Below are 72,089 nucleotides of genomic sequence, written 5' to 3' on the forward strand. Positions count from 1 at the left end.
CCAACACACCCGTAACCCTAAATCCAACCCTAATCCTAACCCTAATCCCAACCCTACCCACAACTGTAACCCCAACACAACCCTAACCCTATCCTTAACCCTAACCACAAGCCTAATCTTAACCCTATTTCCAACCCTAGCCCTAATTCCAACCCTAAGGGTACCGTCTCACATAACGATTTACCAACGATCACGACCAGCGATACGACCTGGCTGTGATCGTTGGAAAGTCATTGTGTGGTCGCTGGGGAGCTGTCACACAGACTGCTCTCCAGCGACCAACGATGCCAAGGTCCCGGGTAACCAGGGTAAACATCGGGTTACTAAGCGCAGGGCCGCGCTTAGTAACCCGATGTTTACCGTGGTTACCAGCGTAAAAGTAAAAAAAAAAAAACGTACATACTCACATTTCGGTGTCCTTCAGGTCCCTTGCCGTCTGCTTCCCGCTCTGACTGAGTGCCGCCGTACAGTGAGAGCAGAACGCAGCGGTGACGTCACTGCTGTGCTGTGCTCTCACTTTCCGGCCGGCAGACAGTCAGAGCGGGAAGCAGACGGCAAGGGACCTGAAGGACACCGAAATGTGAGTATGTACGTTTTTTTTTTTTTTTTTTTTACTTTTACGCTGGTAACCACGGTAAACATCGGGTTACTAAGCGCGGCCCTGCGCTTAGTAACCCGATGTTTACCCTGGTTACAAGTGAACGCATCGCTGGATCGCTGTCACACACAACGATCCAGCGATGACAGCGGGAGATCCAGCGACGAAAGAAAGTTCCAAACGATCTGCTACGACGTACGATTCTCAGCAGGGTCCCTGATCGCTGCTGCGTGTCAGACACAGCGATATCATATGGATATCGCTGGAACGTCACGGATCGTACCGTCGTAGCGACAAAAGTGCCACTGTGAGACGGTACCCTAACTCTAATTCCAACCCTAACCCTAAGGCTATGTGCCCACTTTGCGGATTCGTGTGAGATTTTTCCGCACCATTTTTGAAAAATCCGCAGGTAAAAGGCACTGCGTTTTACCTACGGATTTACAGCGGATTTCCAGTGTTTTTTTGTGCGGATTTCACCTGCGGATTCCTATTGAGGAACAGGTGTAAAACGCTGCGGAATCCGCACAAAATTGACATGCTGCGGAAAATACATAGCGTTTCCGCACGGTATTTTCCGCACCATGGGCACAGCGGATTTGGTTTTCCATAGGTGTACATGGTACTGTAAACCTGATGGAAAACTGCTACGAATTCGCAGCGGCCAATCCGCTGCGGATCCGCGGCCAATCCGCTGCGGATCCGCGGCGGATCCGCTGCGGATCCGCTGCCGATCCGCGGCCGATCCGCGGCCGATCCGCTGCGGATCCGCGGCAATCCGCTGCGGATTCGCAGCCAAATCTGCACTGTGTGCATATGCCCTAACCCTACCCCTACCCCTAATTCTAACCCTAATTCTAACCCTAGTTCTAACCCTAACCCTAGCAGAAAAAAAAATATATATATTTTATTTATTTTTATTATTCTCCCTATGGGGGTGATAAAGGGGGGGGGGGGTCATTTACTTTTTTTTATTTTGATCACTGCGATAGGCTATATCGCAGTGATCAAAATAGATCTGGAACGAATCTGCCAGCCGGCAGACTCTGCGGGCGCAGTGCGCAGGCGCCCGCCATATTGGACAATGGCGGCGCCCATGGAGAAGCCGGACGGACACCGGGAGGCCAGGTAAGTATGTAGGGGGGGGTGATCGGATCACGGGGGGGGGACCGGAGCACAGGGAGGGGGCACCGGAGCACGGGGGGAGCGGACAGGAGGACGCAGGAGCGGACAGAACTAATTAGGGGGGCGGACCGCGCACCGGAGCACTGGGGGGGCGATCGGTGGGGTGGGGTGGGGGCAGATTAGGTTTTCCAGCCATGGCCGATGATATTGCAGCATCGGCCATGGCTGGATTGTAATATTTCACCGTTTTTTTGGGTGAAATATTACAAATCGCTCTGATTGGCAGTTTCACTTTCAACAGCCAATCAGAGCGATCGTAGCCACGAGGGGGTGAAGCCACCCCCCCTGGGCTGAAGCACCACTCCCCCTGTTCCTGGAGATCGGGTGAAATCGGAGTTAACCCCTTCACCCGATCTGCAGGAGCGCGATCCCTCCATGACGCATACGCTGCGTCATAGGTCGTTTTGGCACCGACTTTCATGACGCAGCGTATGCGTCAAAGGTCGCTAAGGGGTTAAAGGTGCCAAGTGGTTTACCAAGATAGACCTTCGTGGTGCGTACAACCTTGTGCGCATTAAGCAAGGGGATGAATGGAAAACCGCATTCAATACGCCCGAAGGTCATTTTGAGTACTTGGTGATGCCTTTTGGGCTCTCTAATGCCCCTTCAGTTTTTCAGTCCTTTATGCATGACATTTTCCGGAACTATCTGGATAAATTTCTGATCGTTTATCTGGATGATATTCTGTTTTTTTCTGATAATTGGGACTCGCATGTGGAGCAGGTCAGGATGGTCTTTAAAATTTTGCGTGAAAATTCTTTGTTTGTCAAGGGCTCAAAGTGTCTTTTTGGTGTACAGAAGGTTCCCTTTTTGGGGTTCATTTTTTCCCCTTCTGCTGTGGAGATGGACCCAGTCAAGGTCCGAGCTATTCTTGATTGGACTCAGCCCTCGTCAGTTAAGAGTCTTCAGAAGTTCTTGGGTTTCGCTAACTTCTACCGTTGTTTTATCGCTAACTTTTCTAGCATTGTGAAACCTTTGACGGATATGACCAAGAAGGGCTCCGATGTGGTTAATTGGGCTCCTGCTGCTGTGGAGGCTTTCCAGGAGTTGAAACGTCGGTTTACTTCGGCGCCTGTTTTGTGCCAGCCTGATGTCTCGCTTCCCTTTCAAGTTGAGGTGGATGCTTCAGAGATTGGAGCAGGGGCCGTTTTGTCGCAGAGAGGCCCTGGTTGCTCTGTTATGAGACCTTGCGCCTTTTTCTCTAGGAAGTTTTCGCCTGCGGAGCGAAATTATGATGTGGGCAATCGGGAGTTGTTGGCCATGAAATGGGCATTTGAGGAGTGGCGTCATTGGCTCGAGGGTGCTAAGCATCGTGTGGTGGTCTTGACTGATCACAAAAATCTGATGTATCTCGAGTCTGCTAAACGCCTGAATCCTAGACAGGCCCGCTGGTCATTGTTTTTCTCCCGTTTTGACTTTGTTGTCTCGTATTTACCAGGTTCAAAGAATGTGAAGGCCGATGCTCTTTCCAGGAGCTTTGTGCCTGATGCTCCTGGAGTCGCTGAACCTGTTGGTATTCTTAAGGATGGTATTATCTTGTCAGCTATTTCTCCAGATCTGCGACGTGTGTTGCAGAGATTTCAGGCTGATAGGCCTGATTCTTGTCCATCTGACAGACTGTTTGTGCCTGATAAGTGGACCAGCAGAGTCATTTCCGAGGTTCATTCCTCGGTGTTGGCAGGTCACCCAGGAATTTTTGGCACCAGAGATCTGGTGGCCAGATCCTTTTGGTGGCCTTCCTTGTCTAGGGATGTGCGGTCATTTGTACAGTCCTGTGGGATTTGTGCTCGAGCTAAGCCTTGCTGTTCTCGTGCCAGCGGGTTGCTCTTGCCCTTGCCTGTCCCTAAGAGACCTTGGACACATATCTCCATGGATTTCATTTCTGATCTTCCGGTGTCTCAGGGCATGTCTGTTATCTGGGTGATATGTGATCGCTTCTCCAAGATGGTCCATTTGGTTCCTTTGCCTAAACTGCCTTCCTCTTCCGATCTGGTTCCTGTGTTTTTCCAGAACGTGGTTCGTTTGCACGGCATCTCTGAGAATATTGTGTCAGACAGAGGATCCCAGTTTGTTTCCAGATTCTGGCGATCCTTTTGTAGTAGGATGGGCATTGACTTGTCGTTTTCGTCTGCTTTCCATCCTCAGACTAATGGACAGACGGAGCGAACTAATCAGACTTTGGAGGCTTATTTGAGGTGTTTTGTTTCTGCTGATCAGGACGATTGGGTGACCTTCTTGCCGTTAGCTGAGTTTGCCCTTAATAATCGGGCTAGTTCCGCCACCTTGGTTTCGCCGTTTTTCTGCAACTCTGGTTTCCACCCTCGTTTTTCTTCGGGTCATGTGGAACCTTCTGACTGCCCTGGGGTGGATTCTGTGGTGGATAGGTTGCAGCGGATCTGGAATCTTGTGGTGGACAACTTGAAGTTGTCACAGGAGAGGGCTCAGCGCTTTGCCAACCGCCGCCGCGGTGTGGGTCCCCGACTACGTGTTGGGGATTTGGTGTGGCTTTCTTCCCGCTTTGTTCCTATGAAGGTTTCCTCTCCCAAATTTAAACCTCGTTTTATTGGTCCTTACAAGATATTGGAAATTCTTAATCCTGTGTCCTTTCGCCTGGATCTTCCTGTGTCGTTTGCTATCCACAACGTGTTTCATAGGTCCTTGTTGCGGCGGTACGTTGTGCCTGTGGTTCCTTCTGCTGAGCCTCCTGCTCCGGTGTTGGTTGAGGGCGAGTTGGAGTACGTGGTGGAGAAGATCTTGGATTCTCGTCTCTCCAGGCGGAGGCTTCAGTACCTGGTCAAGTGGAAGGGCTATGGTCAGGAAGATAATTCCTGGGTGGTCGCCTCTGATGTTCATGCGGCCGATTTAGTTCGTGCCTTTCACACCGCTCATCCTGATCGCCCTGGTGGTCGTGGTGAGGGTTCGGTGACCCCTCACTAAGGGGGGGGTACTGTTGTGATTTTGCTTTTTGCTCCCTCTAGTGGTCATTAGTGATTTGACTCTGGAGCGTCTGTCTTTTCCTATATCCTCACCTGGGCCGTTAGTTCAGGGGCGTTGCTATATAAGCTCCCTGGACCTTCAGTTCAATGCCTGGCATCGTTGAAATCAGAGCTAATCTTTTGTGCTCTTGTCCTCTGATCCTGGTTCCTGTTTTTCAAGCTAAGTCTGCTTCTTTGCTTTTTGCTTTTGTTTTGTTTGGTATTTTTGTCCAGCTTGTTCCTATCTGTATCCTGACCTTTGCTGGAAGCTCTAGGGGGCTGGTGTTCTCCCCCCGGACCGTTAGACGGTTCGGGGGTTCTTGAATCTCCAGCGTGGATTTTTATAGGGTTTTTGTTGACCAGATAAGTTATCTTGCTTTATTCAGCTATTAGTAAGCTGGCCTCTCTTTGCTGAACCTGGTTCATTTCTGTGTTTGTCATTTCCTCTTACCTCACCGTTATTATTTGTGGGGGGCTTGTATCTTGCTTTGGGGTCCCTTTCTCTGGAGGCAAGAGAGGTCTTTGTTTTCTTCTCCTAGGGGTAGTTAGATTCTCCGGCTGGCGCGAGTCATCTAGCGATCACCGTAGGCATGATCCCCGGCTACTTCTAGTGTTGGCGTTAGGAGTAGCTATTTGGTCAACCCAGTTACCACAGCCCTATGAGCTGGATTTTTGTATCTTGCAGACTTACACGTTCCTCTGAGACCCTGTCCACTGGGGTCATAACAGTTTTCATACTACATTTGTCTTTTCACCTTAACTCACCGTTATTATATGTGGGGGGCTACTATCTCCTGTGGGGAATTTTCCTCTGGAGGCAAGCCAGGACTGTGTTTCATCTATTAGGGGTCTGTCTGTACCTGAACATGCTGCTATGCGAGAGTATATTAGGGAGTCTGTTGTGAAATTGGATTCTGGGCTCCCCCGGTGGCCACTTGTGGAATTGTACTTGTGTGCATCATCCCCTCTGTTCACCTGCTCCTATCAGGATGTGGGAGTCGCTATATAACCTTGCTCCTCTGTCAGTTTCATGCCGGTCAACAATGTAATCAGAAGCCTTTCTGTGCATGTTCCTGCTACTAGACAACTCCCAGCTAAGTTGGACTTTTGTCCTTGTGTGTTTTTGCATTTTGTTCCTGTTCACAGCTGCTGTTTCGTTACTGTGTCTGGAAAGCTCTTGTGAGCGGAAATTGCCACTCTGGTGTTATGAGTTAATGCTAGAGTCTTAAAGTAATTTCTGGATGGTGTTTTGATAGGGTTTTCTGCTGACCATGAAAGTGCCCTTTCTGTCTTCTTTCTATTTAGTAAGCGGACCTCGATTTTTGCTAAACCTATTTTCATACTACGTTTGTCATTTCATCTAAAATCACCGCCAATATATGTGGGGGCCTCTGTCTGCCTTTTGGGAAAATTTCTCTAGAGGTGAGCCAGGACTGTCTTTTCCTCTGCTAGGATTAGGTAGTTCTCCGGCTGGCGCTGGGCATCTAGGGATAAAAAAACGTAGGCATGCTACCCGGCCACTTCTAGTTGTGCGGCAGGTTTAGTTCATGGTCAGTATAGTTTCCATCTTCCAAGAGCTAGTTCTCATATATGCTGGGCTATGTTCTCTCGCCATTGAGAATCATGACAGTTTGACCGGCCCAAAAAAAAAGGGTTAAATTACTGGCTGAGAAAGGAGAGAAAAAAGAAGTCTGCTACAATTTTTTTTTTTTTTTTTTTTCCCTCTAGTTCTGAGTGTGCTCTTAATTGAATCACTTGCTAGTCTGCCTATACTGCAGCCTTCCTCTCTTTCTCTCCTTCTTATCCTTGAATGGCTCTGTGTTCACCTGTTTCAAATGGATCTTCAGAGTGTAGCTACAGGTTTGAATAATCTCGCCACAAAGGTACAAAATTTGCAAGATTTCGTTGTTCATGCACCTATGTCTGAGCCTAGAATTCCTTTGCCTGAATTCTTCTCGGGGAATAGATCTCACTTTCAAAATTTTAAAAATAATTGCAAATTGTTTTTGTCCCTGAAGTCTCGCTCTGCCGGAGACCCTGCACAGCAGGTCAGGATTGTAATTTCCTTGCTCCGGGGCGACCCTCAAGACTGGGCTTTTGCATTGGCACCAGGGGATCCTGCGTTGCTCAATGTGGATGCGTTTTTTCTGGCCTTGGGGTTGCTTTATGAGGAACCTCATTTAGAGCTTCAGGCGGAAAAGGCCTTGATGTCCTTGTCTCAGGGGCAAGATGAAGCTGAAATATACTGCCAAAAATTCCGCAAATGGTCTGTGCTTACTCAGTGGAATGAGTGCGCCCTGGCGGCGATTTTCAGAGAAGGTCTCTCTGATGCCATTAAGGATGTTATGGTGGGGTTCCCTGTGCCTGCGAGTCTGAATGAGTCCATGACGATGGCTATTCAGATCGATAGGCGTCTGCGGGAGCGCAAACCTGTGCACCATTTGGCGGTGTCTACTGAGAAAACGCCAGAAAATATGCAATGTGATAGAATTCTGTCCAGAAGCGAGCGGCAGAATTTTAGACGAAAAAATGGGTTGTGCTTCTATTGTGGTGATTCAACTCATGTTATATCAGCATGCTTTAAGCGTACTAAGAAGCCTGACAAGTCTGTTTCAATTAGCACTTTACAGTCTAAGTTTATTCTATCTGTGACCCTGATTTGTTCTTTGTCATCTATTACCGCGGACGCCTATGTCGACTCTGGCGCTGCTTTGAGTCTTATGGATTGGTCCTTTGCCAAACGCTGTGGGTATGATTTGGAGCCATTGGAGGCTCCGATACCTCTGAAAGGGATTGACTCCACCCCATTGGCTAGTAATAAACCACAATACTGGACACAAGTGACTATGCGTGTTAATCCGGATCACCAGGAGGTTATTCGCTTTCTGGTGCTGTATAATCTACATGATGTTTTGGTGCTGGGATTGCCATGGCTGCAATCTCATAACCCAGTCCTCGACTGGAGAGCTATGTCTGTGTTAAGCTGGGGATGTAAAGGTACTCATGGGGACGTACCTTTGGTTTCCATTTCATCATCTATTCCCTCTGAGATTCCTGAATTCTTGTCTGACTTTCGTGACGTTTTTGAAGAACCCAAGGTTGGTTCACTACCTCCGCACCGGGAGTGCGATTGTGCCATAGACTTGATCCCGGGTAGTAAATACCCTAAGGGTCGTTTATTTAATCTGTCTGTGCCTGAACACGCGGCTATGCGAGAATATATAAAGGAGTCCTTGGAAAAGGGACATATTCGTCCTTCGTCATCTCCCTTAGGAGCCGGTTTTTTCTTTGTGTCTAAGAAAGACGGCTCTTTGAGGCCGTGTATTGATTATCGACTTTTGAATAAAATCACGGTTAAATATCAATATCCGTTACCACTGCTTACTGATTTGTTTGCTCGTATAAAGGGGGCCAAGTGGTTCTCTAAGATTGATCTCCGTGGGGCGTATAATTTGGTGCGAATCAAGCAGGGGGATGAGTGGAAAACCGCATTTAATACGCCCGAGGGCCATTTTGAGTATTTGGTGATGCCTTTTGGTCTTTCAAATGCCCCTTCAGTCTTCCAGTCCTTTATGCATGACATTTTCCGCGATTATTTGGACAAATTTATGATTGTGTATCTGGATGATATTCTGATTTTTTCGGATGACTGGGACTCTCATGTCCAGCAGGTCAGGAGGGTTTTTCAGGTTTTGCGGTCTAATTCCTTGTGTGTGAAGGGTTCTAAGTGTGTTTTTGGGGTTCAAAAGATTTCCTTCTTGGGATACATTTTTTCCCCCTCTTCCATCGAGATGGATCCTGTCAAGGTTCAGGCTATTGGTGATTGGACGCAACCCTCTTCTCTTAAGAGTCTTCAGAAATTTTTGGGCTTTGCTAACTTTTATCGTCGATTTATTGCTGGTTTTTCTGATGTTGTAAAACCATTGACTGATTTGACTAAGAAGGGTGCTGATGTTGCTGATTGGTCCCCTGATGCTGTGGAGGCCTTTCGGGAGCTCAAGCGCCGCTTTTCTTCCGCCCCAGTGTTGCGTCAGCCTGATGTTGCTCTTCCTTTTCAGGTTGAGGTCGACGCTTCTGAAATCGGAGCTGGGGCGGTGTTGTCGCAGAGAAGTTCCGACTGCTCCGTGATGAGACCTTGTGCTTTTTTTTCCCGTAAATTTTCGCCCGCCGAGCGGAATTATGATATTGGGAATCGGGAGCTTTTGGCCATGAAGTGGGCTTTTGAGGAGTGGCGTCACTGGCTTGAGGGGGGCCAGACATCAGGTGGTGGTATTGACTGACCACAAAAATTTAATTTACCTTGAGTCTGCCAGGCGCCTGAATCCTAGACAGGCGCGCTGGTCGTTGTTTTTCTCTCGGTTTAATTTTGTGGTGTCTTACCTACCGGGTTCTAAGAATGTTAAGGCGGATGCCCTTTCTAGGAGTTTTGAGCCTGACTCCCCTGGTAATTCTGAGCCCACAGGTATCCTTAAAGATGGAGTGATATTGTCTGCCGTTTCTCCAGACCTGCGGCGGGCCTTGCAGGAGTTTCAGGCGGATAGACCTGATCGTTGCCCACCTGGTAGACTGTTTGTTCCTGATGATTGGACCAGTAGAGTCATCTCTGAGGTTCATTCTTCTGCGTTGGCAGGTCATCCTGGAATCTTTGGTACCAGGGATTTGGTGGCAAGGTCCTTCTGGTGGCCTTCCCTGTCACGAGATGTGCGAGGCTTTGTGCAGTCTTGTGACGTTTGTGCTCGGGCCAAGCCTTGTTGTTCTCGGGCTAGTGGATTGTTGTTACCCTTGCCTATCCAGAAGAGGCCTTGGACGCACATCTCGATGGATTTTATTTCGGATCTGCCTGTTTCTCATAAGATGTCTGTCATCTGGGTGGTGTGTGACCGTTTCTCTAAGATGGTCCATCTGGTTCCCTTGCCTAAGTTGCCTTCTTCTTCCGAGTTGGTTCCTCTGTTTTTTTCAAAATGTTGTTCGTTTGCATGGTATTCCGGAGAATATCGTTTCTGACAGAGGGACCCAATTCGTGTCTAGATTTTGGCGGGCATTCTGTGCTAGGATGGGCATAGATTTGTCTTTTTCGTCTGCTTTCCATCCTCAGACTAATGGCCAGACCGAGCGGACTAATCAGACCTTGGAGACATATTTGAGGTGTTTTGTGTCTGCGGATCAGGATGATTGGGTTGCTTTTTTGCCTTTGGCGGAGTTCGCCCTCAATAATCGGGCCAGCTCTGCCACCTTGGTGTCCCCGTTTTTCTGTAATTCGGGGTTTCATCCTCGATTTTCCTCCGGTCAAGTGGAATCTTCGGATTGTCCTGGAGTGGATGCTGTGGTGGAGAGGTTGCATCAGATTTGGGGGCAGGTGGTGGACAATTTGAAGTTGTCCCAGGAGAAGACTCAGCTTTTTGCCAACCGCCGTCGTCGTGTTGGTCCTCGGCTTTGTGTTGGGGACTTGGTGTGGTTGTCTTCTCGTTTTGTCCCTATGAGGGTTTCTTCTCCTAAGTTTAAGCCTCGGTTCATCGGCCCGTACAAGATATTGGAGATTCTTAACCCTGTGTCCTTCCGTTTGGACCTCCCTGCATCCTTTTCGATTCATAATGTTTTTCATCGGTCATTGTTGCGCAGGTATGAGGTACCGGCTGTGCCTTCCGTTGAGCCTCCTGCTCCGGTGTTGGTTGAGGGTGAGTTGGAGTACGTTGTGGAAAAGATCTTGGACTCTCGTGTTTCCAGACGGAAACTCCAGTATCTGGTCAAATGGAAGGGATACGGTCAGGAGGATAATTCTTGGGTCACTGCCTCTGATGTTCATGCCTCCGATCTTGTCCGTGCCTTTCATAGGGCTCATCCTGATCGCCCTGGTGGTTCTGGTGAGGGTTCGGTGCCCCCTCCTTGAGGGGGGGGTACTGTTGTGAAATTGGATTCTGGGCTCCCCCGGTGGCCACTTGTGGAATTGTACTTGTGTGCATCATCCCCTCTGTTCACCTGCTCCTATCAGGATGTGGGAGTCGCTATATAACCTTGCTCCTCTGTCAGTTTCATGCCGGTCAACAATGTAATCAGAAGCCTTTCTGTGCATGTTCCTGCTACTAGACAACTCCCAGCTAAGTTGGACTTTTGTCCTTGTGTGTTTTTGCATTTTGTTCCTGTTCACAGCTGCTGTTTCGTTACTGTGTCTGGAAAGCTCTTGTGAGCGGAAATTGCCACTCTGGTGTTATGAGTTAATGCTAGAGTCTTAAAGTAATTTCTGGATGGTGTTTTGATAGGGTTTTCTGCTGACCATGAAAGTGCCCTTTCTGTCTTCTTTCTATTTAGTAAGCGGACCTCGATTTTTGCTAAACCTATTTTCATACTACGTTTGTCATTTCATCTAAAATCACCGCCAATATATGTGGGGGCCTCTGTCTGCCTTTTGGGAAAATTTCTCTAGAGGTGAGCCAGGACTGTCTTTTCCTCTGCTAGGATTAGGTAGTTCTCCGGCTGGCGCTGGGCATCTAGGGATAAAAAAACGTAGGCATGCTACCCGGCCACTTCTAGTTGTGCGGCAGGTTTAGTTCATGGTCAGTATAGTTTCCATCTTCCAAGAGCTAGTTCTCATATATGCTGGGCTATGTTCTCTCGCCATTGAGAATCATGACAGGAGTCCTTGGAAAAAGGACATATTCGTCCTTCTTCGTCTCCTTTAGGAGCAGGGTTCTTTTTTGTAGCCAAAAGAGATGGTTCTTTGAGACCTTGTATTGATTATAGACTCTTAAATAAGATCACAGTCAAATATCAGTATCCTTTGCCATTGCTGACAGATTTATTTGCTCGCATTAAGGGAGCTAAGTGGTTCTCTAAGATTGATCTTCGCGGTGCGTATAATTTGGTGCGAATTAAGCAGGGGGATGAGTGGAAAACCGCATTTAATACGCCCGAGGGCCATTTTGAGTATTTGGTAATGCCTTTTGGTTTGTCAAATGCCCCTTCGGTCTTTCAGTCTTTTATGCACAATATTTTCCATGAATATCTGGATAAATTCATGGTTGTGTATCTGGATGATGTTTTGATTTTTTCGGATGACTGGGAGTCTCATGTTCAACAGGTTAGGAAGGTTTTTCAGGTTTTGCGGACCAATTCTCTGTTTGTAAAGGGTGCAAAGTGTGTTTTTGGGGTTCAGAAGATTTCTTTTCTGGGGTACATTTTTTCCCCTTCTTCTATTGAGATGGATCCTGTTAAGGTTCGGGCAATTTGTGACTGGACTCAGCCGACTTCTCTTAAGAGCCTTCAGAAATTTTTGGGCTTTGCTAATTTTTATCGTCGATTCATAACTGGTTTTTCTAGCGTGGTCAAGCCTTTGACTGATTTGACTAAAAAAGGTGCTGATGTGGCCGATTGGTCTCCTGCTGCTCTGGAGGCCTTTCGAGAGCTTAAGCGCCGCTTTTCTTCTGCCCCTGTGTTGCGCCAGCCTGATGTTTCACTTCCTTTTCAGGTGGAAGTTGATGCTTCCGAGATTGGAGCGGGGGCGGTTTTGTCACAGAAAAGTTCAGATGGTTCAGTGATGAGACCTTGTGCGTTCTTTTCTCGAAAATTTTCGCCCGCCGAGCGAAACTATGATGTTGGTAATCGGGAGCTTTTGGCGATGAAATGGGCATTCGAGGAGTGGCGTCATTGGCTTGAGGGTGCTAGACATCAGGTAGTGGTCTTGACTGATCACAAGAATTTGATTTATCTTGAGTCGGCCAGACGTCTGAATCCAGACAGGCGCGCTGGTCGTTGTTTTTCTCTCGGTTTAATTTTGTGGTCTCGTATCTGCCAGGTTCTAAAAATGTGAAGGCTGATGCCCTTTCTAGGAGTTTTGAACCTGATTTCCCTGGTGATTCCAAACCTATGGGTATCCTTAAGGATGGGGTGATATTGTCTGCTGTCTCCCCTGACCTGCGTCGTGCTTTACAAGAGTTTCAGGCGGATCGGCCTGATCGTTGTCCGCCTGGTAGATTGTTTGTGCCGGATGAGTGGACCAGTAGAGTCATCTCGGAGGTTCATTCTTCTGCGTTGGCAGGTCATCCGGGAATTTTTGGTACCAGGGATTTGGTGGCTAGGTCCTTCTGGTGGCCTTCCCTGTCTCGGGACGTGCGTACTTTTGTGCAGTCTTGTGATGTTTGTGCTCGGGCCAAGCCTTGTTGTTCTCGGGCTAGTGGATTGTTGTTGTCCTTGCCTATTCCTAAGAGGCCTTGGACACACATCTCTATGGATTTTATTTCTGATCTCCCTGTTTCTCAGAAAATGTCTGTCATCTGGGTGGTGTGTGACCGTTTTTCTAAGATGGTTCATTTGGTACCTTTGCCCAAGTTGCCTTCCTCATCTGAGTTGGTGCCTCTGTTTTTTCAGAATGTGGTTCGGTTGCATGGTATCCCGGAGAATATAGTTTCTGACAGCGGATCTCAGTTTGTGTCCAGATTTTGGCGGGCGTTTTGTGCCAGGATGGGCATTGATTTGTCTTTTTCGTCTGCATTTCATCCTCAGACGAATGGCCAGACGGAGCGTACTAATCAGACCTTGGAGACTTATTTGAGGTGTTTTGTGTCTGCTGATCAGGATGACTGGGTCACCTTTTTGCCGTTGGCAGAGTTTGCCCTTAATAATCGGGCCAGTTCTGCCACTTTGGTTTCCCCTTTCTTTTGCAATTCGGGGTTCCATCCTCGTTTTTCATCTGGTCAGGTGGAATCTTCGGATTGTCCTGGAGTGGATACTATGGTGGACAGGTTGCATCGTATTTGGGGTCAGGTGGTGGACAATTTAAAGTTGTCCCAGGAGAGGACTCAGCATTTTCCTAATCGCCATCGTCGTGTTGGTCCTCGTCTTCGTGTTGGGGACTTGGTGTGGTTGTCTTCCTGTTTTGTCCCTATGAGGGTCTCTTCTCCTAAGTTTAAGCCTCGGTTCATCGGTCCTTATAGGATTTTGGAAATTCTTAACCCTGTGTCTTTTCGTTTGGACCTCCCAGCATCCTTTGCTATCCATAATGTTTTCCATCGGTCGTTATTGCGGAGGTATGAGGTGCCAGTTGTGCCTTCTGTTGAGCCTCCTGCTCCTGTGCTGGTTGAGGGTGAATTGGAGTACGTGGTGGAGAAAATCTTGGACTCCCGTGTTTCCAGACGGAGACTTCAATATCTGGTTAAGTGGAAGGGCTACGGTCAGGAGGATAATTCTTGGGTTTCAGCTTCAGATGTTCATGCCTCTGATTTGGTCCGTGCCTTTCATAGGGCTCATCCAGATCGCCCTGGTGGTTCTTGTGAGGGTTCGGTGCCCCCTCCTTAAGGGGGGGGTACTGTTGTGATTTGGTTATTTGGCTCCCCCAGTGGTCGCTTGTGGTACTGGTGTCTTGTGAGCTTTTCACCTGTTTCTATCAGGATGTGGGAGTTTCCTATTTAGCTTTGTTCCTCAGTCATTCCAATGCCGGCCATCAATGTAACCAGAGTCTTTCTGTTGCATGTACCTGCTCCCAGTCTGCTGACCAGCTAAGTTGGACATTTCTGTCCTTAGTCTATTTTTGTATGTTTTGTCCAGTTTGCAGTTATGTGATTCTCTGCAGCTGGAAGCTCTTGTGGGCTGAAATTGCCACTCCGGTGCCATGAGTTGGCACATGAGTTTAAGGTAATTTCAGGATGGTTTTTGATAGGGTTTTGTAGCTGACTGCGAAGTCCACTATTGTATCCTTCTGCTATCTAGTTAGTGGGCCTCGCTGTGCTAAATCTGTTTTCATACTACATTTGTCTTTTCACCTTAACTCACCGTTATTATATGTGGGGGGCTACTATCTTCTGTGGGGAATTTTCCTCTGGAGGCAAGCCAGGACTGTGTTTCATCTATTAGGGGTAGTTAGTCCTCCAGCTGGTGCGAGACGTCTAGCGAAAACGTAGGCACGTTCCCTGGCTACTATTAGTTGTGTGTATAGGTTTAGCATCGCGGTCAGCTCTAGTTTCCATCACCCGAGAGCTTGTCCGTTTTTCTATGTTTCTGATGTTCCCCTGCCATTGGGAACCATAACAGTCCCCGTCCCCAAGCACCAGATGGGATATATTACTGATATTACCCTGGATGGAGGAAAGGGAGATATACTACAAGACCAATATTTCTAATGATACCTGTGGCCTGCTGGGGTAAGTGACGAAGTCAGCGACTTTGTGCTCCGCCACAACTCTTAACAGTATGGGGATCTTGAGAACACCGATTCTGTTAAGGCCTCTTTCCCATGTCAGTGTCTCCGTTACGTGTAGTGACAGTTTTCTCACGTACCGGAGACACTATCACACGTAGACCCATTCAAATGAATGGGTCTATGCACATGTCTCCGTGTTTTCACGGACATGTCTGTTTATCTCCGGCAGCACAGTCCGCAAAGCGTCCCGCACACGTGCACATGGAGAACAGTGTGCACTCTCCTCCGTGTACACGTACCGCCCGCAGGAGAAACAGCGCTACAGTAAGCTCTGTCCCCCCTGCGTGTGGTGCTGAAGGCGGCATTCATCCCTTCTCCCCTGCAGGAGAGAAGAGATGAAAAATCAAGTTTTTGTTTTTTTTTGCTAAAAATAAAGTTTGGGGTCACCTCCCGCTTCCCATCCCCCATGCACCCACCCACTTGCAGAGAAGTACTCACCCAGCTCCCGCGATGTCTCCACTCTCCTCTCAGCGCCGGCAGCTTGTCCTGTGTGAGCGGTCACACAGGACAGGCTGCCGGCGCTGAGAGGAGGCATCGCGAGAGCTGGGTGAGTACTTCTCTGCAAGCGGGCGAGCGCACGGGGGATGGGAGGCGGGAGGTGACCCCCAAACTTTATTTTTAGCAAAAAAAAACAAAAACTTGATTTTTCATCTCTTCTCTCCTGCAGGGGAGAAGAGATGAATGCCGCCTTCAGCACCACACGCAGGGGGGACAGCACTTACTGTAGTGCTGTCTCTCCTGCACGGTCCGTGTGGTCCTCAGGCGGCACACGGGCGGCACACGGCTGCTGCACGTGTGCCACACTGATGTGCCACGTGACCACACGGGCACACGGACACGGATAACTCCGGTACCGTGTTCTCCGGTACCGGAATTATCTGGACATGTGAAACCAGCCTAGCAGTGTAACAGACAAGGCAGCCCATGACCAGACAGGCCCTTCTGGCATTTGCCCTGGGTATGATCGATGATTGAGGGAGATTAGATATTTACGGATCATATTCTTTTAAAAATCTCCATTTGACTAGATGGCACGAGACAACTAGTCTTCTAGTGACAATCTCCTGCTGCTAAAACACTGATTTTATTGAAACTACACCAAACGGCCTAGTAATGGACACATCGCTTGAATCAGGGTCTCTGTCTCCACATTAAGCTGCTCTCAGATTACAAAGCAAAAGCCTAGTGACAAATTCCCTTTATGAAAACATTATAGCATTTTAGATTTACATTGATAGTTTTGCCAAAAGCATGTCAGGATGCATAAGCTCTTCTTTCAATTATCACATAACAATTTGAGCTTTCCCCCTTAATTACAGAAAATATAAGACAGAGTTTCAGGCCTTGTAGAAATGTCAGTATATTGCCCGTGATGTCTGTTTACACTTTACAAGGAATCTACAATTGTTTTATGGCTACTAGACCATTGTTATACCGGCCTTGAATCTGTTGTATATTATGTAGCAGCTCATAAAAGAGTCGTTTCTTTGTTATAATGTTGTAAAATGGCTGAAAACTGTGATTCACATTGCTCGGTTCTTATTTATAGAGCTCAGAATGGCCTAAGGTCATTTAGATTATTACGTGTTGGTTATTTATACGTGCAGTATTGCTATGCTAGGGGGGGGAGCTATTTATGGGAGCTTTGGTGTCAGATCAATGCACTAATGAAACTGCTTTTAGGAAGCATCTTACAGGATGCATCCAGAATGCGGCACAGGGTATCCCTCGTATACAGTACTGGATACGGGGCAGTGTAATGCTACCCTCTGTAGAAATAATGCTGACAGCAGCATGCACTTACGCAATAGGATTGTGCACTCTGCACACCGGGTTGTAGGACATTTCCCTGCATTCACCCATAGTATCTGCTGCATAAGAGTGAGTTCACACAGGGCGTTTTTTCAAGGTTTTTTTTCTGCAGCAAAACCTGATCTCTTGGCAGGAAAGAAGCTGCAGAAAAAGAGCATATTTTCCTTGTTTTTCTTGCGGTTTTCTGCAGCGCTTTATATGCTTTTTTTTTCTTGTGCCAAAACCGCAGCAAGAAAACACAAGAAAAAAAGCATATAAAATGCTGCAGAAAAACGCAGGAAAAAACAAGGAAAACATGCTCTTTTTCTGCAGCTTCTTTCCTGCCAAGAGATCAGGTTTTACTGCAGGAAAAAAAAACCTTGCAAAAACGCCTAGTGTGAACTCATCCTTACGCTTCGTGTGGAATCATTGTTTGCAATGTTGATCCTGTCTGATCGTCACTTGTGATCAAGAAGGGATTTTTCACTTTTAGGGCAAATTGGCTCATCTCTTTACATTTTATTCTTTTTTGGATCAACAGAGAAATCATAGTTCTAAAGTTTACCCATTGCACAATAATAACATTTATAACTATACGTTGATACTTTTAGGCATGCGCTCAACCCCATAGTTAACACTAACATATAGAAGTAGTAGTCTGTGCCTATTATTTTGAGAAATGATAATGCCATACAGTAGTGGTGAGCACTATTGCTTTGTCGCTGGGGTCCTGGGTTCAAATCACACCAACGACAACATCTGTAAGGAGTTTGTATGTTCTCCCCGTGTTTGCGTGGGTTTCCTCCGGGTTCTCCGGTTTCCTCTCACATTCCAAAGACATACTGATAGGAAATCTAGATTGTGAGCCCCAATGGGGACAGTGATGATAATGTCTGTAAAGCGCTGTGGAATTAATGGCGCTATATAAGTGAGTAAAATAATAATAATAATAATGATAATAATATATCAATTGTATAATAACACCCCATGATAGTAACCAATTACTACCACTAGTTTGGAGAATGTACCTGGACCCCCCATTCACTTGAATGAGGGGCCTGAAAATCCAGTGTTTGCTGCACTGTCATGCATGACAGCATGGCAAGCACCACTTCTGATCGGCGATAAAATCATCACCGCCTGTCAGACAACCACAGTTCCCACTGCAGCTGTGATCGGAGGTATAAAGTTTACCTCCGGTCACTGCTATCGGCTGATGGGACTACTGCTCCAATCAGCCGATGCCTGCTGCCGCTAATAACAGTGAGAGCAGGAGCAGCTAGTGGGAGTATTCATCTGCCGGCCCCTGCGCTGTCAATGAATAATTTAAAAAAATTAAAAGGCGTGGGTTCCCCTGTATTTTTGATAACTAGCCAGGCAAAACTCACAGCTTGGGACCACAACCCTCAGCTGTCAGGTCCAGCAAGGCTGGTAATCAAGACTAGAAGGGTCCCCAAGCCGTATTTTTTAATTATGTCAATAAATAATTTTAAAAAATGGCGTGGGGTCCCCCTTTTTTGACAACCAGCCTTGCTAAAGCAGACAGCTGGGGCTGGTATTCTCAGGCTGGTAAGGGGCCATGGATAAAGCCTAAAAGTAGCATCCCTTGGCTACCCAGAAAAGGTGCATCTATTAGATGTGCAAATTCTGATGCTTTGCCCAGCTCTTCCCACTTGCCCTGTAGCGGTGGCAAGTGGGGTTCATATTTGTGGAGTTGATGTCACCTTTGTATTGTCTGGTGACATCAAGCCCATAGTTTAGTAATGGAGGGGCGTCTATAAGACACCTATAAATGTTATATAACATTCACTGTGTGTTATACATGACTTTACTTTACTCACAGTGGTTAAGGTAATAGTAATACTTTTTTATGTTTTACTACTTTCACAAAAGGGAAAACTTAAAGGGCATTCATTGCTTCCTCTGTAGCCAAAGGAACCAGTGTTATGGTACAAATAATACATCTAGGCTCAAGAACTTCTTAAACTGAAGAAGGCTGCAAACAGCCGAAATGCGTTGTGTATATAGTTTTTTTTTTTGTTTTTGTTTATCAGTTTGAATACAATTTTACCTACAAGTAACCTGAAATTTCTACACCTTGATTTCTCTTGGTGTCCAAGACAGCGCAATTCCCTGGTTCTCCTGTCTGGCACCTATGTTTTCTATGAGATACTAGAGATGGGCGAACCTGACCGAACACCTACTGTCAGCAGGATTTTGCTCAGTTACCTACAGACAATGTCAGGTCGGCGCCATTATACTGATTACAATGATACCTCGGTTGATGAAATCCGTCTTGTGGTTGTTGTTTAATCTTTATTTTCGGTTTTGAGTTACTGAAATGCCCGTGCTCCGGGGCGGCCTGTAGGTTACTGTGCACAATCCTGCTGACAGGTTCCCTTTAAAAAGAATTGGTAAATTGTTACTTTTTCCCCCTTCCGTGAATTAAAATATTCTGAAAGTACAACTGATTTAGTAAGAATTCCCTCACATACAGAAAAATAAAATTATCACTTTCAGAATGTGGAGATGAAATAAAAAAAGATGGGTGTTCAATGGGATAAACATTCAGTTCTAAAAATGCAATATGTGTTATGTATGATGACTATTCTTTATCATATATATGAAAAAAAATAGAAATGTGAGCCCTCACATTTCTGTTTTTTTTTTTTTTTTGGACACAATGTTCTTTCTGTTTTTCTTCAATGTCCCTGCCTAGCTCGGCTATACTCATTTATCACATTCTTCCTCATTCTTTTCCTATGGCTTTTCTTTCATTTTCTCTCCTTGGCGTGACTTTCTTGTTCTCTGGCCTTTGCATTTACTATAGCTCACGTAATTAGCATTATAACAAAGCTTGCAATGTTACGCTGCAAACAATCAGCCCTTTGTTCTTGGGATAGATATATTTCTCAGCAAACATTTTCAGCTGGTGTTTCCTAAACATAACTGTATCAGGCACTATACCTATATCACTTATGTACACAAGATGGAAGAGTAACCCAGGAGCATGTAGGTGTATGTATGGCCGGTGGCACGCACAGCGATATGTTGGGTTGCGTGCAGCAATTACTTCCATCATGTGAGTATTCGATAGAGTAGATGTCACGTGCCGAGGCACCAGAAGATAAACATATGTAGGATTTCATTTCCTTACTGTACATGTTATTGTAAGCAGTGTCTTTACCGCTGAATGCATTGTAAAATGTGAGTGCAGCGCCCCAGAGTCCTGGTCGTTGCAGTACTGTGGCTCCGCCGCTAAGGGGGGCTATGGTACGTCTGATGGCACTGAAGGAGTTCATCTGACCAGGTATCACATACACCAATACATTTCACAGTCGGGCCTCCAGGGGGAGCTAAGGGTGCTATTCATTAGGCCACTCCTCACCGTGTGGGTAAACTGGGGGTCAGGCAGGAAGTTAGTTCAGAAAGCTGACTGGGTTGGAACCAGGCAACACCTTGTGGCAGGGGGTGTTGTGGGGAAGATTCGGTAGGGTCCCTGTCAGGTTTGGGACCCTGACAGAGGCCTGGCAACAAGAAAGAACGTCACGGGACCGTGCCTGCTCAGCATAGCGGCGGTGCCCTAAGAAAGGATCAGAAGCGAGATATATTGTGCTGAGTGAGAAACGAGATCAAAGCAAGAAGGAGAATACCAGTAGGAGTCGTGCTGTAAGACCGAGGCAACATCCTACTGAGGCGCACAACCGGCGGCCGGAACGCCGAGGAAGTATTCATATATCTAGCTCCAAGCAATACTTCAAACCAACGGCAGGACAGTCAGTCACAGGCGGGCTGTCTCACCTAAATCACCTATGCAGACTTGGGGGGCAACCTGTGGAGAGGGGCGACTCTAGGGTCCCGGAAGAGCTCTGAGCCTACCCGTCATATGGGTGCGTCCCAACCATAACACCGGGAGGGACGGAGGATTAGCAGAACATCATCTAATCGAGTTGTTGTGAGGGAACACGAGGAACAGACACAACAGTTGTGGGGACTATCCCGTAAGCACAGCAGGGGAGGACCACAACACATAGCGCTAGCAGGAAGGCACAGATTTCCACCTGCAAGGAGAACTCTGGAGGTGCCATCGGACCGGCCGGACATGCGCAGCCTGGTGAACCGTATTCCGGACTGAGGACCCAGAGACCTTCAGTAAAGAGGTAAAGAGACTGCAACCTGGTGTCCTCATTATTTACTGCACCGCACCACCATCACTATCTACATCTATCACTGTACGCCCCTCAGCAGGGTCACGGACCGGGTCTAGCCACCGTGACAACCCCAGAGCAGAGACTCAGAGGCCCGGTACCGGGTACCCCTCGGCCCTGCGGCAGTGGGGGCGCTACAACTTGGCGTCACGAACAGGATCTACTTAAACCTGAGGAATCGGGTCATGTGTGCCTTGGAACTGTGATTTATTGTGCTTGGACTGTACTTTATTGCAAGGACTGTGGATTGCCACTTGCCGCCAAAAGTCCCCGCCAAAACTGCCACCATTACAGCGCAGGAGAAGAAGAGGGGCGTGGACTGGGCATAGACAAGCTGGAGAGCGCGAACGACAATGGCCGCCCAGTCTAAATATTTCTGCACCGTGAGGACGTGTCCGTCAGCAGCAGAAATCCGCCTCCTAATCCTCAATGGGGGGCGGAGACAGAGAAAACGAAACCGCCCACGAAGGAGAGAGCGGGAAAAGAACCAGGAAGCGACTCACGTGGAGGACGCCATGGCCAGCAGCTCAGAACCCGAATGTGGGATGGAAGCAGAAGTCTCCCCCAACTACCCGGATGAGTACTGCAGCCACTACTCCACAGACAACGCTGATCTTCTGCAGGCTGAGATGGGAGACTTGATCCACCAGCTCCTTCAGCTGAACGCGAAGGCCCAGGCTCCACACCAGGTAGCGCCGGAAGGAAGTCCTCTGACAACGGATCCTGTACCGCTACCGGAGTTGTTGCTGAGGCCCTCGTCGACACCGTTAGCGGAACCCGCCGCGGAGGAGAAGCCTGCATCGGCTGGTGAGTCCGTCGACCCTGTCCTGCCGGCGGAAGACTTGTTAATAGGCCCTGTTGCGGCACCCCCTCTCCCTGGGACCCATAGACTCCAACGCCTGTTACCCTGGGAGGAGGCCACGGGCATGGAACACCGCCTGAAGGCCCCGATCGCGCCAACCACCCTGTTATGTGAGACCCGTGTGGAGCGCACGGTATGCCGCTGGGTGAACCCAGGATCCGACCTCATGGGGTTCCCCGGGGTGAAGACACGGGAAGGGGAGATGGTGCAGGCCCTGAGCTGGGAGGAATACCAGGCCCAGCTGGAACAGCAGTGGAAGGAGAATAAAAAGGTGTACCAGGCCGGGCTGGAGGCCTACCATCAGAAAGACCTGGCGGTCAAGGACCGGGCCCGCAAGGACCCCACCGCTCACCAGGCCCCGCGCAGGCAGGGCATCATCACCACCTTCAAGCTCCGTGGAGGCTGGGGCTTCATCAAAGAGCCGGGCCTGTATGCGGAGGTGTTTGTAAACCGAAGGGATGTTGAGTCGCATCTCAGAGAGGGCCACCCAGACCGGGATCTCTACCCGGGGGATGAAGTCTCGTACACCAGGCACTTTGGGGAAAAAGGGTGGTTTGCCCTGAATGTCCGCAAGAGGCAGAACCCTGTGACCCCCCCGGTTAAGGTGCCAGTGAAGCTAACCCCTGTAGCAAAGGTGCCCCCTTGTGGTCAGCCCATGGTCATTGCCAGGACCACCGAGGTCACCCCCACGTGCACTATGGTCAAGACCACGACATGCAGCATTGTCACCTCCACCACCCTCGTGGCCAAGGAGGCACCTCTTCCGGTGGGTGGTGCCCGTGCTGCTCCAGAACTGAAGACAGTGGGTACGCAGACCCCCAGATGGGACAACGCTTCCCCTTATGCAGTACCGGGCGGTGCGCAATACCCTAAGGGGTTGCCTCCGCCGGTGCTGCCTCCTGAGTTGTTTAAGTAAATATCTGAACACTTTGCCAATGTAAATAGTTCACTGTTTTCTTTGCTATTTTGCTGCTAAAACCCTCCAGGGTTAACTCTACTGGTTTTATATAAAAGACGGACTCTTTGCGAGGATACGGTTCTTGGAACTTGCACTGGAGTCCTTGCTGCATACGGACTCTTTGCGAAGATACGGTTATTGGAACTTGTACTGGAGTCCTTGCTGCATACGGACTTGCAGCTTGAAAAGTTGCACCACCTCATAGAGACTTGGTCCCCTCTTAAAGGGGATGTTCATCGATAGCACTTAAGGAATGATGATGCTTTGAAAGAAGAAGTAATAATGTTAATATGTGAAAGTTAAATGTAACCAATTAGTTAATTGTAAGAAATGTTCAATAATGTTAATAGAAGGATGAGGACAGGAAGTGAACCCGTAGGGGTTAGTGGTGAGTCCTCTTAGGAGCCATATAGGGATGGCTCAGTAATCTCCAACTGAAGGAAAAACATGTTCTATACTGTGTATAGTAGTGGAAGGACAGAAGGCTCGGGCTGAAAGGAGCGGTCCTATAATAGAAAGGAGAGGCAGTAGGTCTGGAGCTGTTAGGACAGGCGGTCCTGCAGACATAAAGTAGGAGAATGTAGCACAGTTGCTTAAGCCTTATAATGTGTTATAAGAAGGTCTTTAGTGGATTCAGAGTGTACATCCTTAAAGGCAATGTTGAATTAATGTTTAAAAATTTTTGCACTTAGTAGAATACCCGGTTGGGTAAGAAAAGTTATTTGAAAGTATTTAACCATGTTTGTAACGTTTAAGTGTCCTCACCTCCCATAAAGGGAAGCTCCGTTCAAATATGCTTATTGTTATTGCACTCACAAAAATTGTATGTCTTTTTGCTGACATGTATTGTTGTTTTCTTCCCAGTCCCGGAGTACTGGATTTAACCGGGGAGGAGTGCAGCGCCCCAGAGTCCTGGTCGTTGCAGTACTGTGGCTCCGCCGCTAAGGGGGGCTATGGTACGTCTGATGGCACTGAAGGAGTTCATCTGACCAGGTATCACATACACCAATACATTTCACAGTCGGGCCTCCAGGGGGAGCTAAGGGTGCTATTTATTAGGCCACTCCTCACCGTGTGGGTAAACTGGGGGTCAGGCAGGAAGTTAGTTCAGAAAGCTGACTGGGTTGGAACCAGGCAACACCTTGTGGCAGGGGGTGTTGTGGGGAAGATTCGGTAGGGTCCCTGTCAGGTTTGGGACCCTGACAGAGGCCTGGCAACAAGAAAGAACGTCACGGGACCGTGCCTGCTCAGCATAGCGGCGGTGCCCTAAGAAAGGATCAGAAGCGAGATATATTGTGCTGAGTGAGAAACGAGATCAAAGCAGGAAGGAGAATACCAGTAGGAGTCGTGCTGTAAGACCGAGGCAACATCCTACTGAGGCACACAACCGGCGGCCGGAATGCCGAGGAAGTATTCATATATCTAGCTCCAAGCAATACTTCAAACCAACGGCAGGACAGTCAGTCACAGGCGGGCTGTCTCACCTAAATCACCTATGCAGACTTGTGGGGCAACTTGTGGAGAGGGGCGACTCTAGGGTCCCGGAAGAGCTCCGAGCCTACCCGTCATACGGGTGCGTCCCAACCATAACACCGGGAGGGACGGAGGATTAGCAGAACATCATCTAATCGAGTTGTTGTGAGGGAACACGAGGAACAGACACAACAGTTGTGGGGACTATCCCGTAAGCACAGCAGGGGAGGACCACAACACACAAGCGCTAGCAGGAAGGCACAGATTTCCACCTGCAAGGAGAACTCTGGAGGTGCCATCGGACCGGCCGGACTTGCGCAGCCTGGTGAACCGTATTCCGGACTGAGGACCCAGAGACCTTCAGTAAAGAGGTAAAGAGACTGCAACCTGGTGTCCTCATTATTTACTGCACCGCACCACCATCACTATCTACATCTATCACTGTACGCCCCTCAGCAGGGTCACGGACCGGGTCTAGCCACCGTGACAACCCCAGAGCAGAGACTCAGAGGCCCGGTACCGGGTACCCCTCGGCCCTGCGGCAGTGGGGGCGCTACATGAATGGTCATAGTCTGACTTTTCCTACTGAACTGTTGCTCGGATTTAGACCTGGAGAATTTGGAGGCCGCCACCTTGAACTATTTGTCACATTCCTCAAACCATTCCAAGAATATTGAAAAGATATATAGAAAAAAAAGGGAGTCAGCTTACTCACATTAGAAGTCCATCGCGCGGAAGCCGCCAGTGCCACGGGAAATAATGTGACAATAACCATCCTCCACTGAATTCAATTGGCAAAATATCAGTATATCAATATATGGCTCCAGTATCAGCATAGGAGAAAAGATTTTATAGGAATTAAGATACGAGAAAAAAACATATATGCATGCAATCTAATTATATGAGTAAATTAATAAACTCATGGATATGCAAGGAAAACAGTATTAGACAGCCAAACTGCTAAATGCCATCTATTCACAGCCCCATGTTACAATAAATGAAGTAGACAACTAGTAGTTTGATATGCAACAGATAGTACTAAAGTGCATAAGTGCAGCTGGTGTGGGCTGTACAAAGGTTACCCCGAAAAAATAATAATGATAATAATAGGAATCCCAGATGCAGAAAAATATAAGGAATCTTGCATGCAAAAAGCATTGCTTGCAATAAATAGCATGTGTAGGGAGCAATCAGGGTTCAAACCTACTGGTATACAGATATTTCATTAAGCAAGGACTTTTAGTCAACACCTATGTTAGTTCAGGTCATACATTAGTTTTACTTTCCTCTGTAACAATATGTTCATAAGTGTTAGATTTTCTATAGCCTCCGTTCTGCTGTGAATATATCAGTACATCCCCAGGTAACATTAGCCACATTTTTATTCAACCTGTGAATTTCTGTGTGGCATCCACATTCATAAAATATTGTAAGTTTTACAATCAGCACATTTTTTCTGTGTGTGAAAGGAGTATGAAATCACTTATTCATTTGCATTAGCTACATTATTTTACTAGAACAGATTATGTATCTACCAGAATCCTGAATGTGTAAATGTGGCCCCAAGGCCCCACATACAATAGACTAAAGTTGGCCAAACCTGCTGATATCAGAGTCTCATCTGTATGGCGGTCTCCTTCTGTCCCCCAACATCAAAAGGATGGGCTTTCAATGGATCATGCTCTTGATCCTCCAATTTCAGTAGATGATCCTCTTGTTTGATCAGCTGTTGATCCTCAAATTTCAATGGATGATCCTCTTGTTTGATGGGGTGTTGATCCTCCAATTTCAATGGATGCTCCTCTTGTTTGATCGGCTGTTGATCCTCCAATTTCAATGGATGATCCTCTTGTTTGGTTGGCTTTCTCATAGAGAACACAGAAGGGCTCAGCCAAAACCTTAAAGGTATTATCTGGGACTTTAACATTGATGGCCTCTACTTAGGATAGATCATCAATGTCTGATCGATTGGAGGGTGACACCCGGCACCCCCGCCGATCAGCTGTTCTCAGTGTTGACAGAGGCGAGACTTGCTGAGTTGTCGAGCCGCACAGCTCAGTCAATGAAATAGTGGCCATGACCGGTACTGCACATCTGCCACCTATTGATTTGAATAGGTGGCAGATGTGCAGTACCGGCTGTTGCAATTATACAGTCAACATAGCTGTGCTGTACATTTCCGCAACTGAGCAGTTCCGGACACTGCTGACGCTGGAGACAGCTATTCGGCAGGGATGCACCCACTCCAGTCAGGCATTGATGACCTATCCGAAGGATAGAAAGTCCCAGACAACCCCTTTTAATGTTTTTAAAAGAGCTGGAAGAGATAAATGTTGTTCACATAACACCTACTTAATGTGCATGAGCGCCTTCTATTTTTCAAAAGATATTTCAGCTTATGATTAGATTCACTTTAAAGTAGAATTTCCTTTAACACATGTTTTCTAAGATATTCTATAGATTAGTTGGATGATAATATTGGAGAGGAATCCATATACCCCTAGGCTTCAATGGGCACTCTAATAATGATGGGCTAATAACTATTCGGGGGAATCTTGGGCTGTAGCTCCGGGACCTCCACCGACAGTATCTAGTGATCACATGTTTCTTGTGTCTAACGCCCCCACCTCCTGTCTTTTGCCTTCATGTTTAGCTGAATTACATGCGCATGAAAGTTGTACGTGCACCTCGATGTCTGGTCAACAACTTCAAACATCTCGGGGCAGCATCAGCCTTCGCTGGACTTTCCCTTTAATTGTGTAACAGTTTTTGCTACTGGAAATGTCAGTGTTTAAAAAGCTTTCAGTCAGTGATAATAACCTTGACCTTACATTCCGCAGACTCTGCAAAAAGTCTCAACAATATTGAATTGAAAATTTAGCACACAGGACGTGAATACTTTACTGAGCCAAACAGATGCGTGACACATATTGTGCCAAGTAAACAAGTAGCTGATTGTTACTACTTAATGCAGGATACATAACATGCAGAAAACAGCGAAATCCACCTGCAGGCCGCGCGTATGCTTCGTTACTGACTCCAATACCCGTACTTGTCCTTTTTATTTATATTATTATTATTGTGTTTTAGATTTTGTTTGTTATGGTAACAGAACTACACTACTAAGTATCTTATATATTATGAAGAGTGTGTATATATATATATATACAGTATATATTTTTTATATATATATATATATATATATATATATATATACACGAGGGGGGACACCAAAAATAGTGAATTGTTTATTTTAATTATTTTACTCAAGATAATATCTTGAAAATATTTATTCCGCACAAAATACCATCTTTTAGATGATATGCTCTTGTTCCAATGGTTTTTTCTTTTTTTTTTAAACTTTTTTTTATATTCTACAGAACTAATGCTGTTAGGTGGTTCCCAATATTTTTTTCTTAACATCTTCTACATCCTGAAAACGCTTTCCAGTTATGTTTTTCTTCATTCTTGGTATTAAGAAGAAGTGGCAGGAGGCTAGGTCAGGCAGGTACCCCATTAATTTGCCTGCATTTTCACACCAGCCATGAAACCTAGATGCCTTCCAGCGCTACTAACCTAGACAACAAAGGGTGAAATCTCAGTTAAATCAGAAGCATTTCTGTAACAAAATCTTCAGCAAAATGTGCACAATTTGTAGTGTATTTTGCCAATGCACATTCGCTAGAGATCTTCTGTTGTGTTTGGACATAAGGCTATGTTCACATGTTGCATTTTTTCAGATTTTTTTCTGCAGGCAAAACCTGTTCTCTTGGCAGTAAAGAAGCTGCTTACAAAAAACAGGTTTTGCTGTGCATTTACTGGGTTTTTTTTGCTGCGTTTTTATCAGATACATTTGTCTCTTGCGCATGCTGATAAAGTTGCTTGCATAAAAAAAAGCATGCTGCAACTTCCTGCATTTTTTGCACTTACTCATTGCTTTCCATGGGTGAAAAAAATGTTGAATGAAGTGACATGCTGCAGTTTTCAAAAACACAGCAGTTTTCCAATTCAGTCAGGAAAAAACCCAATGTGTGTGCATGAGATTTCTGAACTCTGATAACTTTTACCGGTACTGTAAAACGCAGCTTAAAATTTACAGCAAAAACAGAGGAGCAAAAATACAACATGTGAACATAGCCCTAGATCACCACAGAGTCTTAGGGTAGGGCCAGACCGTGCGGTGGAAGGGCACACACAGTGGACCGATAGTTGCACCGTTATGAAACAAAATCACGCAGTGAGCAGAGTTTTGTTCACACTGTTTGGCCTTAGCCTTATACTAAATCCTTATGACCATATGAAAGTGTTGGCGCTTACAAATTTTGGTTTAAAATAATAAGGATAATAAAGTAATCCAAAAATTTGAACCCACTGACAACATTTTTGATCACTATCATTGGACTGTGGAATACATTTCAATAGGAGACATTTTCTGCAAAATTCATTTTGTCCTATTAGAATTTTTTTTGTACATGAATGTGCAGCTCCGACAATCCCGGTAATGAAGAATTACACTCTTCCATTTTTTACATCTAACCATGATTACTGCATTGTCTGCTCCTGATAGAACAAACAGAAGGAGCGTCATTAGGCCATAACACGGGAGGTAATTTTAACTAACCGGGATTATCAGCCAGTAAATGCAGTCTGTGTTCAATTACAGCTCATGGAAAACTATTGTGTAAGTGTAGAATTACTACTTGCACCTTCTCGAAATACAAGCTATATTTAGAGCTCCGTTGTAATACGCACTGCTGGCAAATTGCCGTGGATGAGAACAATCTTCCTGTACAGAGCAGAAGGATGCGTTCATCGCACAACATAGATGTGAAGTCAAAGTCTTAAAAAGAGACATAACACACTTTCCGTTCTTTACTCCAAAAAGGGGATGTGGTAAAAGAAAAGAGGTTGTGGAGATAAAAGAAACATAATAAACCTACAATTGTGATGAATATATTCAGATCATAATGAGAAATCACCGCGGACACCAACAGCGTCAGCATTGGACTGGAGCACCTTGGGCCCATCAGAGAAAGTCATTCTTGGGGCCCGTTGTTCCCCTCCTCCACATATAGCCAAGTCCCCTTCCCCCGCATATAGCATATATAGCCAAGTTTCCTTCCTCCATATATAGCATATATAGCCAAGTACCCCTCCCCAACACAGTGCATATAGACCAGTCCCCCTCCCCACCTATTGCATATATAGCCAAGTCCCTCTCCCCAACATACATATAGCATATACAGCTATGTCCCCCTCCCCCACATATAGGATATATAGCCCAGTCTCTCTTCCACACACACACACACACACAGTGTCGGACTGGGGTGCTAAGGGCCCACCAGTAACATTGACTGTGGGGGCCCACTTTTCACCTGCATACAAATATTACACTACCCTCGTTCACAAATTTATTTATATCTCTATATAATAATAAACTGCATAGTTTGGTTATTATTATTATTATTTATTTATATAGCACCATTGATTCCATGGTGCTGTACATGAGAAGGGGTTATATCAAAATACAAATATCACTTACAGTAAACAAAACTAGCAATGACAGACTGGTACAGTGGGAAGAGGACCCTGCCCTTGAGGGCTTACATTCTACAGGATTAAGGAGACAGTAGGTCGAGGGTTGCAGTAGCTCCAATGGTGTTGAGGTGGCCGTGTGGTCTTTACAGGCTGTAAGCTTCTTTGAAGAGGTGGGTTTTCAGGTTTCTTTTGAAGGATCCAAAAGTAGTGGATAAGGCTGGTTTCACATTTGCGTTTTTTGCCGCTGTGTTTTAGCGCAAAAAAACGCATGCGTTTTTTCCTATATTTAACATTAAAAACGCATGGTTTTTTTTGTATGCATTTTGCCGCGTTTGACGACGCATGCGTCGTTTCTATGCTTGCGTTTTGTTGCAGAAACGCAACATGTAGTAATTTCTAGAGGCGTTTTTTGCGGCAAAAAAACGTATTGCTGTCTATGTAAACGCATGCGTTTTTAAGCACATGCGTTTGGTTGCGTTTTTAAACGCATGCGTTTCAATAGAAAAAAACAAGAATACACACTGATAAGCCACCCCCCACCATCAAGGTGATAAAGGGATCCAAACCCTAACCCTAACCCTAACCCTAGGGATCCTAACCCTAACCCTAACCCTAACCCTAGGGATCCTAACCCTAACCCTACCCCTAACCCTAACCCTAGGGATCCTAACCCTAACCCTAACCCCAGCCCTAGCTATTTCTATTTATAGTGGGTTTTCTAGATGATTTTGATGATTGGCAGCTGTCACACACTTCTCAGCATGCATTTCAAAAACGCAAACGCAGGAAAAAACGCATGTAAACGCATTAAAACGCAGCATTTTTTTTACCGCATAAGAAAACGCATGCGTCTTAAAAACGCAGCGTTTGCACGCGTTTACATGCATTTTTTTCACCACCTGCGTTTGCGTTTTAAATGCAAATGTGAAACTAGCCTAAGTGGATGTGCTGGGGCACTGAATTCCAGAGGATGGGTGATATTCGGGAGAAGTCTTGGAGGCGATTGGGTGAGAAGCGAATAAGCGTGGAGGAGAGATGGATGTCTTGGGAGGACCGGAGATTACGTGAGGGAAGATATTGAGACATTAGTGTGGAAATATACAAAGGAGAAAGGTTATGGATGGCTTTGTAGGTCAGTGTTAGTAATTTAAACTGGATACGCTGGAAAATTGGGAGCCAGTGAAGGGATTTACCAAGAGGGGAAGCAGGAGTGTAGCGAGAAGAGAGATTAATTAGTTGGGCAGCAGAGTTAAGGATGGACTGGAGGGGTGCGAGAGTGTTAGAAGGTAGGCCACAGAGGAGGATGTTGCAGTAGTCGAGGCGGGAGATGATTATGGCATGCACGAGCATTTTAGTAGAGTGTGGGTTGAGCAAAGGACGGATTCTGGAAATATTTTTGAGCTGGAGGCGACAGGAGGTGGCGAGAGCTTGGATGTTTGGTTTGAAGGACAGGGCAGAGTCAAGGGTTACTCCAAGGCAGTGGATTTTGGGGACAGGGGAATGTGTGATTTAATTTATTTTGATAGATAGATCAGGTAGGGAAGATATGATGGAGGAAAGATAATGAGTTCAGATTTGTCCACATTGAGCTTGAGGAAGAAGAAGGATGATATGGCTGATAGACACTCTGGGATTCTGGAGAGCAGAGAGGTGACATCTGGGCCCGAGAGGTAGATCTGAGTGTCATTGGCATAGAGATGGTACTGGAAGCCATAGGACCTTATGAGTTGTCCCAGGCCGAGTGTATAGATTGAGAAGAGTAAGGGTCCTAAATCCACAACCTTTCTGTATGGACCTGGGTACACATATTTTAAATGGATTGTCTCTTGATAGGCTTAAAGGGAATCTGTTGCCAGATTTTTGTTACCTTATCTGAGAGCAACATAATGTAGGAAAAGAGACCCTGATTCCAGTGATGTGTCACTTAGTTTATTGGATGTAGCAGCTATGAAACAGTTACATTTTTTAGATGTAGTAAGTAGCAGAGCTCAAAATGCTGCCCCCCCCCCCCCCCCGCACACACCACAACTTTCCCTGTACATTGTCTATTGACACTGAGCTGCTTATCTGAGGAGGGGCGGAGTTTGTTTCAAGATCCACATGGGCTGCTGGTCTGCTAGTGATAATCTCCTGCTGATAAAACACTCATTATTGTATTGGAATAACAGCACACAGACTAATAAGTGCCACTTCAATGAAATCAGTGTCTGAGCCCCTGCCCCATGCTATTGTAACACCCCAGGTAACTGGTTGTTACAGTGATGTTGCCTTCCTTTTTTCAGGGACGGTGATGTCATGCTTGGAGGCAAAGAGGATTCCTTTTACCAGGTAAAGCACCTACATGTAACATGTTCTGAATCCATGCCCGAAGAGGGAGCTCTGAACCCGGATTCAGGGGAGCTTCCCCAAATATATATATTCTGGTCTGGAGAAGGAGTTAGACAGTTGGTCCAGGGAGACCAGGAGAGAAGGATGTCTGGAGCAGACAGTGAGTGAGCAGAGTGGGGTCGTGCAGCCACGTGTGTGGTGCAGCTCCAGAAGCAGAAGAGAACCTGAAGGGTTGCAGGGATAGTGAGCATTTGAGGGGAGAAGCAAAGGAGAAGCAAGGAGCTCGGAGGGGAACTGTGATTGGGCACCCTCTGAGCTGAAGCGCAGGAACTGGGCACCAGGAGCCCGAGGCTGTGTTGTACTCCAAGTTGCAAAGCCGAACCGGAAGGACAGAGGATTGCAAGTCTTCTGTCCGGACCCACATCCGAAGGTGCAGCAGTACACAGAGAGCCCGGGTCGTGATAGAAACCATGTAAAAAGGATCGCATTTCCCAACATACGGGTTACTGTCCCAGGACAGGAGAGAGAGGACTTTGTAAGGGAGCCGCAAGCAGCAAGGACCTTGCACAAGAGCACGAGCAGGAAGGCTTACAAACCTCACCTGGGGGAGGGATCCAACATTGCCTCTGAGCTGGCTGGACTGCATCACCACCTCTTACTGGTACCCGTGACTGTGGCCTACTACAACCAGTAAACCAGGTAAAGAGACTGCAACTCTGTGTCCTCCATTAAATCCCGACACCACACCATTCTTGCCATACACACCGGGAGCCCTGAGGACCCAGCTTCACATGTGGGAAGCCTTACCATCTTTGCTGCAGTACCATCGCCCCAGAGGACCCCTTCAAGCAGCGTCGGTCACTCCTAACCGAGTACCACAGGTGGCGTTACAAACTTTTATTATTTTTACATCCCCTTTAAAGACCGTCCCCTTTACTTGGGCGCCCAGGGCCACGGACCGGGTCGGCGGCACCGTGACCATCGTGACCACCCCTTTAACGATGACCGGACCCAGTACCGAGTACCCCTAGGCCCCTGGCGGGCATTCCACTATCCTCAGATTACATAACAAAAATCTGCTGACAGATTCATAGATACATAGGGTATGCCATGAATGTATAGTAGATGCAAGTCCCACTTCTTAGAGCCACAGCTATTGATAAAGCTGTGGCCACCTAATTCCCTGTTCAGACTGGTGCCATGTACACAGCGGCAGTAGTCATGGCCTCACATGAGTGGCTCTCTGTAAATGGGAGTTTCCCTTACAACAGACTCAAAAGAAGGCCCCACATCATGTGAAGACGCCATTAAAGTCTTTCATGAAACAACCCCCGTAAGCTCCAATAGAATCAAATCTATCAACTAAGGAAACCCATAAAGTGATTGCGTTCACATTCATCATAAAATATTGCACCTTACAATGTATTAATGTCGATTATTATTATTATTATTATTATATTTATTATTCATTACCTATCCCCAATGATACATTTTTTGTGAATCAATGTGCACAAAGGAAAATCAGTCACCAACAGATTTATTACATTTTCATTGTGTGACCAGTGACTGAGAATACTGTCTGGTAATAAAGGACAGAAAAATAAAGCCATATAAAGTACATGAAATAAAAATGAATTAAGATCCACATTTACACAATCAACATCAAATTATGTCCATTATTTGGTTCACTTGGTGCATTGCATCCGCCGTCCTGATACACATTCCCTTTTACTATCCTCTCTTTGCTTTGGGCTGAAAAATGCCATAAAAAATATGCATCAAAGTGGCAAATAAAGAGCCTGGCGTGGTCTAGCACATCTAAAAACAACACTGACCACCTGGTACGGACTGGGGCTGAAATTCAGCCCTGGCATTTGAAATCACACAGGCCCATGCTGTCTTCTTCCCCAAGCACCAGATAGGATATATTACTAATATTACCCTGGATGGAGGAAAGCAGACAAGGTGGCCCACAAACAGACAGGCCCTTCTGGCATTTGCCAGAATTGCCAGATGGCCAGTCCGGCCCTGGTGACCTCTGTGCTACATTTACACCTGTGAGATGTGTCCATAACATATACCATGAGGAATAGCATTCATAGACCCTCGTCCATTCACTTCTTCCTAATGTACAGCACTCGGAGTACAGATCTTCATCCTACACCTTATAATACTGAAAACCACTGAGGTGCGCACAGTGTCGGCCAAAGCAAACAAAACCCTGGCTCATACCCAATGTACCCAGCCAAAATCCAGCAGCACTGAATGTGACACGGCACAAATGTCATTTTCTTCAGATCCACCAGTATAGAGGGCACAGTCCACCTGCTGTACAGGGAGCTGCACCGCAGCCCCACGCAAACGAATATGGCCAGCCAAGTGGCCGGAAGTGACGCTATGCCGGAGGATCTCAGAGGGAAAACCACAGTCACCTAATCCTAGTTCCCATAGTATATAGGAATTGTCACCATTTAAATAAAAATAATCATTTCTAAATATTTACTATTTATTTTAAATTATTACATTTATAAATGTAAATTAAAAAAATCAATACATTTAGAAATTCATTCATTCATATAAAATGATAGTATCTGTCGCCAAATAATTGCATCACCTGCAGTGTAAAGTTGAACTCATTTAGTCCCTATAACTTAAGTGCTAGATGCCCTGTGTGAGGCAGTAACTGGTGTTACATGTGAGGGTCGCTGTTTGTTCCCCCCAGGATGCGCACGGAGGCGTACTGAGGCCATGAGGGTGCATTGCAGTCACAGGCGTAGCTGTGGTTGCAATGCAGACTAAAGTGAGTACATGCTAGTTGTCCAAGACAGATTTAGGGAAAACCTGCTCTGGGCTTTTGTGTTTTGAAACAGACTGCAGGATGGTAGTCGTCCAGTCCGCTTTAATCCAGTCCAGGTTTTTCATGTGGCTGAAGGCCACAAATTCAAGATAAAAACCCTGCAGTATAGGGTTTGGGTGTTTCAGGGTCAGAGTCAGTGGCGGTCTGGTGTATGCTAGTGGGCAAAGCAGTCAGCTCTGCGGAGCTCCTTTGTGAGGCAACACAGGCAAGCGGAGCCAAGCAGCCAGGGGAGCTGAGAAATTTGGCACCCACAGCATGCACAGTGGTGCAGTCGCCCACGGTAACAGGTCTCAGAGGAGGACTGTCTTGTGCCCAGCTGTGTACCAAAGGTAGACTGTCCTGTGCCCAAAAGAGGACTGGCGTGTTTAGTGACTGTGAACTGGAGGATATGGCTCCTGGCTGCAAATCGGAGGATATCGTGTGCTGTGTAGTACTGTGAGTAGAAGATTAACATGGTGGTGCAGACTGACGTGTTTAGAGACTGTAATCTAGAGGAGTTGAACCTTAACAGGGTGGTGCAATTGCCTACGGCAACTGGTCAAAGGTCGACTGGCGTGTTTAGTGACTGTAACCCAGAAGATATGTTTCCCGACTGCGATCCAGAGGATATTGTGTACTGTGTAATACTGTGAGTAAAGAGACATTAACACGCCGGTGCAGTCGCCCACGGCAATCGGTCAGAGGTGGACTGGCGTGTGTAGTGACTGTAATCCAGAGGATATATGCCCGGCTGTAATCCGTAGGATATCGTTTGCTGTGTTTATATGAGTTGAACATTAAAGAGACTTTTGCTTTGAACTTTGCTGGATCACTGCCTCATCACTGCATAAGTGTGCTACCGCTGCACTACACCTGACTATAGTTCTATTTATTTTAGTTCAGACCTCCAAATATCCTCCTTCACTGTAGACAAGAGATCTACATTCTGCTTTGGATACTGTAATCTCTTCATTCAACTGTACGGTTGCAAGAAAAAGTAAGTGAACGCTTTGGATACACCAGGATTGCTGCATTTATAAATAACAAAATATACTATAAGTCACTGTTAGGGCTTGTACACATGACCAATTTTCTCCTACAAATGTTATTCGTGGTTTTCACGGATAGCACTCGTACCCATGATATTCTATGGGGATCTGCACGTGTAATATTTTCCTTCAGACCGAGTGGTCCATGGAAAAAATCAGAAACATGTCTGATTTTCATCCAAGTGATCAGAGGTCCTGTGAAAAAAATCAGAACTCACATGGATGACATCTGAGAGTGGTCTCATTTTCACGGACTGACAATCCCCAAGACATGGGGAAGAAAACATTTTTTTTCTCTCTACATATGAGAGAAACTGATGCCACTCTTATCAAATGCCAATTAAAGTTTGATCAGAACAATCGGTCAGTTTTTCATGCATTTGGAGAATTCAGTCATGTGAACCTACCCTAACAGACAAACACAATCCAACTAAACTGATAATGCACAAATAGTGATACTATTCATGTCTCTTATTAGGAACTAGATGGTGGCCAGATTCTAATGCATCGGGTATTCTAGAATATGTATGTATCTATGTACAGTATATAGCAGCCACATAGTATATAGCACAGGCCACGCAGTATATAGGAGTTATGTAGTATATAGCAGAAAAACAGTACGTGGCTTGTGCTATATACTATGTGGCTGCTATATACATACATACATACATACATACATACATATTGTAGAATACCCGATGCGTTAATACAGGCCACACAATATATAACAGTGGCCACGCAGTATATAACACAGCCCAAACAGTATATAACACAGCTCACATACTATATAACACAGCCCACGCAGTATATAGCAGCCACGCAGTATATAACGCTGGCCACGTACTATATAACACAGCCCACGCAGTATATAACACTGCCCACGTAATATATAGCACAGCCCACACAGTACAAAACACAGGCAACATAGTATCTAACACTGCCCATGTAGTATATAGTAGCCACGCGGTATATAACACAGCACATGCAGTATTTAGCAGTGTGGGCACCATATCCCTGTTAAAAAAAATAATTAAAATAAAAAAGTTATATTCTCACCCGCAGGGATCCATCGAAGCTCTGGCGATGCACGCGCGGCTGCCGTCATCTTCCGTTCCCAGGATGCATTGTGAAATTACCCAGATGACTTAGCAGTCTTGCGAGAGCACTAAGTCTTCTGGGTAATTTCACAATGCATCTCTGGGAACGGAAACTGGCGGCAGCCGGCCGCGCCTCGACGGAAGGTGAGAATAGCAGGTTTTTTGTTTTTTTATTATTTTTAACATTACATCTTTTTACTATTGATGCTGCATAGGCTGCATTAATAGTAAAAAGTTGGGGACACACAGGGTTAATAGCAGTGATAGCGGAGTGCGGTACCCGCAGCATAACGCGGTCCGTTACCGCTGGCATTAACCCTGTGTGAGCGATGACTGGAGGGGAGTATGCGGGCGCCGGGCACTGACTGCAGGGGAGTAGGGAGGGACTAATCAGACTGTGCCCGTCGCTGATTGGTCGTGGCAGCCATGACAGGCAGCTGGTGAGACCAATAAGCGAATGAATATCCGTGACGGAAGTTGAGGACAGAAAGACGGAAGTACCCATTATATATATATAGAAGATTCAGTATACATCCACAATGCGAAGAGAAAAATTAGGGTACAAATGACTTCTTCATAAGATAAGTGCAAAAAGGTATTTCAGTTCTAAAGCTAACATTTTGCGTGTGGTTTTACAAGTGCTTTGCCCATTAAATTAAGGCACACAAAGCCTGGTTACTGACACATCTGATCTTCACAAGAAAGTCTTGTTAGTGTGAATCATGCTTTGTGACAAGTAACTTCCAGAAGACTTCAGATGTGTTATAGAGATGCAAAGTGCTGAAAAAGGCCTCTCTGACCTTTCCCGGCACCTGCACACCGCAGTACGTTGCTCTGCCGTCAACAGGGCAGACAAAGCATGCCGAAGCCGCGGCAGGAAGACAAGAAGAGGACGTCATCGTATGAAGATGGGAGGCGCTGGACCAGAACCGCGACGCCCATCGGACCCGGACCACAGCGGGACCGCCCCTGGGTGAGTATAATATATCCTGTTTTTCTTACCTTTCAGGTGACATCGGGGCTTATCTACAGCATTACAGAATGCTGTAGATAAGCTCCTGATGCCGGTGGCCTTAGCTCATATACGATTTTTGGGGTGACAGATTCCCTTTAAATTCAAGGGTTCACTTTCTTTTTGTCTCTCCACTGCGGATGTTACTCAATGTCCTGAATAATACACTGTGTTCTAAATTATTATGCAAATAATATTTCCTCATATTTTCTCTAAATTACCTATCTGAATTGCGGTCATTGTTATTTTCTAGTTATCTACTATTCTAGTATAATTGCAATGTTTTGGAACAAACTGCCTATGAAACAGTATCTTTTTAAAAAAAATAAACACTCAAAATGCATGTTCCAAATTATTATGCACAGCAGAGTTTTCAACCTTTTTTTTTATTTTGAACAAAAAAATGGTCAATTGTGAAGTTATAAGCATTATCAGCTTATTACAAAATGAAATCAAACAGTTTTCAATTGAAAACTTTATTCTAGGTGATGTTACATTTGCACATAGGACCCCTTGTTCAAAAGAAGCTTCTGAACTCTCTCGTCCATTGAATTTGTCAGTTTTTGGATGGTTTCTGCTTCAATTGTTTTGCATGTGGACAGAATCCCCTCCCAGAGCTGTTGCTTAGATGTGAACTGCCTCCCGCCATCATAGACACTCCTTTTGATGATGCTCCAGAGGTTCTCAATGGGGTTGAGGTCAGGGGAAGATGGTGGCCACACCATAAGTTTGTCCTCTTTTATGCCCATAGCAGCCAGAGATGCAGATGTGTTTTTTGCAGCATGAGACGGTGCATTATCATGCATGAAAATGATCTTGCTGCGGAAAGCACGGTTCTTCCTCTTGAACCATGGCAGGAAGTGTTGTTTTAGAAACTCCACATAGATTATGGAGTTCATCTTTACCCCTTCAGGGATCATAAAGGGGCCGACAATCTCTCTCCCCATGATTCCAGCCCAAAACATTACTCCATTTCCTCCTTGTTGGTGCCATAGCCGTGTTTTCATGGGGTGTCCATCCTCCACTCCATCCATCTGGACCATCGAGCGTTGCACGGCACTCATCGAACAAAACATTTTGGAAGTCAGTCTTCATGTATCGTTTGGCCCACTGGAGCCGTTTCTGCTTGTGTGCAGTGGATAGAGGTGGTCGACAGGATGGCTTACGCACAGCTGCAAACCTCTGAAGGACCCTGCATCTTGTTGTTCTGGGGACGTTGGAGGCACCAGCAGCTTCAAAAACTTGTCTGCTGCTATGACAAGGCATTTCTGCAGCTGCTCTTTTAACCTTACGCAATTGCCTGTTGGAAAGAGTCCTCAATTTTTCCTTATCAGCACGCACACGTGTGTGCTGGAAATCAGCTACATACTTCTTGATTGTGCGATGATCACGATGAAGTGTCTTGGCAATGTTGGTTGTAGTCATGCCTTGACCTAAATACTCCACAATTTGTTGCTTCTCAGCAGCCGACACATATTTTTTCTTTCCCATTTTGGCAAAAAATGTAGGCTGCTTAATAATGTGGAACAGCCTTCTTAAGTAGTCTTGCCTTTATTTGGACACACCTGCCAAACTAATGTGCACAGGTATCTGCAATTGCTTTCAGTGATATAACGAGCCCTGACACACATCACCATCAATGAGTTTAAATGACAAACAAAAAAATTCTAACCTTATCACTCCTAAACTCTATGTGCATAATAATTTGGAACACAGTGTAGAAATGAAGGATATAACTGGAATGGTATTAGTTTACTTAGATTGTATTTGTTTTGAACTGTGATGTAGATAACAATCAGACCACATTTTATTAGTGATTAGTGCAGGAACAGGAGCCCCCGAGCCTCACGTACCTCTTCTTGTGTATATTTATATATCACTAATGTGTCTGTGTTCGGCTCATTGAAGAAGCAAAGTGAAACTGTAATGTGTCTCTCCAGGAATGTGAACCTGCTGCTCCACCTTCACGTGTCCTGATGGATCTGTATACTGTCACTACTCCGGCCATGATTTCTGGCTGCCTGTTATTATAACCTTACAAGTGTGTTATTATAACATGGATCCAGCCAGGGCCAGGATGTCACATATTTTACCCCTTTTACTCCTCCTCGTGTTACCTGAAAGCAGCAACACTGCAAAAATCTGCATTCAGGTATATACCGAAATGTCATAAAACAGATCAAATTAACCCCTTAAAGGGCCACCCGCCCCCCCTCCAGCCTTTATAAACTAAAAGAGCTACCTTGTGCAGCAGTAATGCTGCATTCTAACAAGGTGTCTCTTTTAGTTCTAGGTGCATGTATTACCAAAATAAAGCGTTTTATATTTTCGCCAAAATACCTTTCTTTCGCCAGGGAGGCAGGTCATCACCCCCCTGCTTGTAACGCCACATTGCCGTCACTCAAATCTTCAGGGGTGCCGGGCACCACCCCCTCAGCGCTGTTTACCCATGAAATCCGGCGCCTGCGCTGTGTATCGCTGTTTGGTGCAGGCGCAGAGAGCTCTGGCCGTCTGATGTCACAGCCAGGCTTGCAGACTGCGCCTGTGCGGCCGCCCTGGTTGTGAATCCCAGCCCCGCACTTTGCATAATGCATAACACACTGCGGGGCTGGGATTACCAAGGTGGGTGGCCGCACTCGCCGCACAGGCGCAGTCTGCAAGCCTGGCTGGGACGTCACACGGCCAGAGCTTATACACAGCGCTGGCGCCAGTTTTGAAGAGAAAAAAGCGCGGAGGGGGTGGCGCCGAAAGCCCCTGAAGATTTGAGTGACGGCAGAGTAGCGGTTCAAACTGGGGAGGGAGGGCCCGCCTCCCTGGCTAAAGACCGGTATTTTGGATAAGTTTCTAAATGCTTTATTTTGGGAATACTTGAACCAAAAACTAAAAGAGCCACCTTGTTAGAATGCAGCATTACTGCTGCACAAGGTGGCTCTTTTAGTTTATAACGGCTGGAGGGGGGTGACAGTGGCCCTTTAATGACCGCCAATATGTCTCTTCACTGTCCTGAGATACAAGAGACTAGCATCCCCATACAGAAGGCAATCCAGCAGCTGTCGGCTGTACACTATCACTGACAACTTGCTGCATCAGCCATGCTCAGCATTGACACTGTCCATATCTGTTTAACCCCTTAGATGCTGCTGACAATAGTGACTACATGATATCAATGGTTAATAGATTGTGGGGGCTTCCGATTTAACCTCATCGGCACCCAGAGATCATGATTGTGTGGTACTGATGGTTCCCATGGCAATTCACGGCCAAATAATGGCCTTAGAGTCTGCGGGCTTCAGTGACCTGTTCAGAAGTTAGCGACATTAGTTGGTAAAATTACACTTTTCCGTTTCTGTTATGCCACTGTGCATTTATTCCTGAGCACCTGAAGGGTTAATAAACTACCTAACAGCAATTTTCAATATGTTGAGGGGTGCAGTTTTTAAAATGGTATCACTTTGGGGGGTTTTCCAACATATAGGACCCCCAAAATCATTTGGATATGTCCCTAAAAAAATACATTTTGTAAATTTCCTTGAAAAAAAATGAAAAATTACTGCTACATTTTTAAACCTCCTAAAATGCAAACAAAATAAATTAACATTTTACAAATGGTGCTGATGTAAAGCAGACATGAGGGAAATGTTATTTATTCATGCTTTTCTATGGTATGACTATCTGAATTAAAGGGATAATCATTCAAAGTTTAAAAATTGCACTTTTTTACATTTTTGGCATTTTTTAAAATATTTTTTATAAATAAACACAAAACATATCGACCTAAATTTATCATTATATTTCAAAGCAGGGTATGACCAATAAATAAAAATTAACTTTTAATAAATATGGCTAAAAAATTGGTGTAACCAATTACATAACATAAAAAGACTCACAAGGAAAAAATTCCCAAAACACAGGAATCCTAAAATGATCAAGTCTCCAAGACCTTCTAAACCACACAAGTTTGTCAATCTTTTTTAAGGAGAAAAAGTGCGCTCCTATACAGGAATATATAACAAATATACACCACCAACCGCATGTAATTTGTCCCCATCCATCATACGGAGATGCAGTAATTGTGATTAGTGTATAATAATTGGAACGATCTCACCTCAGGACTTCCTTATTGACCCGGGTAAGACCTCTCACGTCAGCAGCATCTGGAAGGGGGGATTACGACTCTGGCCACACACATACCCATCCACGCTGTTTAGAAAAATAGCTTTAACCCCAAAGTACCGACCACATTTCCCAACATACCCATCCACGCTGTTTAGAAAAATAGCTTTAACCCCAAAGTACCGACCACATTTCCCAAATGGGAAATGTGGTCGGTACTTTGGGGTTAAAGCTATTTTTCTAAACAGCGTGGATGGGTATGTGTGTGGCCAGAGTCGTAAGCCCCCCCTTCCAGATGCTGCTGATGTGAGAGGTCTTAGGGTACCGTCACACAGTACCATTTTGATCGCTACGACGGTACGATTCGTGACGTTCTAGCGATATCGTTACGATATCGCAGTGTCTGACACGCAGCAGCGATCAGGGATCCTGCTGAGAATCGTACGTCGTAGCAGATCGTATGGAACTTTCTTTCGTCGCTTGATCACCCGCTGACATCGCTGGATCGTTGTGTGTGACAGCGATCCAGCGATGTGTTCGCTTGTAACCAGGGTAAACATCGGGTAACTAAGCGCAGGGCCGCGCTTAGTAACCCGATGTTTACCGTGGTTACCAGCGTAACCGTAAAAAAAAAAAAACAGTACATACTTACATTCCGGTGTCTGTCCCCGGCGTCTCAGCTTCTCTGCACTGTGTGAGCGTCTGCCAGCCGGAAAGCGAGCACAGCGGTGACGTCTGACGTCACCGCTGTGCTTTCCGGCTATGGCGCTTACACAGTGGAGAGAAGCAGAACGCCGGGGACAGACACCGGAATGTAAGTATGTACTGTTTGCTTTTTTTACGTTTACGCTGGTAACCAGGGTAAACATCGGGTTACTAAGCGCGGCCTTGCGCTTAGTTACCCGATGTTTACCCTGGTTACCGGGGACTTCGGCATCGCTCCAGCGCCGTGATTGCAACGTGTGACCGCAGTCTACGACGCTGGAGCGATAATCATACGATCGCTGCAACGTCACGGATCGTGCCGTCGTAGCGATTAAAATGGTACTGTGTGACGGTACCCTTATCCACTGGCCCATTCCACTGACCCAGGACAAATGTCACCACTCAATTGGCATAATATAAAATGTTCCCTGATGATCCCAAGTGCCAATTGACTACACAATACAAACTGTATAGAATATTACATAGATCTATTAAACCTGGTAAGACTGGTGTACTTATATTTAAAATCCATGTCAGAATGGATGTTTAATACTAATATTAAGATGAGTATTTTATAAGTCAAGATAGACTGCTGCATTTTAATAACAGACAGGAAAATACAATAATATACTGTATACTCTGAAATAGATTTTCAAAATAAATACACCAGTTTTACCAGGTTGAACAGATCAAAGAAATATTAGAATATATTATAACAGATTATTATATATTAAATTAATATAATGTTTTATTTAATTATTATTTTTTAATAATTACAATTTACATATATTATATATTCTATTTATTATATTATATTTTATATATAGATATATATATATATGAATGCATTAAATAATTATTTAATTATTGATATGTATTATTATTTAATTATTCATTAATAATTATGTTATATATAATATAATATTCATAAAGGAAAAAGTTGTCACAAATGTCAGGGGCTCCTGCCATCTCTGTGGAACCAGCAGTCCAGTCTGGCCTAAGGTCTGTATTCACCTGGGGCCTGTTTTAAAGGTTTGGTGTCTATATCTTTATTTAGGGGTCTGATGAGTTCTATATTTGTTAAAAGGAAATGGTGTATGACCTGTATTCATTTTGGGGTGTGCTGAAGCGGGTCATATGTATTATTTTTAAGTCAAATCTCTTTCTTTGGCATCTACCTAATGTTGATTTCTAACGTCACCAAATTTTGGCAAGTCTTGTTTCTGTGATTTCTTGTAGTAGCATATTCTACAGAAGTAGGACTCTACAGAAAAATCAAAAAGGCACTGTCCTATTGTGGCCAAGCATAAAGCCTAAAGACATCATTACCTTCCCAACCCTTGTCTGTTGGTAAAAGCTCCTGGGGCTTTGACTTGACATACATGATCAAGCAATCAACCATAAGACCTACCTACACCTCATTATTCAGATCCTAAAGCCTCAAGCATTTTTGACAGACTTGGCACATCCGGATTATATTTGCATTTTGTTCACAAAACAATATTTTACAAATTTTTACATGTTTATTGCAAGAACATATACTTTCCTTCTCCAAAAGATCAATAACACATTTCATTGACTCCACTTAAAGAAATGGAAATAAAATATAAGTAACTAAAACTATAAATTCCTATATACCTTTAATTAGCAAATTTCACTCATTTTGACAAGGGAGGTAATCACTGTAGAATTAAAATGGCCACTGCCTTGTTATACTGAGGGATACCTGTTCCGGAATATTAGTAGGACAGGAGCTAGTGAGCATGTGTAGTAACAAGCTCCAGTGCTGTGACCTGGAAATAACCTATATGTTACCTAAGTCTCCCTGCTCTAAAACCGATCCTTAATCCCTTTCCCTATGACTTCCTCCTTTTGCTAGCCTATAACCTCCTTTGCTACTTATGACTTCCATACTACAGCCATGATTATTTTCAAGCTGAGTTCAGGTTACTAAATGCTGTCCTTACCTACCACTCAGCAAGCAAGGTATCAACTTTTCGCAACTCTTCTTGGAGCTGTTCACACTTGGCCTCTCAATCAAGGTAACCATCTCTTCAAGAGAATTTGCCTATACTTCAGTACTAAAAATCAACATGTACTGACCCTAGTAATGTACTTGTCACCGGCTGTCTCCTGCTCTTCACAGGGCTGCTCCAGTCCCATTCTGCCATTTTTTGACTGCAACTTTTGATTGCTCGAAAGTCAGAGGTAGTGGTCACAAGCTGTGAGTGTAAGTCTATGAGGGCCTCCTTGTTGCCTCATTCTGGCTATTATAGATTTACATTGAGTAGTAGTAGTGACTTCTGTCTCTCTCGGCAAACACTGGAGCCATCCGGCAGGTCACAACCTGCAGAAGACCAACCAGAGAGGCACCAATAACAGATGAAGGCAGGGGTTGGTGAGTATAATGCTGGGGTCAAGAGGCTTAGATTAATGACACCACTCCAGTGGTAAAAGTAAAAAATGCTGGAGTGGTGCTTTAATACTATATTGAATCTTGTCAAGCTATCTCCAGAGCACAGCAGTGGAGCTTCTTACTGCACATGCTTAGTTATTTATCAATGAAACAAGATATTGGACAATTTAATATACTAAAGTAATTTCTTCCCTAGATAAATCATGTGTGACTTCTAAGTGTGATTAAAGTTATTTTAGGAATTTATTTATAATGATTTTTCCTTTAGTTATTTATATTTTCATGGAGAACCCCTTTAAGAAGAAGGACATGATTTATCATTGTTTAATAAGACCAATTGGTACATATATAAATGTCAGCATACTAACCTATAGAGTCCTGTGAACACGTTACGCTGCGTCCCAGGCTTTCATGAATTGCAGACAAGGCACTTCCTCTCTCCTAATGCCTGACTTGCGCAGTTTTGCTGTGAGAGCCCATTAATCCAGCATGTCAATAAAAAACATAAAATGCCTCTCTGATTGATCATTATTGCTTACATAAAAATAACTATTCAGTGCCATTAAACAATCCAGAGGTGGTAGAAGAGGCTGAAATCCATGGGGAGAATTTACTGGAAATAAATATATCAAGCAGGCTTTAATGCCAGAAGTAATAGTGGTTAAAATAAGTATGAAGTTACCTGCAGCTAAGCTTCAGAACTACTGGAGTCTTCGCTCAATCCTATGACCTGCATATTAATAAATGGAAACGGCAAGGCCGAATCAATAGATGTCAGGCCACATTAGTTGTTATCAAGGGATGTAGAAATGAACCTTTCGAGGGATACAGTTAAAATAAGTGTAAGAAAAAAAAGAAAACCAAACCCTGAATCAGCTCCATGTCTTGTGCCAACGTTCTGTGCCATAATATGAGCATCAATGTTATGGCCACTTGACCCAGCCAAGTTATATTACCATCCACCGTTGTGTGCAGCTTGTCACATGGAAAATACAAAGCAGAGACATTCGTATTTGACAATTATCACTTATCAATTATCACTTATTAGCTAATGTGCCCAAAAATTTATGTCCACCATGACAGGGGCTAATCTTGCAGAGAAGCTCTCCATTCTGGCTCATAAATAGGGTCCGGAGCAGAGATCCTGCTCTAAAATAGCCATAGTCTTTAGTAGAATTGAAGAAAAAGTTTGGGTAAGACAAAACAGATTCCCTCATTTGGTGGCTCTGTTCAAAGGATTTAATTGGTACAGTCCAAAAATATAAGATGCTCAAATGTATTTGTTGTAAACATAAGGGTGAATGACCTCGGGGAGATCAAAACATCCAACACCGCGGAGACACCATCACGTGTTTCTCAACGCAGTGATCCAGAACACTGCACCCATCCCTTATGGGAAATATACACTGCTCCTAATAGCCAGTTTCCTACTCCACACTGATGAGGGGCAAATACCCCGAAACAGCTGTCTGTGGATGGATACCATGTTTTGGCATAGGTGGTTTTCCTTTATTGGATGCTGCCCTTCCCGTGGTTGTTTCTTCCCGGTGAAAGACCTGGCTATTCATTGCTTGCGTTGAGAAACACGTGATGGTGTCTCCGCGGCTTTTCTACATGCAAATGTATTTGTTCGGCATGAGACCTATAAAGCTATAAAGTAAAAGGGACCTATTTAAAAATACAATGACGTCAAAGCCTAGTCGCCACCATGATGTTCCTTATTTCACATATGTATGAATGACCAACTACCAATTAATAATCTATTTCCATTCCCCTATGGACCCACTAATTTCTGTATTGGCTTTAGAACCTGCATAAAGGTTATTCCTCTTCATTTTAAAAGCAGTGTTGATGAAGATTGATAGATGTGTAGATGAATTAATTTACGGTGCCTCGGATTTTCCTGAATTTCTACAGCCTTTGGAACTAGTGGAAGGACCTACCGAGCAAGCACAATTTTATCAATGGTGCATTGGAACAACACATTGGACTGCTGCCACCTGGATAATCTGCTGATTGGCACCCTCTGATTGGCACCCTCTGATTGGCACCCTCAGCAGCTAGTTATTTTTTTTAGAGGAAACTGTGCAGCTTCAAGGGAAATGTAGTATTGTATTCTCCGCCAAACTCCACCACAACAAGGACTGATCTTACAGAACAGCTCCCCATTCCAGCTCATAGGGTCCAGAGCAAAGACCCCATGGTGTCTATATTCCTTAGTAGAGCATATGCACATGGTTATACTTATGAAACAACTCCTGTAGGCTTTGTGTCAAATGATACTGGATGATGTATTGCCAGATCAGAGGGCATGTAAGGACAGCAGTGGTAGATCTCCCAAATAGAGATGGCCAAACCCAAACAGTAAAGTTTGACTTCCGTACTGAACACCTACTATTTGGGCACAGACACCAAACATAAACTTCACCAGGACATCCGTGTTATTATTCAGGTTCGGCCCCACAGACACCGGGTGTACCAGAACTGTACCCAGACCCAAACCCAAACCCCATTCACTTGATTTTCGGGGGTCCCGAACATCCAGTGTTTACCACACTGTCATGCTCCTGCACTGTAAATAAATATTTAAATAAAAAAAGCGTGGGTTCCCTTGTATTTTTGATAACCAGCCAGAAAAAAATGACAGCTGTGGGGCTGCATTAGCAAGGCTGGTTATCAAAAATAGAGGGATCCCCACGCTATTTTTTAAATTATTTAAATAAGTAATTTAAAAAAATGGCGGTGGTTCCCTCCATTTTTGACAACCAGCCAAGTTAAAGCAGACAGCTGGGTCCTGCCTAAAAATAGCAGTCCACGGCCACCCATAAAAGGCACATTTATTTGATGCGTCAATTCCGGCATTTTGCCCTGCTCTTCCCACTTGCCCTGTAGCTGTGGCAAGTGGGGTTCATATTTGTAGGGTTGATGTCACCTTTGTATTGTCTGGTGACATCAAGCCCATGGGTTAGTAATGAAGAGCCGTCTATAACGCACCTATTCATTGCTAATCCTACTGTTGTATGGTGAATAAACACACAGCAAGAATAAAGTCTTTTATTTGAAATAAAAACAAAACACACTTTTCATTTTTTATTTAAAAATAACAAGCACAGTTATACTTACCTAACTCCCATTCCATTGAAGCACTCGTCTCCTGTAATAAAATAAAAATAAAAAACAACCTTATCCCTCACCTGTCCAGGGATATATGGAAGTATGGCTGGATGAATGGATGAGGAATAGATGGATGAAGGGATGGTTAGATGAGGGATGGAGGGATGGCTGGATGGAGGGATGGCTGGATGGAGGGATGGCTGAATGAGGGATGGATGAAGGGATGGCTGGATGAGGGATGGATGATAGATGAATGAGGGATAGATGGATGGATGGATGAAGAATGGATGGCTGGCCGGATGAGGGATGGATGGTGGGGTGGCTGGATGAAGGGCTAGCTGGAATCCACAGTGTCCCACGCCATAATCCATTTGTGCAGCACGTGCTCTTAAGCATGAACGGTGGTTCATGCTGAGAAGCAAGGAAGAATGAGCTTCAGTGAGCGGGCCCCTTAACTACGGTGATCACCGCTAGCACAATGAGAAAAAGTCTCACTGTGCAGCGGTGAGTTCACCACGAGGAATTTCTCCCAGAGAAATGGGGTGAGACTTTTTCTCACTGTGCGAACAGTGATCTTACCGAGATCAACACAATTCCTTGATTCCTTGGCCCAGCAGGGAACGCAGCCTCTGTAACCTGCGGTAGCCTTGATGATGACACCACTAGTAACTGATGCTGTGCTCACAGCAGCTCATTCATCAGTTGATTTCAGCCTGGATGGTCGCATCTTGGCACCATCTAAGTTGAAAACCGTTCATCCCAGACGTGGATTATTACGTGGGACAGAACGATGGACAGGTGTTTATTTTTTTTCATTAGAGGAGACGAGGGCTTCAATGGAATGGACATTAGGTGAGTAGTATCACTGTGCTTGTTATTTTTAAATAAAAAAGTAAAAGTGTGTTTATTTCAAATAAAGGACATTATTCTGGCTGTGTGTTTATTTACAATGTAACTATAGGATTAGTAATGGATAGGTGTAATACAAAGGTGACATCAACCACTCAAATATGAACCCCACTTGCCACCGCTACAGGGTAAGTGGGAAGAGCCCAGCAAAGCGCCAGAATTGGCACATCTAATAGATGCGCCTTTTTTGGGCAGCTGTGGGCTACTTTATTAAGGCTGGGGGGACAATATCCATGGCCCCTTACCAGCCTGAGAATATCAGCCCCCAACTGTATGCTTTAGCTTGGCTGGTTGTGAAAAATGGGGGGGACCCCAATGCCGTTTCTTTAAATTATTTATTTAAGTAAGTTAAAAAAACAGCATGGGGACCCCTCTATTCTTGATAACCAGGCTTGCTAATGCTGAAAGCTGAGGGTTGCAGCCCCCAGCTGTCAGTTTTGCCTGGCTGGTTATCATACATACAGGGAAACTCAAGTTGATTTTTTTATATACACTGCTCAAAAAAATAAAGGGAACTCTACAATACCACATCCTAGATATCTCTAAATGAAATATTCCAGTGGCAAATTTTTATTCAATGCATAGTGGAATGTGTTCAGAACAATAAAACATAACAATTATCAATGTAAATCAAAATGAAAATCCCATGGAGGTCTGGATTTGGAATGATACCCAAAATCAAAGTGTAAAATCAAATTGCAGGCTGATCCAACTTCAGTGGAAATGCCTCATGACAAGGAAAAAGATGCTCAGTATTGTCTGCGGCCTCCACGTGCCTGTATGACTTCCCTACTGTACAACGCCTGGGCATGCTACTGATGAGGTGGCGGATGGTCTCCTGAAGGATCTCCTCCCAGACCTGGACTGTTGTGAATTTGGATTCTGGGCTCCCCCGGTGGCTACTGGTGGAATTGAACTGGTGTCTTCATCTTCTCTGTTCACCTGTTCCCATCAAGATGTGGGAGTCGCTATATAACCTTGCTGCTCTGTTAGTTGCTTGCCGGTCAACAATGTTATCAGAAGCCTCTCTGTGCTTGTTCCTGCTCCTAGACAACTACTAGATAAGTTGGACTCTTGTCCATGTTTGTTTTTGCATTTTGTTCCAGTTCACAGCTGTAGTTTCGTTACTGTGTCTGGAAAGCTCTTGTGTACGGGAATTGCCACTCTGGTGTTATGAGTTAATGCCAGAGTTTTAAAGTAATTCCTGGATGGTGTTTTTGATAGGGTTTTCAGCTGACCATGAAAGTGTCCTTTCTGTCTTCTGCTATGTAGTAAGTGGACCTCAAATTTGCTAAACCTATTTTCATACTACGTTTGTTATTTCATCTCAACTCACCGCCAATACATGTGGGGGGCCTCTGTCTCCTTTCGGGGTATTTCTCTAGAGGTGAGCTAGGACTAATATTTTCCTCTGCTAGCTTTATTTAGTCCTCCGGCTGGGCTGGGCATCTAGAATCAACGTAGGCATGCTACCCGGCCACTGCTAGTTGTGCGTTAGGTTTAGTTCATGGTCAGCTCAGTTCCCATCTTCCAAGAGCTAGTTCCTATATATGCTTATGCTATGTTCTCTTGCCATTGAGATCATGACAGTTTGACCGGCCCGCAAAGTGTTAATTGTTTGGGCTGAAGCAGGAGAAAAAGAAGTGTTGAAGGGAAATTTTTTTTTTTTTTTTTCCCCTCAGAGTTTTGCTGCCTAGCCCTTAATTGCTGTCTAGCTGCTTCTTACCTCCTCTTAACCCTTGAATGGCTCTGTGTCCACCTGTTTGTAATGGATCTTCAGAGTGTAACTGCAGGTTTGAATAATCTCGCCACGAAGGTACAAAATTTGCAAGATTTTGTTTGTCATGCACCTGTATCTGAGCCGAGAATTCCTTTGCCGGAATTTTTCTCGGGGAATAGATCCGGGTTTCAGAATTTTCGAAATAATTGCAAATTATTTTTGTCTCTGAAATCTCGCTCTGCCGGAGACCCTGCACAGCAGGTCAGGATTGTGATTTCCTTGCTCCGGGGCGACCCTCAAGACTGGGCTTTTTCATTGACACCAGGGGATCCTGCGTTGCTCAATGTGGATGCGTTTTTTCTGGCCTTGGGGTTGCTTTATGACGAACCTCATTTGGAGCTTCAGGCAGAAAAAACTTTGATGTCCCTATCTCAGGGGCAAGATGAAGCGGAAATTTACTGCCAAAGATTCCGTAAATGGTCTGTGCTTACTCAGTGGAATGAGTGCGCCCTGGCGGCGACTTTCAGAGAGGGTCTCTCTGATGCCATTAAGGATGTTATGGTGGGGTTCCCTGTGCCTGCGGGTCTGAATGAGTCCATGACAATGGCTATTCAGATCGATAGGCGTTTGCGGGAGCGCAAACCAGTGCACCATCTGGCGGTGTCCACTGAGAAGTCGCCAGAGAGTATGCAGTGTGATAGAATTCTGTCCCGAAGCGAGCGGCAGAATTTTAGACGGAAAAATGGGTTGTGTTTCTATTGTGGTGATTCTACTCATGTTATATCAGCATGCTCTAAGCGCACTAAAAAGCTTGGTAAATCTGTTTCCATTTGCACCTTACCGTCTAAATTTATTCTATCTGTGACCCTGATTTGCTCTTTGTCATCTATTACCACGGACGCCTATGTCGACTCTGGCGCCGCTTTGAGTCTTATGGATTGGTCCTTTGCCAAACGCTGTGGGTATGATTTAGAGCCTTTGGAGACTCCTATTCCTCTGAAGGGGATTGACTCCACCCCATTGGCTAATAATAAACCACAATACTGGACACAAGTAACTATGCGTATTAATCCGGATCACCAGGAGATTATTCGCTTTCTGGTGCTGTATAATCTATATGATGATTTGGTGCTAGGATTGCCTTGGCTGCAATCTCACAACCCAGTCCTCGACTGGAGAGCTATGTCTGTGTTGAGCTGGGGATGTAAGGGGGCTCATGGGGATGTACCTGTGGTTTCCATTTCATCATCCATTCCCTCTGAAATTCCTGAGTTCCTGTCTGACTATCGTGACGTCTTTGAAGAATCCAAGCTTGGTTCGTTACCTCCGCACCGAGAGTGCGATTGTGCCATAGATTTAATCCCGGGTAGTAAATACCCAAAGGGTCGTTTATTTAATCTGTCTGTGCCTGAACATGCTGCTATGCGAGAATATATAAAGGAGTCCTTGGAAAAGGGACATATTCGTCCATCGTCATCTCCCTTAGGAGCCGGTTTTTTCTTTGTGTCAAAAAAAGACGGCTCTTTGAGACCATGTATTGATTATCGGCTTTTGAATAAAATCACTGTTAAATATCAATACCCATTGCCGTTGCTGACTGATTTGTTTGCTCGCATAAAGGGGGCCAAGTGGTTCTCTAAGATTGACCTTCGTGGGGCGTATAATTTGGTGCGAATCAGGCAGGGGGATGAGTGGAAAACCGCATTTAATACGCCCGAGGGCCACTTTGAGTATTTAGTGATGCCTTTTGGTCTTTCTAATGCTCCGTCAGTTTTCCAGTCCTTTATGCATGATATTTTTCGCGATTATTTGGATAAATTTATGATTGTGTATCTGGATGATATTCTGATTTTTTCGGATGACTGGGACTCTCATGTCCAGCAAGTCAGGAGGGTTTTTCAGGTTTTGCGGTCTAATTCTTTGTGTGTGAAGGGTTCTAAGTGTGTTTTTGGGGTACAGAGGATTTCCTTTTTGGGATATATTTTTTCCCCCTCTTCCATTGAAATGGATCCTGTCAAGGTTCAAGCTATTTGTGATTGGACGCAGCCCTCTTCTCTTAAGAGTCTTCAGAAATTTTTGGGCTTTGCTAACTTTTATCGTCGATTTATTGCTGGTTTTTCGGATATTGCTAAGCCATTGACCGATTTGACTAAGAAGGGTGCTGATGTTGCTGATTGGTCCCCTGATGCTGTGGAGGCCTTTCGGGAGCTTAAGCGCCGTTTTTCCTCTGCCCCTGTGTTGCGTCAGCCTGATGTTGCTCTACATTTTCAGGTTGAGGTCGACGCTTCTGAGATCGGAGCTGGGGCAGTGTTGTCGCAGAAAAGTTCTGACTGCTCCGTGATGAGGCCTTGTGCCTTCTTTTCCCGTAAATTTTCGCCCGCTGAGCGGAATTATGATGTTGGGAATCGGGAGCTTTTGGCCATGAAGTGGGCTTTTGAGGAGTGGCGCCATTGGCTTGAGGGGGCCAGACATCAGGTGGTGGTATTGACTGACCACAAAAATTTGATTTATCTTGAGACCGCCAGGCGCCTGAATCCTAGACAGGCGCGCTGGTCATTATTTTTCTCTCGGTTTAATTTTGTGGTGTCATACCTACCGGGTTCTAAGAATGTTAAGGCGGATGCCCTTTCTAGGAGTTTTGAGCCTGACTCGCCTGGTAACTCTGAGCCCACAGGTATCCTTAAGGATGGAGTGGTATTGTCAGCCGTTTCTCCAGACCTGCGGCGGGCCTTGCAGGAGTTTCAGGCGGAGAGACCTGATCGTTGCCCACCTGATAAACTGTTTGTTCCTGATGATTGGACCAGTAGAGTCATCTCTGAGGTTCATTCTTCTGCGTTGGCAGGTCATCCTGGCATTTTTGGTACCAGGGATTTGGTGGCAAGGTCCTTCTGGTGGCCTTCCCTGTCACGAGATGTGCGAGGCTTTGTGCAGTCTTGTGACGTTTGTGCTCGGGCCAAGCCTTGTTGTTCTCGGGCTAGTGGATTATTGTTGCCCTTGCCTATTCCTAAGAGGCCTTGGACGCACATCTCGATGGATTTTATTTCAGATCTGCCTGTTTCTCAGAAGATGTCTGTCATCTGGGTGGTGTGTGACCGTTTTTCTAAGATGGTCCATTTGGTTCCTCTGCCCAAGTTACCTTCTTCTTCCGAGTTGGTTCCTCTGTTTTTTCAAAATGTTGTTCGTTTGCATGGTATTCCTGAGAATATCGTTTCTGACAGAGGGACCCAATTCGTGTCTAGATTTTGGCGGGCATTCTGTGCTAGGATGGGCATAGATTTATCTTTTTCGTCCGCTTTCCATCCTCAGACGAATGGCCAGACCGAGCGGATTAATCAGACCCTGGAGACATATCTGAGGTGTTTTGTGTCTGCTGACCAGGATGATTGGGTTGCTTTTTTGCCATTGGCGGAGTTCGCTCTCAATAATCGGGCCAGCTCTGCCACTTTGGTGTCCCCGTTTTTCTGTAATTCGGGGTTTCATCCTCGATTTTCCTCTGGTCAGGTGGAAACTTCGGATTGTCCTGGAGTGGATGCTGTGGTGGAGAGATTGCATCAGATCTGGGGGCAGGTGGCGGACAATTTGAGGTTGTCCCAGGAGAAGACTCAGCTTTTTGCCAACCGCCACCGTCGTGTTGGTCCTCGGCTTTCTGTTGGGGATTTGGTGTGGTTGTCTTCTCGTTTTGTCCCTATGAGGGTCTCTTCTCCTAAGTTTAAGCCTCGGTTTATCGGCCCGTATAAGATATTGGAGATTCTTAACCCTGTTTCCTTCCGTTTGGACCTCCCTGCATCCTTTTCTATTCATAACGTTTTTCATCGGTCATTATTGCGCAGGTATGAGGTACCGGTTGTGCCTTCCGTTGAGCCTCCTGCTCCGGTGTTGGTTGAGGGTGAGTTGGAGTACGTTGTGGAGAAAATTTTGGACTCTCGTGTTTCCAGACGGAGACTCCAGTATCTGGTCAAGTGGAAGGGATACGGCCAGGAGGATAATTCTTGGGTGAATGCATCTGATGTTCATGCCTCCGATCTGGTTCGTGCCTTTCATAGGGCCCATCCTGATCGCCCTGGTGGTTCTGGTGAGGGTTCGGTGCCCCCTCCTTGAGGGGGGGGTACTGTTGTGAATTTGGATTCTGGGCTCCCCCGGTGGCTACTGGTGGAATTGAACTGGTGTCTTCATCTTCTCTGTTCACCTGTTCCCATCAAGATGTGGGAGTCGCTATATAACCTTGCTGCTCTGTTAGTTGCTTGCCGGTCAACAATGTTATCAGAAGCCTCTCTGTGCTTGTTCCTGCTCCTAGACAACTACTAGATAAGTTGGACTCTTGTCCATGTTTGTTTTTGCATTTTGTTCCAGTTCACAGCTGTAGTTTCGTTACTGTGTCTGGAAAGCTCTTGTGTACGGGAATTGCCACTCTGGTGTTATGAGTTAATGCCAGAGTTTTAAAGTAATTCCTGGATGGTGTTTTTGATAGGGTTTTCAGCTGACCATGAAAGTGTCCTTTCTGTCTTCTGCTATGTAGTAAGTGGACCTCAAATTTGCTAAACCTATTTTCATACTACGTTTGTTATTTCATCTCAACTCACCGCCAATACATGTGGGGGGCCTCTGTCTCCTTTCGGGGTATTTCTCTAGAGGTGAGCTAGGACTAATATTTTCCTCTGCTAGCTTTATTTAGTCCTCCGGCTGGGCTGGGCATCTAGAATCAACGTAGGCATGCTACCCGGCCACTGCTAGTTGTGCGTTAGGTTTAGTTCATGGTCAGCTCAGTTCCCATCTTCCAAGAGCTAGTTCCTATATATGCTTATGCTATGTTCTCTTGCCATTGAGATCATGACACTGGACTAAAGCATCCACCAACTCCTGGACAGTCTGTGGTGCAACGTGGCGATGGTGGATGGAGCGAGACATGATGTCCCAGATGTGCTCAATCGGATTCAGATCTTGGGAACGGGCGGGCCAGTCCATAGCTTCAATGCCTTCATCTTGCAGGAACTGCTGACACACTCCAGCCACATGAGGTCTGGCATTGTCATGCATTAGGAGTAACCCAGGGCGAACCGCACCAGCATATGGTCTCACAAGGGGTCTGAGGATCTCATCTCGTTACCTAATGGCAGTCAGGCTACCTCTGGCGAGCACATGGAGGGCTATGTGGCCCCCCAAAGAAATACCACCCCACACCATTACTGACCCACTGCCAAACCGGTCATGCTGAAGGATGTTGCAGGCAGCAGATCGCTCTTCACGGCATCTACAGACTCTGTCACGTCTGACACATGTGCTCAGTGTGAACCTGTTTTCATCTGTGAAGAGCACAGGGCACCAGTGGAGAATTTGCCAATCCTGATGTTCTGTGGCAAATGCCAAGGCACAATGTTGGGCTGAAGCACAACCCCCATCTGTGGACATCGGGCACTCAGACCATCCTCATGGAGTCAGTTTCTAACCATTTGTCAGACACATGCACATTTGTGGCTTGCTGGAGGTCATTTTGCAGGGCTCTGGAAGTGCTCCTCCTGTTCCTCCTTGCACAAAGGCTGAGGTAGTGGTCCTGCTGCTGGGTTGTTTCCCTCCTATGGCCCCCTCCACGTCTCCTGGTCTACTGGTCTGTCTCCTTGTAGCGCCTCCAGCCTCTGGACACTACACTGACAGACACAGCAAACCTTCTTGCACAGCTCGCATTGATGTGTCATCCTGGAGGAGCTGCACTACCTGAGCCACTTGTGTGGGTTGTAGAGTCCGTCTCATGCTACCACGAGTGTGAAAGCACAACCAACATTCAAAAATGACCAAAACATCAGCCAGAAAGCATTGGTACTGAGATGTGGTCTGTGGTCCCCACCTGCAGAAACACTCCTTTATTGAGTGTGTCTTGATAATTGCCAGTAATTTACATCTGTTGTCTATTCCATTTGCACAACAGCATGTTAAATTGATTGTCAATCAGTGTTGCTTCCTAAGTGGACAGTTTGATTTCGCAGAAGTTTGATTTACTTGGAGCTATATTCTGTTGTTAAAGTGTTCCCTTTATTTTTTTGAGCAGTGTATATACCGTATTTTCCGCTTTGTAAGACGGACTTTATTTCCCCCAAATTTTGGGGGGAATGGGGGTGCGTCTTACAAAACGGAAATACCGCTTACCGTTACAGGCTGGGATGAGGGGGTGTCCGCCGCCGCAGTTGTCCGCTGCCGCAGTTGTCCGCTGCTGCCCGCAACCGCTGCCGCGGTTGTCCGCAACCACTGCCACCGCTGCCGCAGTTGTCCGCTGCTGCCCCGGGTGATGCTGGAGGTTCCAGTGCTGCGGGGGGCTCTGGTGACATTTTGTGAAAGACCAGAGTTCCCCGGCAGTTCATCCACGCTTTCCTGTATGACTGACTCCGCGAAAATGGCCGCCGGAATCTCGGGAGATGAGATTTCAGGGCTGAGATCTCATCTCTCGAGATCTTGGTCCCAAGATCTCCATCTGCGCATGCGCCGCCTCCCGGCGGCCATTTTCCCGAAGTCCACTGCACAGGAAAGCATGGACGAACTGCCGGGGGCTCTGGCCTTTCACAAAATGTCGGCAGAGCCCCCCGCAGCACCGGAGACAGCCCTGCAGCTCCGGAGACAGCCCTGCAGCACCGGAGCCCCCATGCAGCACCGGAGCCCCCCTGCAGACCCCCTCATCCCAGCCTGCAGCACAGGAGCCCCTCTGCAGCACAGGAGCCTCCCTGCAGCACCGGATCCCCCCTGCAGACCCCCTCATCCCAGCCTGCAGCACAGGAGCCCCCCTGCAGCACAGGAGCCCCCCTGCAGCACAGGAGCCCTGTTGTGATTCGGTTATTTGGCTCCCCCAGTGGTCGCTTGTGGTACTGGTGTCTTGTGATCTTTTCACCTGTTTCTATCAGGATGTGGGAGTTTCCTATTTAGCCTTGTTCCTCAGTCATTCCAATGCCGGCCATCAATGTAACCAGAGTCTTTCTGTTGCATGTACCTGCTCCCAGTCTGCTGACCAGCTAAGTTGGACATTTCTGTCCTTAGTCTATTTTTGTATGTTTTCTCCAGTTTGCAGTTATGTGATTCTCTGCAGCTGGAAGCTCTTGTGGGCTGAAATTGCCACTCCGGTGCCATGAGTTGGCACATGAGTTTAAGGTAATTTCAGGATGGTATTTGATAGGGTTTTGTAGCTGACTGCGAAGTCCACTATTGTATCCTTCTGCTATCTAGTTAGTGGGCCTCGCTGTGCTAAATCTGCTTTCATACTACGTTTGTCTTTTCACCTTAACTCACCGTTATTATATGTGGGGGGCTACTATCTCCTGTGGGGAATTTTCCTCTGGAGGCAAGCCAGGACTGTGTTTCATCTATTAGGGGTAGTTAGTCCTCCGGCTGGTGCGAGACGTCTAGCGAAAACGTAGGCACGTTCCCTGGCTACTATTAGTTGTGTGTATAGGTTTAGCATCGCGGTCAGCTCTAGTTTCCATCACCCGAGAGCTTGTCCGTTTTTCTATGTTTCTGATGTTCCCCTGCCATTGGGAACCATAACAGTATGGCCGGCCTACATGTTTAATCTATGGGCTGAAGCAGGAGAGAAAAAGGAACTGTGTGGAATTTTTTTTTTTTTTTTCTCTGAAGTTGCACTCCAGCTCTAATTGCAGTCTCCTGCTTTCCTCTCCTCTTAACCCCTGAATGGCTCAGATTTTATCTGTTGAAATATGGATCTCCAGAGTCTGGCTACAAATTTGAATAATCTTGCTGCTAAAGTTCAGAATATACAAGATTTTGTTATACATGCTCCTCGGTCTGAACCTAAAATTCCTTTACCAGAGTTTTTCTCCGGAGATCGATCTTGTTTTCTGAATTTTAAATACAATTGTAAATTGTTTCTTTCTCTGAGATCTCCCTCTGCTGGAGATCCTGCACAGCAGGTTAAAATAGTGATTTCATTATTGCGGGGTGACCCTCAAAATTGGGCATTTTCATTGGCGCCAGGGGATCCTGCGTTGCTCAATGTGGATGCGTTTTTTCTGGCCTTAGGGTTGCTTTATGAGGAACCTAATTTAGAGATACAGGCTGAAAAGGCCTTGATAGCCCTCTCTCAGGGGCAAGATGAAGCCGAAATATATTGCCAAAAATTTCGAAAATGGTCTGTGCTTACTCAGTGGAATGAGTGCGCTCTGGCGGCAAATTTCAGAGAAGGTCTCTCTGATGCCGTAAAAGACGTCATGGTGGGGTTTCCTACGCCTACGGGTCTGAATGAGTCCATGACAATGGCTATTCAGATTGATCGGCGTTTACGGGAACGCAACCCTGTGCACCATTTGGCGGTGTCTTCTGAGAGGGTACCAGAGAGTATGCAATGTGATAGTTTTCTGTCCAGAAGCGAACGACAGAATTATAGGCGCAAAAATAAGTTGTGCTTCTATTGTGGGAATTCAACTCATGTTATATCAGCATGCTCAAAACGAACAAACAAAGTTGCTAAATCCTCTGCTATTGGCACTTTGCAGTCCAAGTTTATTTTGTCTGTGACTTTAATTTGTTCGTTATCTTCTATTGTCGCGGATGCTTATGTGGATTCTGGTGCCGCTTTGAGTCTTATGGATTGGTCCTTTGCCAGGCGCTGTGGGTTTGATCTAGAGCCTCTGGAAGTCCCTATACCTTTAAAGGGTATTGATTCTACACCATTGGCTAGTAATAAACCACAATACTGGACACAAGTGACTATGCGTATGACTCCAGACCATCAGGAGGTGATTCGCTTCCTTGTGTTGTTTAATCTACATGATGTATTAGTGCTGGGATTGCCATGGTTGCAAACCCATAACCCAGTCCTTGACTGGAAAACTATGTCTGTACTAAGCTGGGGATGTCAGGGAAATCATGGGGGCGCACCTTTGGTTTCCATTGCTTCATCTATTCCCTCTGAGATCCCGGCTTTTTTGTCTGATTATTGTGATGTTTTTGAGGAGTCTACTCTTAATTCTCTTCCCCCTCACAGAGATTGTGATTGCGCCATAGATTTGATTCCTGGCAGTAAATTTCCTAAGGGTCGTTTATTCAATCTGTCTGTACCTGAACATGCTGCTATGCGAGAGTATATTAGGGAGTCCTTGGAAAAAGGACATATTCGTCCTTCTTCGTCTCCTTTAGGAGCAGGGTTCTTTTTTGTAGCCAAAAGAGATGGTTCTTTGAGACCTTGTATTGATTATAGACTCTTAAATAAGATCACAGTCAAATATCAGTATCCTTTGCCATTGCTGACAGATTTATTTGCTCGCATTAAGGGAGCTAAGTGGTTCTCTAAGATTGATCTTCGCGGTGCGTATAATTTGGTGCGAATTAAGCAGGGGGATGAGTGGAAAACTGCATTTAATACGCCCGAGGGCCATTTTGAGTATTTGGCAATGCCTTTTGGTTTGTCAAATGCCCCTTCGGTCTTTCAGTCTTTTATGCACAATATTTTCCGTGAATATCTGGATAAATTCATGGTTGTGTATCTGGATGATGTTTTGATTTTTTCGGATGACTGGGAGTCTCATGTTCAACAGGTTAGGAAAGTTTTTCAGGTTTTGCGGACCAATTCTCTGTTTGTAAAGGGTGCAAAGTGTGTTTTTGGGGTTCAGAAGATTTCTTTTCTGGGGTACATTTTTTCCCCTTCTTCTATTGAGATGGATCCTGTTAAGGTTCGGGCAATTTGTGACTGGACGCAGCCGACTTCTCTTAAGAGCCTTCAGAAATTTTTGGGCTTTGCTAATTTTTATCGTCGATTCATAACTGGTTTTTCTAGCGTGGTCAAGCCTTTGACTGATTTGACTAAAAAAGGTGCTGATGTTGCCGATTGGTCTCCTGCTGCTCTGGAGGCCTTTCGAGAGCTTAAGCGCCGCTTTTCTTCTGCCCCTGTGTTGCGCCAGCCTGATGTTTCACTTCCTTTTCAGGTGGAAGTTGATGCTTCCGAGATTGGAGCGGGGGCGGTTTTGTCACAGAAAAGTTCAGATGGTTCAGTGATGAGACCTTGTGCGTTCTTTTCTCGAAAATTTTCGCCCGCCGAGCGAAACTATGATGTTGGTAATCGGGAGCTTTTGGCGATGAAATGGGCATTCGAGGAGTGGCGTCATTGGCTTGAGGGTGCTAGACATCAGGTGGTGGTCTTGACTGATCACAAGAATTTGATTTATCTTGAGTCGGCCAGACGTCTGAATCCTAGACAGGCGCGCTGGTCGTTGTTTTTCTCTCGGTTTAATTTTGTGGTCTCGTATCTGCCAGGTTCTAAGAATGTGAAGGCTGATGCCCTTTCTAGGAGTTTTGAACCTGATTTCCCTGGTGATTCCAAACCTACGGGTATCCTTAAGGATGGGGTGATATTGTCTGCTGTCTCCCCTGACCTGCGACGTGCTTTACAAGAGTTTCAGGCGGATCGGCCTGATCGTTGTCCGCCTGGTAGATTGTTTGTGCCGGATGAGTGGACCAGTAGAGTCATCTCGGAGGTTCATTCTTCTGCGTTGGCAGGTCATCCGGGAATTTTTGGTACCAGGGATTTGGTGGCTAGGTCCTTCTGGTGGCCTTCCCTGTCTCGGGACGTGCGTACTTTTGTGCAGTCTTGTGATGTTTGTGCTCGGGCCAAGCCTTGTTGTTCTCGGGCTAGTGGATTGTTGTTGTCCTTGCCTATTCCTAAGAGGCCTTGGACACACATCTCTATGGATTTTATTTCTGATCTCCCTGTTTCTCAGAAAATGTCTGTCATCTGGGTGGTGTGTGACCGTTTTTCTAAGATGGTTCATTTGGTACCTTTGCCCAAGTTGCCTTCCTCATCTGAGTTGGTGCCTCTGTTTTTTCAGAATGTGGTTCGGTTGCATGGTATCCAGGAGAATATAGTTTCTGACAGGGGATCTCAGTTTGTGTCCAGATTTTGGCGGGCGTTTTGTGCCAGGATGGGCATTGATTTGTCTTTTTCGTCTGCATTTCATCCTCAGACGAATGGCCAGACGGAGCGTACTAATCAGACCTTGGAGACTTATTTGAGGTGTTTTGTGTCTGCTGATCAGGATGACTGGGTCACCTTTTTGCCGTTGGCAGAGTTTGCCCTTAATAATCGGGCCAGTTCTGCCACTCTGGTTTCCCCTTTCTTTTGCAATTCGGGGTTCCATCCTCGTTTTTCATCTGGTCAGGTGGAATCTTCGGATTGTCCTGGAGTGGATACTATGGTGGACAGGTTGCATCGTATTTGGGGTCAGGTGGTGGACAATTTAAAGTTGTCCCAGGAGAGGACTCAGCATTTTGCTAATCGCCATCGTCGTGTTGGTCCTCGTCTTCGTGTTGGGGACTTGGTGTGGTTGTCTTCCCGTTTTGTCCCTATGAGGGTCTCTTCTCCTAAGTTTAAGCCTCGGTTCATCGGTCCTTATAGGATTTTGGAAATTCTTAACCCTGTGTCTTTTCGTTTGGACCTCCCAGCATCCTTTGCTATCCATAATGTTTTCCATCGGTTGTTATTGCGGAGGTATGAGGTGCCAGTTGTGCCTTCTGTTGAGCCTCCTGCTCCTGTGCTGGTTGAGGGTGAATTGGAGTACGTGGTGGAGAAAATCTTGGACTCCCGTGTTTCCAGACGGAGACTTCAATATCTGGTTAAGTGGAAGAGCTACGGTCAGGAGGATAATTCTTGGGTTTCAGCTTCAGATGTTCATGCCTCTGATTTGGTCCGTGCCTTTCATAGGGCTCATCCAGATCGCCCTGGTGGTTCTTGTGAGGGTTCGGTGCCCCCTCCTTAAGGGGGGGGTACTGTTGTGATTCGGTTATTTGGCTCCCCCAGTGGTCGCTTGTGGTACTGGTGTCTTGTGATCTTTTCACCTGTTTCTATCAGGATGTGGGAGTTTCCTATTTAGCCTTGTTCCTCAGTCATTCCAATGCCGGCCATCAATGTAACCAGAGTCTTTCTGTTGCATGTACCTGCTCCCAGTCTGCTGACCAGCTAAGTTGGACATTTCTGTCCTTAGTCTATTTTTGTATGTTTTCTCCAGTTTGCAGTTATGTGATTCTCTGCAGCTGGAAGCTCTTGTGGGCTGAAATTGCCACTCCGGTGCCATGAGTTGGCACATGAGTTTAAGGTAATTTCAGGATGGTATTTGATAGGGTTTTGTAGCTGACTGCGAAGTCCACTATTGTATCCTTCTGCTATCTAGTTAGTGGGCCTCGCTGTGCTAAATCTGCTTTCATACTACGTTTGTCTTTTCACCTTAACTCACCGTTATTATATGTGGGGGGCTACTATCTCCTGTGGGGAATTTTCCTCTGGAGGCAAGCCAGGACTGTGTTTCATCTATTAGGGGTAGTTAGTCCTCCGGCTGGTGCGAGACGTCTAGCGAAAACGTAGGCACGTTCCCTGGCTACTATTAGTTGTGTGTATAGGTTTAGCATCGCGGTCAGCTCTAGTTTCCATCACCCGAGAGCTTGTCCGTTTTTCTATGTTTCTGATGTTCCCCTGCCATTGGGAACCATAACAGAGCCCCCCCCTGCAGACCCCCTCATCCCAGCCTGCAGCAATGCTCCACTCCTGCCTCCAGCAATGACCCTGGGACCCTGATCCACCGCAGCCACATCCCCTGGTAAGCAATAAGATGCATGGGTTATAAGAAGCCCCCCCAATTTATTAAAAAAAGTTTTTTCCTATTTTTCTCCTCAAAATTTGGAGTGCGTCTTATAATCCGGAGCGTCTTACAAAGCAAAAAATATGGTACTTACATAGACTGAAAAAAGATCTAGGTCCATCAAGTTCAACCTTTCTCCACCAATTGTTTTTTGTCATTAACTTAACTATAACCCGCAGTGTTATGTGTATTGAGGAAATCGTCCAGCCCTTTTTTAACAGCTGTTATAGTGTCTGCCATTACTATCTCTTGTGGTAAGACATTCCACATTCTGATTGCTATAACTTTAAAGAACCCTTTCCTATTTAGCTGTCGGAATCGCCATTCTTCCATCCATAATGAGTGCCCCCTGGTCCTTAGTATGGTCGTTTATACATATAAGTGAGATACAATCTGAGGCATCTTTTTTCTAAGGTAAACTGGCCCAACTTTTTCAACCTCTCATCATATGAGAAGCCTTCCATCCCTTGTAATAATCTGGTTGCCTGCCTTTGAACTGACTCTAATTTATGAATGTCCTTTTTTTAAATGTGGGGCCCAAAACTGGATCCCATATTCTAGATGTGGACTTACAAGCGATTTATAAAGGGGTAACAATACATTTGGATCACATGATTTTATCTATTTTTTTATACACCCTAAAATCTTGTTTGCTTTCGCCGCTGCTGCTTGACATTGAGTGTTACTGCTCAGCTTACTTGTAACTAGAATACCCAAGTCCTTTTCCTGTTCTGTAGTCCCAAGTGTGGTCCCATTTAATGTTTATGCAGCAATAGGATTACTTTATCCCATGTGCATTATTCTACATTTATCTACAATAAATCTCATTTGCCAAGTGTTTGCCAATTCAGATCGTTTTACAAAACTGTAATGTAAAGGTTAGAATTTATTATTATTATTTATTATTATACCGCCATTTATTCCATGGCGCTTTACATGTGAGGAGGGGTATACATAATAAAAACAAGTACAATAATCTTAAACAATACAAGTCACAACTGGTACAGGAGGAGAGAGGACCATACCCGCGAGGGCTCACAATCTACAAGAGATGGGTGAGGATACAGTAGACGAGATGGTAGAGCTGGTCGTGCAGCGGTTTGGTCGATCGGTGGTTACTGCAGGTTGTAGGCTTAGTATCCTACATATTTTTGTGCCGTCAGCAAAAACTGACACTTTACTCTCAATCTCATCCAAAATAAAGAGGTTAAAAAGAATCGGCCCTAGCACAGATTTATTACAATTTATTATTATTATTTATTTATATAGCACCATTAATTCCATGGTGCTGGACATGAGAAAGGGGTTACGTACAGGGTTATAGATATCGTTTACAGTAAACAGGTTTACAGTGACAGACTGGTACAGAGGGGAGAGAACCCTGTCCTTGCGGACTTACATTGCCTGCGGTACCCCACTGCTGACTATATCTCATTTAAAGAAAGTACCATTTATGAAGACTCTTTGTTTCCTATCATTTAGCCAATTCCTTATCCTATAGTTTCCCCCAGTCCCTGCCTCTGTAGCTTCAGTAGAAGGCCGGGGTCACACTAGAGAGAAATAGGGACGATTGAGAAGCGCAAAAACAACGCATTGCACTCGGACCAATGTTTCTCTATGGGGCAGCTTCCATCAGCCGTATAGTAGCCGTATTTAATGGGCTGAGAAAATCGGAGCATGCTGCGATTGTCAGCGTATTCCTCCAAAAATACGCCAATGCAAGTCTATGGGGGCGAGAAAAATATGGATTACACATGGACCACATGTCTGCCTTGCGAGAAATACGCACCGGTGTCCTATAGAAAAGCCGGTAATTCAGTGCGGTGTACAGTAAAATCACACTGACAGGTTAGAATAGATAAAATAAATGTCTACACATGAACAGATTCGCCTTTTCTTGGGTGGCTGGGGGCAGATGTTTTTAGCTATGGGGGCAATAACTATGGTTCCTCTCTAGGCTATTAATATCTGCCCTCAGTCACTGGCTTTCCCACTCTGGCGGAGATAATTGCGCGGGAGTCCACGCCAGTTTTTTCCATGAGTTAACCCTTTATTTTAACACCTAGAGCTCCCAAATTTTGCACACAAACACTTCTAACATTATTAGTGAGGGATATGTAAAAATCTAAAGGATATGAAATGGTTTACCTGTCAGGTTTGGTAAGGACTTAGCAAAAGCCGGCAATTAAATTACCGGCTTTTATGTTATCTAGCTCTGTATGAAATATAAATATATATATATATATATATATATATATATATATATATATATATACAGTGCCTTGCGAAAGTATTCGGCTCTCTGGAACTTTTAAATCTTTTCCCACATATCATGCTTCAAACGTAAAGATGCCAAATGTACATTTTTGGTGAAGAATCAACAACAAGTGGAACACAATTGTGAAGTTGAACAAAATTTATTGGTTATTTTAAATTTTTGTGGAACTTCAAAAACTGAAAAGTGGGGCGTGCAATATTATTCGGCCCCTTTACTTTCAGTGCAGCAAGCTCACTCCAGAAGTTCATTGTGGATCTCTGAATGATCCAATGTTGTCCTAAATGCCTAATGATGATAAATATAATCAACTGTGTGTAATCAAGTCTCCATATAAATGCACCTGCTCTGTGATAGTCTCAGGGTTCTGTTTGAAGCACAGAGAGCATCATGAAGACCAAGGAACTCAACAGACAGGTCCGTGATACGGTTGTGGAGAAATTTAACCCCTTAACGACCGCCGATACGCCTTTTAACGGCGGCCGCTAAGGGTACTTAAACCACAGCGCCGTTAATTAACGGCGCTGTGGAAAAAGTGAATAGCGCCCCCCAGAGTCGGATTTTCTCTGGGGTCTCGGTTGCCGAGGGTAGCCGAGACCCCAGAGAACATGATTCGGGGGGTTTTTACCGACCCCCGAGTTGCGATCGCCGGTAATTAACCGTTTACCGGCGGTCGCAACAAAAAAAAACAAAACGCGATTTGCCGTTTAATTTCTCTGTCCTCCGATGTGATCGCACATCGGAGGACAGAGAAATGTGGTCCCCGATGGCCCCCAATAGCCCCCCAATACTTACCTACCTCCCCCGGTGCTCCTCGTGTCTCCCCATGGGCGCCGCCATCTTTTTTCCGGGAAAAAATGGCGGGCGCACGCGCAGTGCGCCCGCCGCCCGGCACCCGGATGTTCTTTGGGGTCTCGGCTGCCGGGGGTAGCCGAGACCCCAAAGAACATGATCGGGGTCGATTTGCACCGACCCCTGCTTTGCGATCGCCGGTAATTAACAGTTTACCGGCGACCGCAAAAAAAAAAAAAAAAAAAAAAGCAATCAGTTATTTCTCTGTCCTCTGATGTGATCGCACATCAGAGGACAGAGAAATAGGGGGATTCGGGGACCCTAACATACTCACCCGGGGTCCCTGGGTCCTCTTCTGTCTTCTCCTGCCAGCCGGCTTTTTCATCATGGCGGGCGCATGCGCAGTGCGCCCGCCATCTGCTGCCATCTGCCGGCCGGCAGGAGAAGACAAGTTGGGGCTAAAATTAGGGTTAGGGTTAGGGTTAGGGTTAGAGTTAGGGTTAGGGTTAGGGTTGGGGCTAAATTTAGGGTTAGGGTTAGGCTACTTTCACACTAGCGTTTTTTGGCTTCCGTCGCAATGCGTCGTTGGAGAAAAAACGCATCCTGCAAAAGTGCTTGCAGGATGCGTTTTTTCTCCATTGGCTTGCATTAGCGACGCATTGCGACGGATTGCCACATGTCGCATCCGTCGTGCGACGGATGCGTCGTGCTTCGGCGGACCGTCGACACAAAAAAAACTACATGTAACTTTTTTGTGCGACGTGTCCCACATATTTCAGTGCCACGTGCCACGTATTTAAGTGACACGTGACACGTATCAAAGTGCCACGTGCCACATATTTCAGTGCCACGTATCAAAGTGCCACGTGCCACGTATCAAAGTGCCACGTGCCACGTATCAAAGTGCCACGTGCCACGTATCAAAGTGCCACGTGCCACATATTTCAGTGCCACGTATCAAAGTGCCACGTGCCACGTATCAAAGTGCCACGTGCCACATCTTTCAGTGCCACGTGCCACGTATTTAAGTGACACGTGCCACGTATCAAAGTGCCACGTGCCACATATTTCAGTGCCACGTATCAAAGTGCCACGTGCCACGTATCAAAGTGCCACGTGCCACGTATCAAAGTGCCACGTGCCACGTATTTCAGTGCCACGTATTTAAGTGACACGTATCACGTATAAGTGCCACGTGTCACGTATTTAATTGCCACATATTTAAGTGCCACGTATCAAGATTTTCCATGGAGAACAGACACATCCAGAGATATGTCTGCTCTCCACGGCTGCAGCAACACACTGACAGGAGCCATAGTTCCTGTCGGTGTGTCACTGCGCATGCGCGAGCGAGTTTACCGGCGGTCATTGACCCCGGCACTCTCGCTTAACGGCAGTGCTGCGTGGGAAAGTTCAACGCAGCTGTACTGCTGTTAACCGAGACGCCGGAGTCATTGAACTCCGGAACAGTACGCGATACACTGCTAGGAGCTTCGCTCCTGGCAGTGTATCGCCGGAGAGCAGCCGATCGGCGTGGGACACTCGTTTTATGGATTCTGCGGACAGGGAGTATGAATTTGGTTTATTATTTTTGGATTTTTTCCTGGAGGATCGAGGGCTTCGCCTACAAGTGTGCTGTTGGTGAGTATATACTCTGTGTTATATGTTGTATGTACTGTGTGTCATGTATGTGTATTGTGTGTAGGTGTTTTGTGTAACTTTACAATTGTGCTAAGTCGCCGGACACAGGGACAACTCTCCCATCCTAATACCGGATGGGAGTAGTAGTCCCATACGGCGACTTAGCACAATGGTGGCACTAGCGTCGCATGGGGACACACACACGCACACACACGCACACACACACAAGGACTCCATGCTGCTTCACTGGGGGGCGGGGGCTTCCCTCTTCCTGTCCGACGTCACGTCCGGTCCTGGGTGTCAACCCCTCCGTACAAAGACGCCGACACCCAGGACAAAGGCGCTGTGTGTGGAAGGTAATATGGGGCCCTAGGGGGATACGCAGACACGCCGCTGCGTAAAGAATTGACATGTCAATTCTTTTTACGCCGGCGTGTTTGCAGACAAAAGCGCCGCGTTTTTTTGCGGTGTGTCTGAACGGCAAAGTGAATTTCTCATTCACTTTGCCGGCAGACGAAAATGACATTGCGCATTTTTGAAAAGCGCCCGCAAAATAGCGCTCAAAAATGCGCTATGTCTGAAAGTAGCCTAAGGCTTCTTTCACACTTGCGTCGGTACGGGGCGGTCGCAATGCGTCGGCCCGATGTACCGACGCACGTTGTGAAAATTGTGCACAACGTGGGCAGCGGATGCAGTTTTTCAACGCATCCGCTGCCCAGTCTATGTCCTGGGGAGGAGGGGGCAGAGTTACGGCCACGCATCCGCGGAAATGGCGGACGCGACGTACAAAAAAAAGGTTACATTGAACTTTTTTTGTGACGACGGGGGCTAAAGTTATGGTTAGAGTTGGGGCTAAAGTTAGGGTTGGGGCTAAAGTTAGGGTTAGAGTTGGGATTAGGGTTAGGGTTTGGATTAGGGTTGGGATTAGTGTTACGTTTGGGATTAGGGTTGGGATTAGGGTTAGGATTAGGGTTAGGGGTGTGTTGGATTTAGGGTTTTGATTAGGGTTATGGTTAGGGTTGAGATTAGGGCTGTTTTGGGGTTAGGGTTGTGATTATCGTTAGGGTTGTGATTAGGATTATGGATCGGGTTGAGATTAGGGTTAGGGCTGTGTTGGGGTTAGGGTTGGAGTTAGAATTGGGGGGTTTCCACTGTTTAGGTACATCAGGGGGTCTCCAAACACGACAGCCAATTTTGCGCTAAAAAAGTCAAATGGTACTCCCTCCCTTCTGAGCTCTGCCGTGCGCCCAAACAGTGGTTTACCCCCACATATGGGGCATCAGCGTACTCGGGATAAATTGGACAACAACTTTTGGGGTCCAATTTCTCCTGTTACCCTTGTGAAAATAAAAACTTGGGGGCTAAAAATCTTTTTTGTTGGAAAAAAATATATTTTTTTATTTTCACTACTCTGCATTATAAATTTCTGTGAAGCACTTGAGCTTTCAAAGTTCTCACCACATATCTAGATAAGTTCCTTAGGGGGTCTAGTTTCCAAAATTTGGTCACTTGTGGGGGTTTCTACTGTTTAGGTACATTAGGGGTCTGCAAACGCAACATAACGCCCGCAGACAATTCTATCAAAGTCTGCATTGCAAAATGGCGCTCCTTCCCTTCCGAGCTCTGCCGTGCGCCCAAACAGTGGTTTACCCCCACATATGGGGTACCAGCATACTCAGGACAAATTGGACAACAACTTTTGGGGTCCAATTTCTCTTGTTACCCTTGTGAAAATAAAAATTTGGGGGCTAAAAAAATCTTTTTTGTGGGAAAAAAAATATTTTTTATTTTCACTACTCTGCATTATAAACTTCTGTGAAGCACTTGGGCATTCAAAGTTCTCACCACATATCTAGATAAGTTCCTTGGGGGGTCTATTTTCCAAAATGGGGTCACTTGTTGGGGGTTTCTACTGTTTAGGTACATTAGGGGTCTGCAAAGGCAACATAACGCCCGCAGACAATTCTATCAAAGTCTGCATTCCAAAATGGCACTCCTTCCCTTCCGAGCTCTGCCATGCGCCCAAACAGTGGTTTACCCCCACATATGGGGTACCAGCATACTCAGGACAAATTGGACAACAACTTTTGGGGTCCAATTTCTCTTGTTACCCTTGTGAAAATAAAAACTTGGGGGCTAAAAAATCTTTATTGTTAAAAAATATATATTTTTTATTTTCACGACTCTGCATTATAAACTTCTGTGATGCACTTGGGCATTCAAAGTTCTCACTACACATCTAGATAAGTTCCATGGGGGGTCTAGTTTCCAAAATGGGGTCACTTTTGGGGGGTTTCTGCTGTTTAGGCACATCAGGGGCTCTCCAAACGCGACATGGCGTCCGATCTCAATTCCAGTCAATTTTGCATTGAAAAGTCAAATGGCGCTCCTTTGCTTCCGAGCTCAGCCATGCGCCCAAACAGTGGTTTACCCCCACATATGGGGTGTCGGCGTACTCAAGACAAATTGTACAACAGCTTCTGGGGTCCATTTTCTCCTGTTACCCTTGGTAAAATAAAAATTTGGAGGCAAAAAGATCATTTTTGTAGAAAAAATGCGATTTTTTTATTTTCACGGCTCTACGTTATAAACTTCTGTGAAGCACCTGGGGGTTTAAACTGCTCACCACACATCTAGATAAGTTCCTTAAGGGGTCTAGTTTCCAAAATGGTGTCATATGTGGGGGGTCTCTACTGTTTAGGCACATCAGCGGCTCTCCAAACGTGACATGGCGTCCGATCTCAATTCCAGCCAATTCTACATTGAAAAAGTAAAACGACACTCCTTCTCTTCCAAGCTCTGCGGTGCGCCCAAACAGTGGTTTACCCCCATATATGGGGTATCGACGTACTCAGGAGAAATTGCACAACAACTTTTGTGGTCTAATTTCTCCTGTTACCCTTGTGAAAATAAAAATTTGGGGGCAAAAAGATCATTTTTGTAGAAAAAATGAGATTTTTTATTTTCACGGCTCTACGTTATAAACTTCTGTGAAGCACTTGGGGGTTCAAAGTGCTCACCACACATCTAGATAAGTTCCTTGGGGGGTCTAGTTTCCAAAATGGTATCACTTGTGGGGGGTTTCCACTGTTTAGGCACATCAGGGACTCTCCAAACGCGACATGGCATCCGATCTCAATTCCAGCCAATTCTGCATTGAAAAAGTCAAACGGTGCTCCTTCACTTCCAAGCTCTGCGGTGCGCCCAAACAGTGGTTTACCTCCACATATGGGGTATCGACGTACTCAGGAGAAATTGCACAACAACTTTTGTGGTCTAATTTCTCCTGTTACCCTTGTGAAAATAAAAATTTTGGGGCAAAAAGATCATTTTTGTAGAAAAAATGAGATTTTTTATTTTCACGGCTCTACGTTATAAACTTCTGTGAAGCACTTGGGGGTTCAAAGTGCTCACCACACATCTAGATAAGTTCCTTGGGGGGTCTAGTTTCCAAAATGGTGTCACTTGTGGGGGGTTTCCACTGTTTAGGCACATCAGGGACTCTCCAAACGCGACATGGCATCCGATCTCAATTCCAGCCAATTCTGCATTGAAAAAGTCAAACGGTGCTCCTTCACTTCCAAGCTCTGCGGTGCGCCCAAACAGTGGTTTACCTCCACATATGGGGTATCGACGTACTCAGGAGAAATTGCACAACAACTTTTGTGGTCTAATTTCTCCTGTTACC

This window comes from Ranitomeya variabilis, chromosome 6 (assembly GCF_051348905.1).
Source record: "Ranitomeya variabilis isolate aRanVar5 chromosome 6, aRanVar5.hap1, whole genome shotgun sequence".
In the NCBI taxonomy this organism is placed as follows: Eukaryota; Metazoa; Chordata; class Amphibia; order Anura; family Dendrobatidae; genus Ranitomeya; species Ranitomeya variabilis.